This window comes from Anoplophora glabripennis, unplaced genomic scaffold (genome assembly GCF_000390285.2).
Source record: "Anoplophora glabripennis isolate ALB-LARVAE unplaced genomic scaffold, Agla_2.0 scaffold1400, whole genome shotgun sequence".
Taxonomy (NCBI): Eukaryota; Metazoa; Arthropoda; class Insecta; order Coleoptera; family Cerambycidae; genus Anoplophora; species Anoplophora glabripennis.
In genome coordinates, this window is record NW_019417479.1 from 1 (window position 1) to 53,703 (window position 53,703).

The following is a 53,703-nucleotide window of genomic DNA, read 5'->3' on the forward strand; positions in this document are numbered from 1 at the left end:
ATATAAATATTCAAAACTGCCGCTTTTTATCTCCCCTCTCTACATATGGGACATATGGAACACTAGCGCCCTCTTATTTTTGTAAGATTCTTGTTTACATGGAGTTCGGGCTCCTTGTATAAGTCTCCATGATTAAAAAAATCGAAAGAAAAACAAAAAAGGAAAAATATGTTTAAACTGTTACTGTTTCTATGTTTGTTAAAAATATTTGCTTCTGTAAAATTTGATCCATTAGGTTATGTTGTATATTGTCCCTGTATGGGTAAGAGAATAAATTAATAGTAAACGTCAATAACTATTATGAATTATGAAAAATATTTAGGTAGGTTTGGAAATCAAGCTGATCATTTTCTGGGTGCACTAAGTTTTGCACATGGCTTGAACAGAACTTTGGTCCTACCTCCCTGGGTCGAATATCGTTATGGAGAACCTAAATCTATTCAAGTACCTTTTAATACATACTTTAAGGTTGATCCCTTGGAAAAATATCATAAAGTAATGACAATGGAGTTATTTATGGAGAAAATAGCTCCATATGAATGGCAAGAAAATCAACGTGTAGCATTTTGTTATATGGCAAGAGGTAAAAGATTGTTTTCGTTATTTTAACGAAACTAATTAAAACTTATAATTTTAGGTTCAGGAGCGAGCTGTAACGCTAAAGAAGGAAACCCTTTCAAACCATTTTGGGATACATTTAACATTGATTTTATAGGTTCGGAGTTTTATAGCCCATTTCATTATGACATTTATCATGATAATATGGCACAGCAGTGGAGAGAAAAGTATGCACCAACCAAATGGCCAGTTTTAGCATTTACAGGTATTTATTTAAAGAACAATATTGTTGCAACATCCATATAACAGAACCTTGGATTAGGCAATTAATGCATATCTTTATTTCATTAATTATAATATACAGTGTGTTTCAGAAGCACATACCCATAAATCCTAAGTACTATAAAATATTAAAAAATAAAATGATTTTTTGCTGTGTTATGTCCAAGGCTGTCATTTGTTTTCAAGGAACTTAATTTTCTTAACAAATTTTGCCAATATCAACATCGTATTATAATTTGATGGAAATTTTTTTTGAGATACTCTAAATATTCTGGTTTGGTTATGTTTTAAATATGTTGCACAGGGCACTTTATTATGTGCAATTTTGGAATATTTTAGGTTTAGGTCAAAATATTTTTGTGGTTATCCTTTCTAGTACAATTATAAAATTGTACTAGATATAAATAATTATATCAGGCATTATTTCCGTTTGTTTTGTTTTTTATACAAATAAACATTTGTTTAATTTTTACAGATTATAAAGTAGTGATATCACCTATTAAAATAGTTGCAGAAAGTGTTTATACAGGGTGTCCCAGAATAACGTGTACAACTAAAGACCACAGATTCTTGGACTAATTCAACTCGAATACATATTCAATTTTCATTGTTTTTGGGGTGCGGACTTTTGCTACCAATCTATAAATTTTGATGTTATACAGTGTTTTTTAATACTTTCAACTTCTACAAAAATGATGTATGGTGATAATATCCGTTCATAACTTTTTCCTCTTTTGGGCTATTGTTATTATTATAACAACAATGTTTTATTTGATAGGTGATACCATTTGGATGTTTTTGGGTCTCTTGTAGCATTTTTATTAATTGAGTGCAGTGACGGCTCGTCACGTGACGCTTCACCTAAAATTTCCTTTTGGTTGTACAATTTAAAATTATTTTTAATTTTATAAAATTATTTTTAATTTTATATAAATTTTATAATTTAGGTATAATTCTATATTGAAAATGTATTGTGTTTGTTTGTTTAATATGCAGAAATAAACAGAATAGTTGCGCGGTGAACGGCTTCTTTAAAAACATTGCCTTCGTTGAGCGCGAACATCAACCTCGGACCATACAACGTATAGTATACGCAAGTGACGCAGATTGAAGTCAGTCTGTATTCTGCTTCTCTTCGTTGTGCTGTTTACGGCGGTTGTCATGGCAACGAGGCGGCCAACACAGGATTAAACTACGGCGTGCCGCGTGGGGACCGAGTGACGCAGAAATTGAAGCAGCATCGCTCATCGCCTGCCTTTAACAGTTTATATGATACGCGTCGCCCAGTGCACGATTATAACGGTTCTTTGTTAATATTTGTTTTGTATAATTATTCTAGAAATGTTTTCTATGTAATGATCCAGTATGTATTTTATTGGAAACGCCATTTTTCAGATGGAAATTGAGGACGAAAAGGATTTTTTAAATTGCGGGAGAGCTGTACCTTATTTTCTCAATATGGAAAAAAGGGAAAGTCAAAAGACAACGTGTACGTTTGAAAGTTTCGGAATGAATGGTATTCGGAGTATAAGTAGTTGTGTGAAAGTGTTCATTTAAAAAAACTTTTCTGTATGGCGTGTTTAATTGTGGGTGTAAAGTAAGGCGTGTGGAATGAGAAGGGATTTAACAATTTTGGGAACATCACGCGTTGTAACCACAAAGCTTCTTTCGAACATACATGTACGGTGTGCGTTAATGTTCGCAGAAGTCCACAAGTCGAACTAATACTTCTATTTTTTATAAAATCTAAAAGAAAATCCTTCTCACGAACGTCAGTTTTTCAGTAATATTGCAAATGCAACTAAAAATTTCCAGATTCATTTAAAGTCGTTTGACCTTGAAAATTTGAAAATTTTCGCCAGCGAAGCTTTTTTTTCTTTTTAGTCAATCAATGAATATGCTTCACCAATTCTCAATGTCACGAGCCGCCACTGATTGAGTGGATTGAGTACATAAAAATATTTTTTAAATGTATACATACATTATATTACCACCCATATTACAATACTTACAATGTGCTAGTAGTCTCTGATTTTGTATGTTGACTGTAATTTCAGTTTGATCTTTAATTCACTGCACCTACCAATTCTTAATGAGTGTTTACTAATAAGGTATACCACATGCTACTTCATTTTTTGATATGGATACACACATACGACGAATTGAGTTATTTACAACGTGCCTAATTTAACTGAAACAATTCGCAAAAACAATCAAATACAATAAAAATTGCTGGAGATTAAATTTAATACAACTTATTAAAAAACTGTTAAAAATGACCAACATTGTTTCTACAACAAAGGTTAATTCAGCGAAGAAAGTTAAAGGACACCCTTTGCAGTTCTTAAGGGCTATTTTTTAAAACATTTACGGCATTTTCTTCAGTGTTAGATGTGGAAACATGCACTGTTGTTTTCAGAGTGCCACAAAGATAATAGTCGCAAGGTGTTAAGTCTGGTGAACAGAAACCTTATCCCCTGTACCGATCCATTGACAAGGGAATCTGGTTCAGATGCTGCGGGACATTTACAGTGAAATGTGGTGGAGTGCTATCATGCATAAACCCAAGGACATTTAAATAAAGGGGACTATGCATGTCACAGTCTATCTCATATGTTGGGTGAAGCTAGACAAGGGGAAAGCAGAGGGCTTTATTTTCATCCAACTGATGCGCGCGATTACATCACCAACGTCGTACATTTTGGATGGGCCAAAATAAAATATTTTATAGTCCTAAGTCAATATATTTGAACAGCTACTCAGTATTTTTATAATAAGTATATATAATATTTTTATAACTTCTTGGAATCCCAATAACTGTAACCATTTCTTTCTTGTTGCACCATCCCCAAGCATCCAAAAAACGTTCACATTTCACTTTTAGAATACTGAGGCAAATTTTCAGTGAGACATAAAAATATATTCCCAAAGGAGAACATCAAATGGTTGAATGAATGCAACTTTCAGTCGATTGCATCTTCGGTATTTTTATGTATAAGTGAACCACCACCATATTTTTGCTGTTGTATTTATTCAGTTTTTATGCTCGTGCATTTAGTAAAATTGTAAATATATTTTTGAAAAGGTTTTTGTCGTAGAGGAAAATGAAAATGATGAATGATTAAAATTTATAATGTTGGGTATATGGGATAACATTGAAATACCTATAAATATATTAAATATAAATAATGTCTGTAACTTATTTGTGGTTCAGCATTTTCCTTTGATTTTAATGGCCAAACGTGGTTCATATTATTGTTTTCTTACTATTTCAGCAAAAATTTAAAAAAAATACCAAGTCAGTTTTATAAAATTTTACCGTTATTCAAATAAAAGTTACCCACACGCACGACAATGGCCACAGTTGCATATACATTCCAAAGTCACCTTCAAGCACGCTTACCTGTGGAAGGATAGCTGATGTGGATGTTTATAATCCAATTTCTTACAAATTCTGCACTGTCTAACCATATTCACACCTTAAAAGTTTATCCAAAATACATGTATAAACACTAATCACGTTTCACTTACTAAAATCACAACTATTTTCTAACAAGAGACGCCATATTCTGTCAACCACGGCAGAACGAACGAGGAACATGCTACAAATTATTGCGTAGTTGCCAAGTCTTCAAACATGGCAAATATGAAAAATGAAAAATAGTTTAATATGTACAGAATTTAACAATATTGTATGCATAACTTAATAATACTATCCTATAATAATAATTTTCACAATTGTGATGAAAATTGCAATAAAAATATTAAGTACATTTCCAGTATAATTAAACAGCTGACAACAATGATACAATTAGACTGTGAATAGACAAGGCTTCATCTAGAAATGTAAATAAATAAGTCCCCTTTATTTAAATGTCCTTGCATAAACCACATATTAGCTCTGAGCTGAGTAATAATGGCACATTTTCTAATAACTTGGGTTTTTCAAAAATTCTAAATAAAAATTCTCCATTCAGTCTATTGGGTAGAATAACAGGGCTAATAATAATATAATGATTTAAATATGAAATTGAAATTACAGTCAACCTATAAAATCAGAGCTTACTAGCACTTTATTAAGTATTGTAATATGGGTGGCAAGATAATGTATACATTTAAAAAATATTTTATTGTACCCAAACCGCTCATTTAATTAAAATTCTAGAGGCCCAAAAACTTCCAAATGGTATCACCTATCACATAAAAAATAGTTGTCGTTATTGCCCCAAAAGAGGAAGAAGTTACGAACAGATATTTTATCACCGTACATCAATTTTGTAGGAGTTGTAAGTTTTAAAAAAACACTGAACGACACCAAATTTTGTAGATTGAAAGCAGAAAAATCCACAGCCCAAAAATAATCAAAAGTGAATAATACATATTCCAATTATTTACAAAATTCAAAAAATTTTCACGAACTTTGGGGCCATCGAGCGGCCGAATAAAACGATTTCAGATATAGATGAATTAGCCCAAATCTGCCTATTTTGAGTCCACGAACCTGTGATCTTCTGTTGTATACGTTATTTTGGGACATCCTGTAAACTAGGATTGTGAATTAATTTTGAGGGATTTAAAACATTCCATTTCAGCATTTCTAACAAGTAACACTACCCAACCGTCCTACACTACCTAACAAGTAACACTACCCAACCATCATTCACCATTCAGAATGAAACTTGGCACATCGATAGAACTCTAAAAAATATTGAACCCGAATTTTTTAATTTTCTCGGAATTCACTTTCAAGGCGTAGAAACCATCCCTAGAAGGCGGTAAGAGATAAATAAAATTAAATATATATATATTTATCACCCAAACTCACACCAACTAACCCTCCCACTCCAAGGAGGGGTTCCTAAAATAATCAACCCCTTTACTCCAACATCAAATGCCCAGCTAAACCTTTCCATCCTAACTCCACGGCACCCACCTAAACCAACCATACTCTTGCTCTCACCAACACCATCCCTCTACCTAACCCAACCCCCACCCTCATGTATGGTGTGCTTGATTAGCGCGAGTCCCCTGGCCTCATTGATCGTGAAAAAAAACATGATATATCAACTGATATCCCCTATTTTACATATTCATTACAATATTTATTTCATTTATGGAGATTTATAGAGATTTTCGCTCTTATCGTATTCTAGGGGTGGTTTCTACCTCTTGAAAGCGAATTCCACGAAAATAAAAAAATACGGGTTCAATATTTTCTAGAGTTCTATTGGTGTGCCAAGTTTCATTCCGATCGGTGAGTGACTGTTGGGTAGTGTTACATGTAAGTATTTTTTCACTGCATGAGCTACATGTGATCAAGCGTTGTCATGTTGAAAATTTATTTTATCATGTCTGCTTGAATTGTGGTCACTTTTCCTACAATGCGTGGCTTAAACGAATCAATTGTATTCAGTAGCGTTCACAAGACATGGTTTTATTTGGTTTAAGCAGCTCATAGTAGACAATACCAAGCTGGTCTCACCAAATACAGAGCATGAGCTTTAATCCATGAATATTGGCACTTGCCGTTGATCTTTAATGCAGGCAAACCCTATGATTTTCTACGCTTGGGACTATTATAATGTATCCATTTTTCATCACCAGTAATACAAAAAACATTTTGTTTTTTGCCATTGAAGCAATTGTTCACCCGTGAAAAATCGTCGTTCAACATCTTTCAGCTTCAATTCGTACGGCTTCAATTTCCTGGCTTTGAATCATATGCATTTAAACATTTGGAAACTGTTGTGCGTTCAATATTCAACTATTTATCTTGCGTTTGACATGAATACTTCCAATTCTTCATCTTCAAACTTTTTCGGTTGACCAGGTCATTCTTTGTCAACTGTATCGAAATGACCATTTCTAAAACGTGGAAACCAATATTCACACGTTTTTATCGATGGTGTATATTTCGAACAACATTAAATGATTTTCAGTAGCACTTTAAATTAAACAGAAAAAGTAAAACTCCCCACAAATGGTGTTTTGTTGGCTCCTAATTTGACTTCAGAGCTGAGAAAAAATATATTGTTTATATTTCAGCAAAATGACACATAATAAAGTGTAAAGGTTAATGACAGAGCTTGGATATGAATATAGTTACAGAAGTGTCCAATGCGATATAGCATAAAGTACGTCATTTATTCTAAATCCCTCAAAATTAATTCACAGTCCCTAGTATGTTTTTATTATTATTTTTTTAAAATATGAATTTTATTATTAACTCTTATTTTTATTTTATTTTAAAGGTATTAATCTAATTTAAAAATATTTCTAAAAATCCTGGCAAATAAAGTCAAATGTTCTTCGAGACCCAAAATCTATGTATGTAAAAGATATATAATCTTACAGACAAGATTCTTAACTGATGATATTGCGAGAAACAACTCTGTGCTACATGTCCCAACTAGCATTGAATGATCTTAGGAATATTATAGAAATCACTGGTAACAATATATTCTTGTTGTACTATAATCACCCTTGACAAAGACCAATATGTAAAAATGGTCACGATTGCATTTTCAAGTGGCCAAGTAATCTAATCAAATTGTCAACACTTTTGACATTGTCGTTTCAAAATTTCATTTTCTCTAAAGGCCTGCACATACATACGTGGTAGCGATGGCGGTAGAGTTATTCGAATTTAAATATACCGCTTGTACCGCGACATGTATGTTTTAACCCATTTGTTTCTATGCGTTACATTCAAACTCCACCTTACCGCGTATGGATGTGCAGTCCTTAAAAGTTTTGTGTTTTATATATGTGTTTGTTCTATTAATATTTGTTAATTTCATTTGCCACTTGCAATAGCAATCATAAGTAAAATGTAGTAAAGTAAGATTTTTCTATTGTGGTTATTTTTACATATTCGTATTTGTGACGTTAAAATAACAAGAATAAAACATCGAAAACATCTTTTTAAAAGATTACATTATATAACAATGTCGATATGTCAGGTATGTGTTTTTGTAATAATAATTTTAAGGCATATTTTTAATTTGTATTTTGCATAGATAATTATTACTGGCTGTGTTTATATTAGACATCATTTTTTATTTTTATTTTAGATAATTATTAATTATTGGCTGTTTACTGGCGGTTGTTTATTGGTGGTACAATTCAATACTAGTTGGTATATGCAGTCCATAGAGTAGTTGTTACCCGCAATATCATTGGTTAAGAATCTTTTCTATGAGATTAGATACTTTTTTGCATACCGAGATTTTTGTTATTAAAGAACTTCATTTGATAGGAGTTTTAGAAAAAAAAATTACATCTAAATAAAATATATTTTTATTATTTAATTAGTAAGAAGATATACATAATAAAATTTTGGAAACTAATTTTATAAAATGTTATTTATCATTAAATAATGAAACATGTGACAACAGACTTTCAAAACGATTTCTATTGCTGCAAATGTTTGTACAACTGGACAAATTTCATGTGAGCCCTGAAATGCGAAATCAAAAAGTCGGCGCACTTGATAAGATGGAAATTTAAGCACAATGTAACCTCTTGTTCTGCTTCATTTCCCACTCCACTACTTTGCCTCGGCGCATCCTACCCTCAGGTCTCAAATGAATTTGGATTACCTGCACTAATTCTTTTTTTTTTTTAAGAAAATAGTCATTGTGGATGAATTTTATGTGTACTGCAAGTATTAAGTTTTTCCAAAGTATTTACTTTTTGTGTGTAAACTGTTTGATTCATTTAGATTATTTTATTTAAATTGTTCTAACAGACAATATTATTTTATAGTCTGTAAATTCTCACTACATATCTACTCAGACAAAGAGCAAACCTGAAGAGATAATGTTTACCAGATTCACTTCAAACTTTAAACTTTTCTTTTAAGAATGAAACCATTTAGTGAATTAGACAATATTTATGACCCATTTCAGATGGAAACACCCTTGTGTAACTGGACAAACTTCATTTGAGCCCTGAAATGAACAAATCAAGCAGCAAGCGCACTTGATATATAATGAGATGGAATTGCAGGCAGCAGGTAACCTATAGTTTATCTTGAAAACAAAAGACGATAAATCTGTAGTTCATAGGAAAAATCATCTTATTTTTTTTTAATTTAATACTTTTAATATTGATGATACATTTTTCTGAAACAACTTGTAAATACAGGGTGTTTTGCATAAGAAGCGACACAGAGCAGAGGCATGTAGGGAACCCAAAATATGGTGATTTAACAAAACTTACCTTTATACTAAGCTGCACGCACCCCTGAAAAGTTATAGGCCTTGAAAGTGGGGTTTCAAATTTCGAAAAAAATCGGTATCACAGTTATACTTGAACTTAGAAAAACCAAATTTAATATATGATGTGAGTGTATCAAGAGCATTAATCGACAGTAAGTAGAGTAGAGACCGACCGAATGTGATTTTTTTGGCCGAAGCCGAAGATATTTTTATTAACTTAAAAATTTTAATTAAAAACAAAAATATGATAAGATTACATAAAAGTAGGTCAAAAATAAATGCACAATGTTTTGGAAATATAATATATATAATAAACAATAATAAATAAAACAAATTCTAATAATAAACATAAAACATAACGGGTAACGGGTATTCTAAAAAAGATAGGCTAGATAGGCATGGAGGCTAAACTTGTGGGCAATTATTTCCTCTTCTAATTCATTTATTTGGATACTGGTGGTTAAAAAAGTCTCATATTACTAAAATGAGGGGGTGCTCCAACATGTATAAGCCAATGTTCCAGTCCGAGTTGTAGTGGCACCTCATCAAGTAAATCCGGGAGAGTGTTTTGGAGAAATTTTAAGTAAGCTTCGCCGCCATTTAGTCGATTCGGTAAAATATCTGAACCAATTAAATATATAAACATTTATTTTAAACTCGACTTGGAAATGTCGAGGAGTTACTGAGTGAGGGTTTACTTCGGAATACTCACACATAGTTATATAAATTCTTAATACCTCTGCAGGTGAAACAAGTTTCATCAGTAAAGCTAATTTTCTTTTGAAAATTAATGCGTTGATGTAAAATAAACTGACAGAAATTCACACCTTTAACCAAATCATTCGGTAATAATTCTTGCACTATTTGGTGTAGTAGATTACATCTGATCACTTGGTGCATAGAAGTTTGTCAAGATAGAATTCTAGTACTAATATGTGGGTTATCTTCAATTGTATTCAAAATAAGTTCTTCGTCTCGTGCCCTGATTGTAATTCACACATCCTCGAGTGTTACTGAAAAACTTGTCTGCTTCTTGAGCCCGTCTTTCAACATTGGAAAATGGGGATTACACGATTTGGAAATCTTCTCCGATATTCTTTAACACTTCTGTAATTTCCTTCACAGAAACCTAACACTAATACAGTGGCGGCTCGCCAGGTGATGCAAGTGATGCACCACTTCACTTAAAATTTCAGTTTAGTTGTGCAGTTTAAAATTATTTTTAATTTTATATAAATTTTATAATTTAGGTATAATTTTATATTGAAATTGTATTGTGTTTGTTTTATACGCAGAAATGAACAGAATAGTTGCACATACAACATAGAATAACCAAGTGACGTGGATCGAAATCAGTTTATATTTCGCTTCACTTTGTAGCATTGTTTACGGCGGTTGTCATGGCAACGAGGCGGCCTACACATGAGTAAATTACAGCGTGGGGGAACGAGTGACGCGGAAATTGAAGCAGCATCGCCATCGTCCATCGCTTGCCTTTTAACAGTTTATACGATACGTCGCCCAGTGCACGATTACCATATAATGGTTCTTTGTTAATATTTGTTTTGTATCAATAATTGTAGAAATGTTTCCTATGAATGATCCAGTATGTATTTTATTGGAACCGCCATTTTCCAGATGAAAAATCGAGGACAAAAAGTTTTTTTAAGTTGCGAGAGACCTGTGCCTTCTCTCGATGTGGAAAAAAGGAGAAGTCAAAAGTATAAGTGGTTGTGTGGAAGTGTTTATTTAAAATAACTTTTCTGTATGCCCTGTTTAATTGTGGGTGTAAAGACGGGCATGTGGAATAAGGAGGGATTTAACAATTTTGGGAACGTCACACAAGGCTGTCTTAACCACGAAGCTTCTTTGGAACGTGGTGTGCGTTAATGTTCGCAGAAATCCACAACGAATTAATATATTTCTATTTTTTTATAAAATCTAAATGAAAATCCTTCTTGCGAACGCCAGTTTTTTGGTAATATTGCAAATGCAACTAAAAATTTCCAGATTCATTTAAAGCCGTTTTATCATCCGTCTGCTTTTTTTTTTTCTTTTTAGTCAGTCAATGAATATGCGTCACTTATTCTCATTGTCCCGAGCCACCACTGCAGTAATAGCATGTCAACTTGTTCGCTAAATGAAAACTACCCTTTCAAAATTCTCAGCAAACATTTCCTAAAATTAAATGACTTTTTTCCTGATCGTCATTTTGACGTTTAATAGCCAACATTTGAATTTTCGATGATTTATCAACCCTTCAAATGCTTCAATTGAAGTCTACTTACTGTCTTGGTACACTCACATCGTGTACCAAATTTGGTTTTTCTAAGCTCAAGTATAACTGAGATATTGATTTTTTTCGAAATTTGAAACCTCACTTTCAAGGCCTATAACTTCTCAGGGGTTCAGCTTAGTATAAGGGTAAGCTGTGTTAAATCACCGTTAAATCACCATATTTTGGGTTCCCCTACATGCCCTGCTCTGTGCTTCTTAAGCGAAACACCCTGTATAACAAAAAACAAAATATATTACTAAGAAATTCAAGATTTCTGTGAAAAAAATTATAACACTTGAACGTTTGACAACAATGTTTGTTAATTCTTTGTAGTAAGTATCATAAATCATTGCTGAATACCACTATGATTACCTACAAAATATTTTCCTAAGTTAGTTACTAACAATTTTATAGAGTAGGTTTTATAGAGAAGAGAAGAAAATACATATTTAATACTGTTTTGTATATTTTATCTACTGGAACGTAAAATATTTGTTTTAGGAGCGCCTGGTAGCTTCCCCGTGCTATCAGAAAATAGAAAGCTGCAGAAGTATTTACAATGGTCAGATAATATTGAAAAAGAAGCGAATGAATTTATTAGAAACAATTTACCAAAAGGAGGTTTTGTTGGCATCCATTTAAGAAATGGAATTGATTGGGTGAGAGCTTGTGAACATATACCTGAAAGTCCGAATCTGTTTGCTGCAGCTCAATGTGTTGGTTACCAAAATGAAAAAGGAAAAGCCACAAAAGACATGTGTTTACCCTCTAAGGAAACTGTATTAAGACAGCTGAAACGAGTGATAAAAAACATTAACAATTCGGTTAATAATAAAAATGATCGTACAATTAAGTCAGTTTATGTTGCTTCAGATAATAATCATATGTTAAATGAATTAGAAATAGCACTTAAAAGAATGAAGGTGCAAGTATTTAAGTTCAATAAATCGAGTCCACATATTGATTTAGCCATTCTTGGTATGTCCAATCATTTCATTGGAAATTGTATATCATCGTTTAGTGCTTTTGTGAAAAGAGAAAGAGATGTAAAAGGGTTTCCATCTTCATTTTGGGCATATCCTTCAGAGAAAAATTATAAGGGCAGTGATCCTTCACACGATGAATTGTAATTTTTGGCAGTTAAATCACCTGATTGAATACATTACATGCTACATGTAGTTTAAAAGTAAATATTTAAATTATTTTATTGCATGGAAAAATAATTAGAATTGCAGTATTGTTAATAATAGTAAGACAAATGGTGTGTTTTCAAAAAAAAGTATGTCCCTCAAGAGAGAGAAAATAACGACTGTCTAATGAAAGCTATATTGCATTTATTTAATACTTTTTATAACAGTTTTTATAGAGGGTAAATCTTGTGTCTTCATATTGATGAAGGAATTGTGAACATAATACTGTATTATTTGAAAACTTACGAGAATAATTTTTTATAAAATCTCGGAGCTGCGAACTTTTTATACATAGTAATCAATGTCACCGATATCCTCTTGTAGAGTTACAGTTATACAATAAAAAAATAAAAAAGTTTGTACACTTGTTTTGGTTATCTTAACATTCTGATTTTGAAAGTGAAACATTGACTGACAATTAACATGTACAATTATAAATTTTTATATGTTGAATAGTAATATTCTTAGATTTCTTATTGATTTTGAGAAGGTTTTACCTTTTATATTTTGGGTATGGATGGTCCTGATGCTGCCATTTGATAACTGACGTTCCTACTGTAAAGTTCAACTTTTTGTCGGTATACTTACTCAGAACGTTTTGACGTACATGCGCTATTTGTATAGTTTACAGTGACAAAATAGCAGTCGACTGTATGGGTCTTCCGAGATGAGCCAAATCCAGCAAAAGTAGATCACACACGAAGCACTTCTATGCAAATGGTCGCCTGTTTTTTTGGAAAAGCCAACATGTACTGTACCATTAGTGCAACATCGGACGGTCAATTCTGAATGATACACAACCATTTTTTTGCCAGAAGTCTTTGGAAAAATAAGGAAAACCAACTGCCGAAGACGCATCATTCTCCACCAGGACAAGCGAACTCTCACACATCGGCTCAAACCAGAGACTTTTTGAGAAGTGAAAAAGTCGAATTGATGTCATCCGCTGTACAGCCCTGATTTGGTACCCAAATACTTTTTTTATTCCTGTACATCAACAATAAATTATGAGGTCAACATTTGATGTGTTCAAAATGCATGGTTTGGAGGTATGTACCTCAATCGGAATGGAAAAAGTGATTTTAAAATTGGTTCAAGCGCATGCAAAAGTGTATTGACTTTCATAGAGAATATTTTGGAAAACAATAAAGCCATATGCAATGATCAATTTCTTTTTTCCCAAAATATAAAAGGCAACCCTTGTATAGTTACTTTACTAATAATATTTAATGTTTTTATTTTTAAAACATAGCACTTATAGTTTTACAGACTTATACAATACACTTATTTTGTAATAAACATTTTTTTATCACAACTTGCCATCTTGCTTCAGGTTCTGCTAACACAGGATTCCTAAACTTAAATATTGTAAAGAGTTGGTTAATGCTACAGTGGTCTTATTTGATAATCAAGCTTGGGATATATACCTTTTTCTACGATATGATTTCTGTACTCATATGGATAATTTTAATTATGGACATTTGATTGAAATAAAGCATTAAAATAGGGATTGCCTACCCAATCTAAAGGATCTGCATGTATATTTGTAAAATATATTTTTCTCATAATCACAAAATTTTCGTTTTTCTTGAACAGCATTAATTTTGAAAAATGGAATGTTAGGATCAAAGTAAAATTTAAATACACATGTGCAACCGTTTTCTTGATGTTAAGTTTAGACACCTGTATTTTGGACCTGGAAATCATTCTCTAAAAGATGGCATGGGTCCTATGCTTAAGTATCAAAGTATCTGCCACCAATATAACTTTAATTGTCACTGGCTATCACTGGTGTTATTTAATTCTTTTTCTTATTTTAAACGTTTATACTGGGCACACTATTAGAAGAGTGTTTGGTTGCAAAAGAAATTCATCACTACAGTAGAAAAAATAAGCTAGAAAGGAAATAATTAGAATTCAGTTTTTTATATTTTAGAAAATGTTTTTTTTATTAGTAGATTAAAAAATAAATATTTGAAAATGAATTACAAGTAATTATTATTTTATCTGTTTCAAATTTCTTCAAAAATGATTCAAAATTCATTTGACAATTAAAAATTCCTTTATTAAAAACATTATGTAGCAAAATACCTATGTGAAGGAATTTACTTTATATTTCTATATTTTTGAATCAGAATTGAGGTAAAATATAATCTGCAGGGGATTTAAAAATGTTTTTTAATTATAATTAATTATAGTACCTAGATATTGCAAAAATACCTTGAGGAGTAGGTGCATGAATCGATTTTGTAGCTTTCCGTTTATGAGTCATGCATTTAATATAATTGTATATTTCTAAGATAAAAGCAAATATTTTACCATTGTCGTAAAGTATGTACCTAGTTATAAATGAGAAACCAGACGTTTATATTGTATGTTAAAGCATATCAGACAAAGAAATCTTCGATGCTTGCGTACGCAAGATGTATTTTTTCTTACTATAACTTCCGCTTTTAATAAACGTTACCGTAGATGTGGATAAAGGTTACAATAAGGAAAATCTATACGGATAATGAGCCTAAAGAGCCCTGTTGCTATCGCCCACTGATGCTCGGATCGCCCCGAATAATCGCGGCTATGCTCGACAAGGACGTGTCTGATTGGTGAACGACACGTTGAAAGTAGGTTGTGACGTCACTAAATAAAGCTATAAGTATATGTGAACACGCACTCCTTTGCATTTTAGTCGAAAGTTTGTGAGAAGGAAGTGGTTAGTGAAAGTCTGTGTCTGTACGATAATTACTGTAAAAAAACCTGCAATATTATTAAACATTTTGTGAATTATGGCAAGTGAAGCACAAAGGTTAATTGGGATATCATTAACAAAAATTGCACAAAGTAGATCTCATCGCGGAGGTGTTAGTTTGCACAAAAATTTACTTGTTGCTACTGTGCTACAGAAAGCGCGGTATATTTTTATGGAAGAGGCTTACAACATGGTCCATTATCAAGCACCAGCGCCAGTTCAAGTTAGGCCTGTGGTTCCTGAAGAAGATTTAGTTGGATTAACTGCCGAGGAAGCCGGTTTAGAGTCGACTGATCTTCCTGATGACATACAGCAATCTTCTTCAAGTAGTGACAATTTACAAGAGTTTTTGCAAGCAACGTGTGTTAAGTGTGCGGAAAATCAAGATAAAGAGAATCACCCGCCTTATCATTCTTCGGAATTGACTTATTTCGACTTGGACAAAAGTTCTAATGTGTTACGTGAAAGAAGCAACTCGCCCTCATTAAAAAGACGACGAGCAGTAGCCGAATGGGAGACCGAAGAAGCCGTCCAATCCATCTTGCCGAAAAGAAGTAAACAGGATGAGGAAAGTGAGGTGCATGACGACTCGGTTTTTTTGGATGACGCTACGCTTCTGTCTGACGTAGTAAGCAAAGAGGTTGACGCGGCGTCGGAGAGAAACCAGGAGTCAAATGGGGGGTCTGCTATGGAAATCGATCGCATTACGTCATTGGTGTCCATATTCAGTTTTAGTATGGGAGATGGGAAACTCAACAGGTCGATGTCCACGCCAGATTTATGTTCGGCACAAGCAAAGGACACTGGAGATGGTTTACAACAACGGCCTTTTCTAGCTATGACTGTATAATAGAAGTGATAGCTGCTATTTTTCTAGGAAATATCGCCGCCCGTCGAGGCTGACCCCAACTTCCGCCAGAAGCATCAGGAGTAGCGTGTTGTGAAATAAATTTCTTACATACGATCTCCTTTTGACAACGAAGAGTATTTATTTTCTTTGCAAATTTGTCATAGTTATCAAAATTATGTGTGCTATATTTTGTGATACAATATAGTTTATTTGACATTTGCAAAGAAAATGGCTTATTTCGTGACGGTATTAAAATACCAGACCATGTGATAGTGATGTTAACTATGTAATTGTATTTTTGTAAAAATGGATGCGTGAAGGGGTGAATCAACCCTGAACCTTTAAGTCTTTGTTCTTGCCAGAGGCAGAAAATTCTATTCTTAGAAATACATTCCATTTTAATATCTACCTGGGCCCAGGTAGTTGTAGACATGTTTATTTGTGTAGGTATCTCTAAATGTTTAATCTTAGTCAAATAGGATGAATGAGATCCAGAGTTTATCATTTTAGACTTGAATGTTCAGGGACAAAAACTGTAGATAAATAATGGCTTCGTTTTAGGAGCTACTAATTTTATTCTTGTATATAACGAATTATTAATTATACACTATATTGTATATTTGAAATAAATTTTTAATATAATTTTGTGACTTTTACTTTTAAATCTATCAAATAATTTTAAATTAATTGCCTACGTTATGTTGACGATTTCATAACGGTACATATTCTGTAATTATGTATTTACGGCATTTATTTTTTTATTTAATTAACGAACTAAATCAGGATCAGTTCTCGTAGTGTTCTCTGTAAACTTTTATCTATTTTAGTACATAGATTTTTGGTTAGAAAATCAATCCCTTGACAGGTCCTTGGGCACTAGAAATTAATTTAAAATTAAATTTAATTTAATTTTCCTTTTTAGTACTTATGGCAAAAAAAACAATGAAAATAAATACATATAAATGATCATGCACGTTTAAAACAATTTTTGTAATACCGGAACCAACCTGGAAAGGATTAATAATTATATATACCTATCGTATCGTCATCGAAAACATTTTTTATGTAAGCAATTGTGAACAAGTAAATTTATTAGTATAATATAAAAATTATAGAATTGTGGTTTGTATAGGTACGCCACTGCAGATTAATAACTGCTGAATGAACGGTGGAATTACAATTTTTGCGGCAAAATACAAGTTTGTAATAATTGCGTGCTTGACCCGATCATGTAAGTATGTATTGTAATATCAAAACCTGTTATCTTTATTTTGGAAACTTTTACAAGCAGTAGTATGTTTTATAGTTATTATTATAACGCCCAAGACGACTGTTTAGTAATTTTTTCGATTGCAAATAAATTTGTGAATATTTCTGCTATAGTGACATTAAAATAAGATAGGTAATTAAAGTACCTCCATTAGATTAATCATTATTCGCAACTAGCTGAATAGGTGAAGTAATTAAAATATAGTAGGTAAGTTGTCAACAACGGCTACAGTTAACAAGCTCGACAAATAAGTGTACTTGTATTTTATTCGTAAATGAAATCCTTTCAAATGGATGATAACCTTTTAACTTAGATAAAATAAATGTGCATATTAAAACAGCGTGGTCAAAATATATTTACCATCACTGATGTAAATAGGCAATATGTTCTGGCATGAGCGCAACCAATGGTAGGAGATAGGATGGTTCCACACTCCCCTCCCCCTTTGCAAACCCTAGAGAAATTGAAAAAAGTAAATAGTTATTTTTATTAATTATATAAATTCGCGGAAATAGTTAAGTTACAAGATCCGCAGTCCTTTAATACCAGTTCCTGGCTACGCCCATGTGTTCTGGGTTTGTTTAAGAAAATCCACAGACCACCATTTTTTAATAAATACCTATATGAGTATACGTATAAACGTATACGTGTATAAAATTATAAAACAAGATTTCTCGTCTAATAGTTAAGTCTTCTCCGCCTATTTTTTTATTTAATATTTCATATTCTGCATATTAAATTTCCTTAATTGATATACTTATTATTTTTAATTTATTCATTAGCTAAGTATTAATTAAGAAGCTGCAGTATTATATTTCAACAAATGGTGTCATTTTATATAGCCATTATACTCGTAATCACTAAAACATTGTGAATAGTTGAGATTAGTCATACACTGACATATTCTTTACGTAAGTGTATAAACCTCATATCAGCGGTTGTGATTCACAACGACTGATTTCAAGGGGGAATTGAATAGATTAGGGAACTGTTCGGTCTTAAATCAATATTGTTCCGCCTTCACAGCTTTCGCACACCTAAGATACATATGTACATACGAGTACATTTTTTTTTTTGGTTTAAATTAATCGCTTTCAATTTTCTGTTTTGTATCTCTTGACTGATCACACTAATTATATACTTCATAGTAATTTTTAAAAATTAGTTTTATTTAGTTTTATATTATTTATATTATTCTTATTCTGTAATTAGGTTTGACCTGCAAAATATTGTATAAAAGAAAAAAAAAATAGTCATACAATAGACAAGCAAAAATGTTTAGATCATGTGTATTTTTACAATTATTGTGGTATCTAAAGAGTACCTCAATCGTATTATTTTGAGTTCTACAATAATCTTGCAATTACTTGGGCTTTGCCTTTTTATTAATGCATTCTTATAAAAATTGGTTACCTATCAAATATCAGATGCAATAATTTTCTGATTTTCTTTTTCTGCAATATCAGATACAATAATTTTCTGAGCAATGATTTTCTGATAATTTTCTGAAATTTCTTGAGAAAAAATAAATAAATCTACTTCTATTCATTGTTTTCATTTGCTCATACAATACACATACATACAATATAAAAATCTATATATATCTTTGATTTATAATATTCGTGGTAGAATAATTGCTTAATAATGGCTAAACTAAATAAACAGTGACAATATTATATTTAATAATGAGAATTAATATTCATGGAAAAACACTGTGGAGTTGTGAAAAACTATGAATCACGGTATTAGAAAATGTCGTATATTTAATTATTATTCAGGTTGTTTGTTTGTATTTTTAATTAAATGATATTGTGTCATTCCCAAAATATTTTCCGTATTTTTTGCTTTTGTACTTGGAAAAACGACCAAATATAGAAGGATGTAGAATATCCTCGTGTCATTTGATTTCGGATAAAAAAGGTTACTAATATAATTTTTAAAAAATTGGCATTTGAGAAAATTGTAGTAGGTTCAGACTACCAAATTTTCAGCAAACTTTGATTAAAATAATTTGATGAATACACGAAAATTAACTTTCATACCATTAAATTATTTTGGTAAAATTACCTGTTTATTTTTTCGAAAAATGTTCTGTTTTCTACCCACATTTCATTTAATTGGTAAACAGAGAACCATTCACAAAAAGAGAGAGAAAACAAAATTACGTCTTCAAACCATTTTCAAGAAACAGATTTGGTATAAATAATAAAAAATATATTGAAATGGGAATATATTTTCCTTTTCCCTGTGACATGTCAAAGGCTTGAGGGTGGGGGAACATGGCCTCTTTAGTAAAGACTCTTTACCATATACATACAAACTATCATTACTATCTAAGTATATGCTCTTTACCCTCAATGGCTGCGCCACTAAAAGATAGGATATATTTATTGCAATAGGGAGATATGGTCAAAGTAGTGTCAATCTGTAAGGGTATTAAAGTGATAAGGAAGCTTCGTATCTAATTGTGATTTAATAACAGAAATATTTATTGTTCTATCCAAATATGTAAACATAGTTATACAGAGTGTTCCATTAAATAAAACATATGTTAATAACCCAAATTACATTTTTGATAGCTAGAACATTTTATTTTATTTTTTTCTAAATATTGGAAAACTATCACGCGTTTTAGTATTAAAACAGCATGCATATTTCAAAATAGAACATCCTACAATATTCGTGAATGAATGCAAAATACTTCAAACTTCAAATTAGAATCCGCACAAAATGACGAATATGTAGTAAAGTAACAAGTGGCAAGTTGATGGTAAATCCCGGTTCAGCGATCGGGCCACCGTGGTCAACGACCGGACGAACAGGCACGCCTCCACTGCGCTATTCTACCTCTACGACTTCCAGCAGCCGCGTACCTCGTTATGCTTTCTTCAAGCTACAGAACAACAGGTATCCTATTACAATCGTTGTACACAACACGGTTTAATTTGTACCAGAGTGCACCATACCAATATGCTTTACATCCCTATGTAGATATTAGATAAAAAAAAATGTAATTTAAAATGTAATTAGATTATAAACAATCTAATTTATATAACTGTTATTAAATGAAAATATTTCGGTTAGGAAAATTTAAATTATCTAATGGCATCTGAAGAATTTTAGCATTAAAACGATTTTAGATTTTGGTTATATTGAAAGATACTCATGTTACGTATACAAAAACATCACCATCCTTGGATATATACTAATGCCTGCTTTTAATGTGTTTATATTTCTCAAGCCGAAGGTTCAAGGGCTCTTCTCCATAAATTAAAAATGCTTATAAACATACAAAGGTAACTTGTAGCACTAAGCAGGCCCGGTCTGGCTCATTCGGGGGCCGTCGGGAAAAATCGAAATCGGGGCCTATTTGGTTTTGTCTGTTATTAGGGTGCATATCGACTCTCCCAAGGAAAACTGTCATATCTCAAATTTGACTATACTGAGATAATTGCATTTGAATAGCTGAGAAAATAATAATGTTCGTTATTCTTTTTTATTGCAAGAGCTAAGTAATTATTGTTTAGGTCTTAATTAATTATTAATGATCTACATAAAATAGTTTAGGATAAGAAAAAAATGGATTTTGAATGAATTACTACAGTTTTCGTCGTCAAAATTTTTATTGAGAAACGACTTGCTACATTAATAAGGTACAGTAAAATTAAACATTTTCTATTTTTAGATAAAAAAATAATTGTTAATAATCAATAATGACATAAAAGGAAAATTTATTACGATTCAGTCAGAGTCATCTTCTTGGTCAATATTACTTTCTTTCTGATGGTCAGTTTTACTCTTACTATCAGGCCGAAGGGAGTTGTAAAATCCATGATACGTCTGTGGTATCAAATTAGCCTTACACATACCAAAAGACCGCTTAATTTTTTATCAATTGGCAGCAAACCTTGATACAATCTTGGAAATTAATATTCTTCGCGGTTGCGTGTATTTTTTGTTTATAAGTCGAGTTCTTTATGATTTTCTCCAAAATTATACACAAAAAATACTTTATTGGGAGACTTTGGATTGCAGTGGATTTCTCTGATTTTGCTCTTTGATCTTTTTTCCAGTTTTGTTTCTTTACTATTGGTTTAAAAGTTATAAAATCTTCTTGAAACATTTCTTTTACTTTGTACTGGGGGCAGTAACTTTGGCCATTTTTATTAGACTGATCCACTGATCAGGACTATCGGGAGTGTACATAGCAGAGTGACGTTTTTTTGAAATTTCAATCACAGCATGCATGCTGTCATTTTATTCTGCGTGTGGCCAATTTCAAGAAAATGGTGTGTTATTTCCTAATCCAAAGTCATTGATGCATAAGCAAACATCGCAAAAACAAAACGATTACGGTTTTGACCACCGCAATTGTCGGAATAAAGAATAACCTTTCGTATGCCATTTTCTTTAACACTTTTTAAAAAGATCCATAAACAACTTCCAATTTCATCCAGTCCTCTCTTCGATATTTGCTCATGCCATACATAGCAATAGCCTTGATTGCTCCCTAAATAATATATTGTAAAGTTGTATGTTGCGATTTTACTTTTATAATAAAAATCGCTGGCTTCTGACTTGGGCGTTACTAACACCTTCTGCAAATTAAAGCATACTGTTATTAGAGATTTATCATTTTTCGAAAAATTTTTATCAATGTCTCAGATTTCGAACCACAATTTTGTTTAAATTATGATTATTACAATCATCTTCTATTTTTTCTGTTCTCTTCTCGGGATCTGTATTCTTATAGGCACTACACACGGAACACTAATATTTTTTGGCTTAAAGAAAGCTATATTAAATTTCGAATTAAAAGTATCCCTGTATTGTCTGAGTGTAGCTGCTGCATCCCATTTTTGTTGTTTTGCATATTCTAAATACATTCTGTGTATTCGTGAAATACTCAAAACTTCTTCCAAATACATTCGTTTTGAGTTATTTCTTGTATAATGAGAAGGCATAAGTGGAAAAAGTTTTATTTGTTCCATAATGTTTTTTATTAGAGCATCCGGGTTCTTATGCGGTCTAGAGTTGTGTTTTCTTCTTCTGTCCCGTTCTACAGTACCATCTTCGCCAATTTTTTGCAAAGCGGTGCTTACAACTGTTTCAGAAATTGTAAACGTATTTAAGAACATCGTTTTGCAAATTTGTTTCTCATTATTGTCATTGACAATCTTATAATTGCGAGAGAAATTCCTTCTGGAATATTTATTATGTACAGTAACCTGCTTTTTTTCTCGTTGTGTCACGCACCTTACAAGAAAATCCCACTGCCGAGTATGATCTCCAGTGTTCCAAAATTCGTCAAAAATGACTTTTCTAGCTTCTTCATTTATTATTTTATTGCATTTATACCTGCAAGTTTCTTTACAAGGTGATTACCTTTGCAAAAATAAGTTTGGCTTTACGATTTTTATGTAATAAATTTCATTCAAATTTTAATTTATAAATTGATTCTGTCTCACTCACGCAGCATGCAACGCGCAAACGCCGCGGACATGACAGAAGCTATTTACATGTTGTCATCTGGATCGAGCTTGCAAGGCAAACTCTCCTATCTATTTGCAGCTCAAATTAAAGCTTATAAGTTATTTCAAGCACCATCTTTAAAATATTAAAAATATACTTTAAATATACTTACCCTTGCAGTACTTATTCCGTTTTTAAATATTTTTTTTAACAGAAAACAACTCATTTCTCCGGCTCCAGTACAATCTACGAATATCTATTTGCAGATCAAATTAAAGCTCATTTCAAGCGCTATGCCGCTATCTGTAGGAATATAAGTATACTTACCACTGCAGTACTCATGCCGTTTTCACAGATTTTATTTACGCTATAGCTCTATAGGCTACGTTCAAACTATTATTGGTTTTAAAATTATATGTATAAAATTATATAAAATTATATGAATATAGGTAATAAACTTAAACCTATCGACCCAGGATACAGGATACTGGAAATCAATAATAGTTTGGACATAGTCCGAGGGCTTTAAAAAATTTTAAAGCTCTCGGTTATTATTTTTATTCTCATTTTTTCTTCCGAGCAAATAACTTATACGGCTATATGGTAAAAGGAGGTATTAGTGTAAAGGGCTTGCGGTTTGGAATATATATTTATTTCTCTCTTTCTATCTTGTAGGTACACTGTTTATAGGGGTATAGGGCTAAATAATAAAATTTGTATGATTTTTTTGACCTGGGAAAATCACATTTCTATAAAATATTCAATTTTCATTTTTACGTTCTTATTTTTTCTTTCAATTTATGGTGGCTATATCTCAAGAATTTATAAAAAAATTTCTTATACTTTTGGCGCCTCGCTAGTCGTTTGGGGGCCTATCTCCCAAAAAAAGTCGGGTTTTGTCGACTGCCCGACCTGGCCAGACCGGGCCTGGCACTAAGCTTAAGAGAGAATTTTTAGTTATCAATCTAATTTGACAGAATAGATGTGACATCTGAATAAGTGAATAAACAATATCTTTTAATTATTAAAGTGTTTTAGTTCTACCCATGATCCCAATAGGTTAGAATCATGAGGTAATCAACAGGAATATGTCGCATAATGGAAAAAGTCTAGGAAGAACTTTCAAAAATCATTTTTTCAAGTTATACCTATAACAAAAAATTGGCTTCATAGTTTCACGTTACAGCAGAATGTGAGTGTAACAAAAGTGAATAAACTTAGAGTGTATAATATACGGGTTGTATCAAATTGCATACGTCAAACTTTAGTTGTCGATAGAACAGCTCAAAATAAGAAAAAAAGTTCATGTAAACAGATCATAGAACGCTTCGTTTTCGAGTGTTGAAATAAATAAATAATACGTATTTATTTAAAAATATGATTGATAAAAGTTAGAGTGATTACTAATTGCTTGCAAAAATTTGGTTAGTTGATACAAAAATCTGTTAATCAGAGACGGAGACGATGGGAGGATACCGTCACTAAGAAATCCAAAATTTCAATGCCAGTGAATATTTTGAAAACTGGATAAGAGCATTTTTTGTTATTTATAAGAAAAAGTATGTCTTCCAAATTATTTGAAAACGGACAATTTTTTATTAATTATTTTTTAAATTTAAAATCAACCTTCCAAATCTAAAATAACTTCAAAATTATTTGTACCATAAAAAAAGATATTTTTTTATTAGAAATAATTTTAAATATAATATAATCATCATAAGCTAAAAAAAACCATTGGCCATCAGAAAATTTAAATTTCCTACACTGATGAACTTTTCAATTTTTAATAATTATATTACATATGCATATCTAAAATTTAATTTCTAAAAAATCTTACAAATTGTTTTTAGTCTTCTTCGTTGTGTCTGCTTGACGTGCTCCAACTCAATCGGAGTATTTTATCAGCGTTCGTTGAAGCCGAGCACAAAATCTATGTTGTTCGTTATGCAGGAGTGCAGGAGTATTTCACTCTGATCAATAAGATCATTGCTCTGGTTAGTCTGTTATTTGTGCTGGAGCAAAGGGAGTAGAGCAACTAGAGCAATCAGCTGATTTTATTTTTACTGGTTGATGTATCTGACGTATGCCAGTATAAACATGGGAATGCACTGCCTATTACATGACAAAATGTTTATGACATATTCACAATCTTCGACTAAATATGTTGATACATTTTTCAATCTATTTTCTCCTTCCACTAGTAATTCATCCAATAAACCGAATAAGTTTTCTTTATTCATGGTGGATAACAAATTTACTTTTTGTATACCTAAACAGAAGAAAAACTGCGAACATACTACAAATCAAAGCATAGGTTATCATAGAAAATTTTGTATGATAGGTTATGTTTAAGTCGTCTTAACGAACAAAGGCAAATTACTCCCAAAATCTGACTGCTCTACTTTAGTTTTGAAGTTATTTTAGTATTTCATTTTTTTAATTTTTTTAATTCAACTATTAACTTATTTGTGTAATTTGAAATGCCTTTTCACTTTTGTCACTTAGGTAACTTAAGTTAATTTGGAACTAAAGCTTTGAAAACAGAAACATAGATTTCGAAACGTAAACTGTGTAATGCGTTTTTGTGATTTTTGTGTTTTCTGGTTAGGCAAAACAAAATTTATAAAATCAACCCTTTGGCTGATCCTTTTGGCGCAAACGGTTATTTATTAAAATTTTTTCAGTAAGTATAGCAGAAATGCGCACATACATAAAAAATAATTCTACTAATGCTGCTTTTTTCACCCTTCCACCATAGAGAAAGAAGAAATATTCTGTTATTTGTGACCATCAACATGCACTTTGTTCGTAAACTGCTTATATGTTCTCAAATGTCTAAGCAGTTTTGTTATGAAGAAGATAATTTTCCATATTGAAATCACCATATACCGGGGTTTGTATCTACGGATCTATTTTAATAACTAATTTTATGTCTACAACTGTTAGCACAGTAACTACTGGGTATAATCACTATAGGTACATAATTTTTTATATACACCAACTAGGATATTGTGTCATATTGTTTTTCTTTCCTCCAAGTCATCAGCCAGCCTATTTGGTCACATGCCGCAGATAGTCTATTACTAAAATGTCATTCTACACTTCATAGTCATAGAATATCACGAGTATAATCTAATAGTTCAGGGAAATTAGACAGAAAAAAATGTTAGTTTTGAAACTGGGCAGGAAAATTCTTGAAGGCGTCAGAATTAAAGTAGAGAAAAGTTCTTTCACCTATCATCAGGCTCTAAAAATTGAAAAGTCACCCATAAATACGATTAACCCAATTTACTTTCTGAACCGTTAAATTTTCGGATAATTTGTAAGAATAATAAAATGTCGTATTCATATTTTTCACGTACTTGGTTATGCGCATGATTTACTCGAAAACTACTCGAATTACGTGAAAAATGGAAAGAACATTTTTATAGGTTTGAGAACTTTTTTCTGTTTCAATTTTGACGGCTTCGAGAATATTCCTGCCAAGTATCAAAACTTTAAGAGTTTTTTCGTATATACCTACATATAATACCTAATTTCCCTGAACTATAAGGGTAAATCCATAACAGACCGCGCATAGCACCCCACTTAGCTTGTATCTGTACCTGTAATCTGTGCCTGTATCATAGCCTTAAAATATAAACTGATATGTTAGAGCAGGCTAGGTTTTCCTGTTGTAAAAACGAAGGAAAATAGTTAAATTGTAAAAATGATTCTACTTTTGGCCATTGGTACATACATATCCGTATATGCTATTATACAGGGTCGCACGGATTTCTATCGGATATCGCTCTATCGGATATCGCTCTCACGTAGCGGCCGATGAACCATGGAGACTTTCCGACCCTGTATCTATAATCCGTGTTATATTTGCTGCCATTGTACGAGAGTACTACACTATTACACTAACTACACTAGGTGCGATGCTATGTGAGGTACCTACTTCGATACTGCTGTCCACTAACAATTAGGTTATATCGCCGGATTGGATTTTTTTAGGACGTATGCAACTTCTCATTTTGGTATGCTTTTAGATCCACTATGAGTCGAGTGAAGCCTATAAGATTAATAATATAATGAAGATTTAACACGATTAGATTATACCGACGATACGGTTTTATAAAAGTATGTCATTTTGAAATTATGGCAGGGAAGCTTAGTGTTTTATTATGTCCCCTATAAATTTTATGACAATACACATCTTTTTTAATTAGGCAGTGCTTTTTTATTTTTATTTTTATTTTTTTAAATTAAATATATCAAAAACGGAGAAACCTGTGACAGTTGTCATGTTGAGTGTTACTTACCTGTCACGGCCAACCTTTTTAGGTTGGCCGTGACAGGCCGTGACATTTTGTTTCGTACATTTTTGTGCGAAACAAAATGGAAACACCATTTTAAGAAATAGTCCAGGCGGTATCTGTTTTAAAAAGGGTATACTTGGGTAAAACGCATATGATCGGAGATTTTTGCTTTAACGGCTTCTAAATAACATCAAAAATAATAATTTTTCTATGCAAATAAAAAAAACGTGGGCTTAATTGTTATTGCAAAAAAGTATAAAAAGATAACAAAAAAAATTCATTTTTTTCTTGGATTTCTCGTCGACAACTTAGCAATTATTCATTTTAGACAAAAATGAAAGAGGAAAAAAAGGTTTGTAATAAAATTTTGATCAAGGTAGAGTTAGTTGCAATTCGAAAAAATAATTATTGTTATTGCAAAAATCGGAAAAATCATTTAAAAAATTGCAAAAAATGCTAGTTTATTTGTCAATTTTTTTCAGACACTTGAATAATACCTAGGATCTTCATACTTTTCCCAATTAAACTTCTTAGTGNGCGAGTTAAAAAACCACTTTTCCATAATTTTGACCATTGTTTAAATAAAGTTTCCCAACTAGTCTCGAGTTGATTTTTTGATATTTTATTTATAACACATTTCCGAACAATACCGCAGAAAAACTTCTAATAGTATTTTTTTCCCGAAACAGGCTGTTCCATGTCTATAATGACTGGACTATATAGAAAAATTTTCATTTCTAGTGATATTTGAAAGCCAAAAACACCAAAAATCTACGTGGATATACGATTCACCCAAACCAAAATAGATACCGCCTAGTCTAAAAGACCATTGTAATCTATAAAGTTATGTTTTGGTCTTCTGCCGACTGGACTATAATCCAAATTCAAAAACATTCTTAAAATACAAAAGAGTGTCAGTCTGTTCATATCTCCTGCTTATTTTATGACCTGGTACTTTACTGCTAGACTATTCCACACGGGTAACGAAATATAACGAAGACTGACGGTCGTCCACCGGTTTGCTTGGACGTTGACAAATTTTTCAAAACATTGCCTAGAAGTCGCGGTCAGAATATACAACGACAGAGAGAGAAAGATACAGCTACGTCGATATTTTACAAGTGGTTTACTAATCTAACTCACTTTTATCGAGTTTGTTTAAAGGTTTGTTGCATTTTGCAAGGTATTTTGTATTTTGTACATCCAAAGTCTTTTTTAGTATCAATTATTGTCGGTATTTTCTTACAGAGGTTTGATGGTCCTGCGATGGCTGACACCAAAGTTAGGAAGAAAATGTATAATCACAAACAGATAAAGCGAGGTGAAGCGAAAAACAACAGTTTATGGCCTGAGGCGATTTTTGGAGTTGATAACTACATAACAGAAATATTTCCAAGACCATCTTTCGCAGCCAACTACAGCAAAGTACCGGACATTGCTGCTGAAATATATAAGTGTTTAAGATCGGATGAAAAACGGCTAGATAAAGTAATAGCTCGTGAGGAATTGAGTTACTATGCCACCGCTATGTTGTGGCTTAGATTACTTGAAGTCAAAGCTAAACAAGGTGACGCCGCGTTGACAATTGCAGAAGAAGACATACGCACAGCAACCTCTAACGATGAATTCAATATACCACGACCTCTTTACGCGTATCTTCTCGAAATAGGTGTTTATACGGATAATATGGGCACAGAGACAAGACTGGAGGTTCCCGCACTACCCACCAATATTGTGCAAAACTTCGGTGGATACCACGCGGCGAGTGTGAACGTCGACACGCACAACCTCTTCGAAGAAGTACCGTCTTTGGGGATAGCTGGGGATATGGTGATGGCTTTGGTCTCGGTCGATGCTGAGGCAATTCCAAACTTACACATCGTTGCACCAGAAGGAACTGTCTTCACGGACAACTTGGTCGGAAGATTCAGCCCAATAGGAGCGGGAACATTAGAAATTAGACAGAGGTTGTTTGGGTATGGTATAACATCTGATTCATTGCAGGAATATGTACCAGCAACTCGCTTCAATCTCAGATATGTCCGTTCACTTTCTGACATACTCGAGAGGTTCGAAACTTTCGAAACAGAAAAGGTACGTTTCAGGGACCTAACTATGTCAGGTGGAAAGACGCAAGCAATCATGACGCGTCCATCTGAAAGGAATGAACATGATAATTGGCGTGTCCGCACGGTAAGTGCTACATCAGCGGACAACAGCTCAAACGCCGATATGGGTGCAGCATACTGTTTTGGATTCCAACTGTTCAAAGAACCCGGTCAAGGAGATACTGTTACCCATCAGGCCTTGAATTGGAGTTGTGTAGCTCCAGTGCCAAATAGTCCATGGGTAATGCCAGACATGTGGAATAATAACCGGAACGACAGGAGAAATCTTCCTCCCGGATTACGCCCTGAAAGGTTCATAGGAAATTCGTTGCGGCAAGATTTGAAGTTGTCTGATGCAGTTAGACGCAGCGAGGTATGAATGAACTGGAATTAAAAGCAGAGTATTAATAGATTTAGGAGAATTAGAGAAAGTACAACGGAGATATTGAAAGACTATTCAACTTAATAGTTACTGAATTTATCTTATACACCTCAAGAATTGTTGCTTTCTCGTTTTAAATTTAATAGCTCTGTCGTAGGCGAATCATGTTTTCAATTATATCCTTTTTTAAATGTTAGTTGATACTTTAATTAGATTCAAAGACTTTATATCGTGTTCATAGGTAGACTTTATTCTAGATTTTACTACGCTTTAGAATTTTATTACCCTTGTATATGTTATTTAGCTTATTTGTTTCATTTGTCTGTTTAAGTTCCTTTACGTATACAAGGTGTCCCACCACGAACTCCATCGATGGATATCTGGGAAACCGCTCGAAGAATTTTTTTGAAATTGTGATGGTGTGATACTGATCGTAGGACCTACCAAACTAAAATATTTTCAAGGTCATCGTACTTCCGGTTATACCGGAAGTCGATACTAACTTTCTTATTTTAAATGGACCCCCCTGTATATTATTGCATTTTTGGAAAGAGCATCTAATTTTAAGTTGAAAACATATAGCCACTCCATACTTAGGAATGACCGTTTCCGAGATATTTTGATTTTTAAGCAAACATTCACAGATGCAGACTGTCAGCAAAATTTAGTTTTCCCGGAAACATAGGTTGATTTTCTTTGTGCAAATTGGACATTTTGTAGAGGAAGACTTTGACATGAAAATTTTCCAGTTTTTATACAGGGTGGTCAAAAAAAATATCGAATATGAAGTTCAGAATATGTGGAAAACTCGAATTTTTTAAATGGACCCCTAATTTTTTTAACGTATTCACATTCTACACTACAATTAAGTGTAATTTTGTTGAAATTTTCCTATACCTATACGTAAACCCAGTGGTTTTCATTTTATTTACGAATAAACATTTCCCTTTTCTTAAAATGATGTTTCCATCTGCGTCTGTCAATTTTTGCTTAAAAATAAGAATATCTCGGAAACGGTCAATCCTAAGTATGGAGTGTGCTATATGTTTTCAACTTAAAAATAGATGCTCTTTCAAAAAATGCAATAATATATAGGGGGTTCCATTTAAAATAAGAAAGTTAGTGTCGACTTTCGGTAGGTATAACCGGAAGTACGATGACCTTGAAAATATTTGAGCTTGGTAGACCTCACGGTCCTTATCACACCATCACAATTTCAAATAAATCGTTCGAGGGGTTTTCCAGATATCCATCGATGGAGTTCGTGGTGGGACACCCTGTATCCATACAGGGTGAGCTACCAGTAACGCCTCTGTCGCTAGGGACCAAACGGCAAATGTTATAGAAACTTGTTTAGGTGGGTATGTGTAGGTTGATTACGGCTACATTTTAAAAATATTTTAAATATACTGGGTGTCCAGGAAAAACGTACCATATCAGTTATGTATTTTTAAATGGAACACCCTGTATTTTACTGCATTTTTGAAAGCACCGTAAAAAAATAGGTGAACTTTATTAAAGGTTCTGCATACCTAGGGCTTATTGTTTGTGAGATATAGTGAAAATGCAGATGTAGCGTAGAAATATAATATTTGCAATAAAAAAATAATCCTAAGGAAGCAACTTTGGAGTGTATTTTAGATCCTTGAAATTATAAATTATTATTTTTCTCGTCATTTACTATCGTACAGGGTGTTCAAAAATAGAATACAGTTTAAGTATCAAAAGTAAAATTTATAAGTATAAAAAAATATTTGATCAATTACAATATTTGTAAAATAAAATAACTAAATGTTGATTTATATTAGGTTTATGTTAATGTTAACATAAGATACCTACATATAACGAGCGTTCAAATAAAAACGTGGTCAAGTTGGTTCTGAAAATTTGGACGTAGGGCGTAGCGTATAGCAAATGAACTTAAACGTCATCTGTCAAAGCGCTATATCGCCGCTATCAATTTGAATATTTTCGTTTTAAAAAGCGTTTAAAATGGTGTTTTCTCAAGAACAAAAAGTGTTTATCATAGAGTCCTACTTTAGAAATGNTTTTGTAATAAAATTTTGATCAAGGTAGAGTTAGTTGCAATTCGAAAAAATAATTATTGTTATTGCAAAAATCGGAAAGATCATTTAAAAAAAAGCAAAAAATGCTAGTTTATTTGTCAATTTTTTTCACACTTGAATAATACCTAGGATCTTCATACTTTTTCCAATTAAAATTCTTAGTGCATAGAATAATCACACCAAATTTCATTCAATACGGTTCGATAGTTTTTACATAATACTTAATTGTTTAAATTTTTTTTTAAATTAAAAAATTTTCAAAATCAAATTTCTAAAAATCTAAAGCCTTTGAATTCTTGAAAATTTCACCACAAAAAGAAGAGCTCTCAAACTTTAAAATGGTTTTTGAAAAATTCAAATCGGACGATTAGGTGAGCCATGGTGATTGTTTAAACATTTTCGCAATTTTCACGCTTATAAACAATTGCAATAATTTAATATTTTTTAAAATTTTTCTTTTATTTTAAAATATGGTTTGAAAGTACTCGGAAAGACGAGTATTTAAAAAAAAACTGATGATCCGCCCATTATTTTCGTAGTTATAGCCCGTTAAACTTAACCCTTATTTACAGCAAAACTCTAAGGGTATAAGGGCTGTTTTTTAAACTAATAGGTTTGTTATCCGAGTATTTTCCAGATATAAATTTTCAAAATTTGCAATCACGAGCGTCCCATTTAAAATGTCACTCAAAGATATTCAAGACCGCGTGAAATCAATGAGGTATCAGTGGTGNACCCTGGGGACCAGTCTAGCCGCAGTCGCAGCTTCGCAGTGGAGAAATGGCGCGTTTTTCTGCACATGAAGATGACATATTAGTAGAAGAACTTCCAAAATATCTCTCTCTTTTTAATCCAAACCCCCCAAACAAAATTAAACTGTTTAGGATTTAATCGACGAAAAAATCCCTAAACTTTATTTCATCTTCTTTTAAATGAGCATTAATAAGGAGATTGAAATATCTTTCCCTCTTACGTTGTTTGTATATCTTATGGGCGTCACACCTCTTGTGCAATAAGGTTTGTTTTAACAACTGTTCTTCATAATCTTCTTAGATTAAATATATAATAAGATCTTTCTCATTAATTTTCCCCTATTTAAAACAAATAATAGTAGCAGTAATATAATAGGTTCTCATTGTTTTATTTATTTGTTTTAAATAGGGAAAATGAATGAGAAAGATCTTATATATTTAATCTAAGAAGATTATGAAGAACAGTTGTTAAAACAAACCTTATTGCACAAGAGGTGTGACGCCCATAAACAACGTAAGAGGGAAAGATATTTCAATCTCCTTATTAATACTCATTTAAAAGAAGATGAAATAAAGTTTAGGGATTTTTTTCGTCGATTAAATCCACGTGCATCTAATATGCATCGGCAGCCGCTGGCGTTGAGAGCAGGGGCCCCCAACCTTTTTGCGCCTAAGAGCACATTCTAGAATGCCGGTCGGCCATTCAAGGTAAATTTTTAGTTGGACATTGCTAATAATGCAGGTAATGTACAAAAAATGTTTAAGTTCAAAAATATATTTTTAACATATAAAGATTATCATTTATATACAGTGTGTTTCACTTACAATCAGAACTCCTCCGTATTTAGGATGGCGTTGGCCGATTTCCAAAATTCTTTTTTTTTTGTGCGGTAGGACTCGAAAAGGCCTACTTTTTGATATTATATTTTTTGACATATGATGTTTTCTACGGCCTACTGTCATTAAGAAAATACCCTCAAACATTAAAAAACATATTACGCATTTTTTTAAGAAAGAAATGGATTTCGATTTGTGTATACCTCAAAACTCTAAACACAATTTTTTTCATTATTATAGCTTTTACAGGGTGTTCACAAAATAGGTGCAAACTCCGAAAAATTTCACTCATTGCAGACTGTCCTGTATTAACACTCGAAAATATTTTGAAGGTATGTTTTCATAACTTTATTAACCGAAGGTATATCCATCCAGTTTTATTGATTTCACTCATACGGGGTGCTCATAATAAGACAGCCAAATTATATATATATTTTTATTATACCAGAAATGAGTCTCACAACGAAATAATATTTAAATATTTTCTATTATTCCACCACCATTTGATACGCACTCTTCAATTCGTCTCCTCTTATTTTTAATAACTCTCCTCAACTGATGTGGTGTTATTTGTCGACATGCTTGTCTAATAATTCTATTACATAAATCTAAAAAAAATTAACGTGTTTTGTGGGATTTTATGTGATCGAATAATCGGGCCTTTCTTTTTTTACGTTAATCGAAACGCAGAGATGAATTTTTTAAATAATGATTTCTGGGATTCAGTACATGCATTTCCTCTTCATGTAAGACAGAACCTCTACCTTCAATTTTCATAATGCGGTAATAGTACGTCATTGGTTGAATGAGTATTTCCCGAGAAAGTGGATAGGTCTCAACAGTCCGTTAGTTGAGTGGCCGTCAAGAGCTCCAGACTTGACGCCTCTTGATTTCTTTTTATGCGGATCTGTGAAAAAGATAATGTATAAAACAAGACCCCAGAACAGAGAAGATTTATGTAATAGACAAGCATGTCGACAAATAACACCCCATCAGTTGAGGAGAGTTATTAGAAATAAGAGGGGACGAATTGAACAGTGCACGTCAAATGATGGTGGGTTAATAGAAAACATTAATATTCCAATATTATTTTGTTGTGAAACTCATTTCTGGTATAATAAAAAATATAATTTGGCTGTCCTATTGTTGGCACCCTGTGAAATTGTGAAAAAATATCTTCCCCAGTTAATACAGGACACTGCAATAAATGAAATTTTTCGAAGTTTGCACCTATTTTGTCAACACTTTGTAAAAGTTATAATAATGAAACTTTGTATATAATATCAAAGAGTAGGCCTTTTTGAGTACTGCCACATAAAAAAAAAGAATTTTGAAAATTGGCCAACGCCATCCTAAATACGGAGGTATTCCGACATTAAGTGAAACACACTGTGTATTCTTAAGTAAAATAAATTGCATTGTTTATTAATGCAACGATCGCGAGTAGTTTACGTCACACATGTTTATACAATGCCACGTGGATCTTTTCTGTCAAAATAAGCCTTTAACCAAACATAAAAAAGGAATTTTCCATAGAAAAATTTTTTTTCCCAAAGATCGTATATCGAAAGATAAACTGTAAAAATATGTCAAACACAAAAAAATAAACAGTCGTAAGAGTTTCAAAACACACACGTCAACAAGGACATGGTAACAAAGAAATAGAAGTGAAACTTATCCGCTAACTGTTTCAGTTCAAAAATATTGCAATAGGTAGCTAAAATTGACGAACATCACCATTAACTGTCATACAATTTTTTTTTCTGGCTTTACACTGCGGCGGTTTATTGAAATCTTAAATTAAAGGGGTCGCAGAGCGGCGGGCACATGTCTGCGAGCGCCATGGTGCCCGTGGGCATAGGGTTGGGGACCCCTGGTGTACAGTATTTGAATTAATAAACTATTAATTAAATTTTCACAAATTGTTATATCTGTGATATGTGGAATTTTTTTAAATGTTAAACTATGTCAGGGACATAACCTCAACTTAGCGCCCTTAGCGATTGTTCGTTTGTAGTATATAGTTGTTACGATCTCAATTGGAACCGCATAAAAACATTTAACTCATAAATTCTACGGAATCCATAGACGTCCAGAAAAAATTAGCCCTGTCTCGTCTAGATTTACTATGTATATTCCGAGCTATATTACAATATAATTACCATACGAATGTCAAGTTTTTTATGTTTAAAATCGCATTGTAATAAAGCATGTCGTAAAATATTTAAAGATTTATAATTATTATAATCAGGATAATCGTTTAATTTATCTCAAATCATGTTTAAAGTACGAACTTTATTTTCTTTATACATACTATAAATTGTGCGCCGCATTAAATCTGGTAAAATAGTCAATTTTCTTTAATTTTATATTTTTCCGTTTCCTCTTTGTACCGTGATCAATCCTTCTTTAATTATGCGATAAATTGGCCTTTTTGGATATCTTAGTAAATTCGTTAATTCGTTTCCTAACTTTTTTATCACATTGTTCACTATTTTCAATTTTCAAACATTCATATATATTTAATATAATACGTTGACTTTTTACGTGTAAATCTTTGTTTTTAAACTCTGAGTTTGTTTCGATACTTTCGACAAAAACCGGTTCCAGTATTTGGGGATTTTCCCGAGTTATTTCGTTATCCTCCGCTTCAGAGTCTCCAGAGAGCCACGCTAAATTACTAGATAATTACATATAACATATATTTTAATAACTTACCCTTTACTGGTTACGATATGAACAAATAATATCAACTAATAAATAATAATACGTATAGTTTTTCCGAAGTCAATTGAAGAACCTATAATTTCAAGGTATGTACCAGGTTCGGTCGCTGAGCAGCAACTCTGCATTGAAATATTTGAAAAACTTGTTCCCATATTTATTTAGCCATGCCCACATACAGGTCTGGTCGAACTAAACGTGCAGGTGGTTGAAATGTATACGACCAGTTGAAGAATGCGAGCGCGGGCAAACGAAATGTAAGACAACTGTATTGGGCTTCTGGCAATAAATCACAGCAGGCGACAAGTGGATCATAAATTGTCCAGCAGTGCAGTGCAGCAGTACGGAATTTGGTGTGAATCAGGCAATTTAATTTATTATAGGCACCTTCTATCAATCATTCATATTACAATTGTGAAAGGGAGAAATAAGAGGGACCTTTTGAAATGGAACAAAACAAAATTTACCACCAATATAATAAAATTGTTTGAGGACATAAATAATTAAAATATGTTGTTGGCCAAATGAACATATACTTACCTAATAGAAATTTTCTACACATTATATACAAATTATTATAGTTTTTTATCTTTAGCAGAAATTTTTTTTAGGGACGCCTATGAAACTAATTAAATTGTATTACCAGACGTTTTTTACATATTCAACTGACTTCGGAAGGACTATACTATACCAACAAAATACCCCGCCAAGCAATGCTCTGCACGGCACTGGCAAAGCGGCAAAGATAAGTGAACCCGTGTACCATACAAAAAAATTATTTACGACCTAGTGGACCAATACAGGTTTGCTTTGATGACCAGCGCGCCGCCGTCAGTTCTACATCAGGCGGACTAGTTTATACATCAGGCGGACTAGTTTACCAATACCGGACTCGCCGAATTGTTATTCGAGTATAAATTACGAGACACACCATGGTCAAAGCATAAGAAGAAATTTCAGGAGAAGTGCATACGGTCCTGCGCTTTAAGATTTACAGGTTCCAATTGACATTGTAACAACTATACCTTTAGGAACACGCATCATAAGTTTGTTTACTCAAATTCCGCCGTGAAACCTGATTTTTTAAAACTGTCTTTTAGTAATTTTCATAATCCGCCGTTGGACAAACTACAGTCGGATCCCAAAATAATAGGCAGTTATTTCATCTTTAATCCAGCTTACCATTTTTAGCAGTCAACACAAAGAGAAGTACGAGCCGTTTGTAATTTTTTCGTATAAAATTGTGTGTGCCGCATTCTCACAGAGCAGTCGATATTGAACAGTTTTAGGATATTCTTCTGCTGCGTTTGGCGTGCACGAGATATTCTTCTGCTGCAGCAAATTCTAGACTTTCATTGGTGTTTGGTGCGTGACGTCAATTGGGTTTCGTTTGGCGTGCACCAGATATTCTTCTGCTGCGGCAAATTCTAGACTTTCATTGGTGTTTGGTGCGTGACGTCAATTGGGTTGCGTTTATTCGGTGCCGGGCAAATCTGTCGGCACAGGCAAATAGGCGTACGCGCGGGAGCAGTCCGAGGATATATTTCCGTTACTTTAATCATGATTGTAATTGATTTATTAGTGATTTTGGGTTTATGCTCTTAAAAATGGAGAGTACCTAATTCAAGCTGAACGATATTTTAAAAATGAGCTTCCGACAATAAAAACAATTCAGACTGCTATCTCGCAGTATCAAAATTTGCCTAGAATATCTAGAAAGGTGCTTTTGCGAATCATGCGTGACACGAATTCCCGTTTTATAAAACGAAATCGAAAGAGTATGCTGATAGAAAAAGAGGAAATAGTGATATGGCGCAGAAACTGTTTGAGCCAAGTATTAGAAGCTCGAAAACTAATTCGTAGAATATATTACACGGTCGAAACATGGATAAATGAAGATCATACGGTGACAAAAGTGTGGCACGATTCAAAGCAAACGGCTGGCATTTCTGGCAGGATTTTCGACTGGATTAAAGTCACCTTCTGGAAAAGGGCGGCGCTTAATAATAATAACGCATATTGAAAGTACAGCAGGATTTTTGGAAGAGGGTGTGTATATATAGTTCAGTGTATTATTATAAGTGATAAAGTGTGATATCCGCGACGTGCACAATGAGGTAGGTGTAAGTGGGTGGTGGTGGGTCATCGGCGTCCGAAAGAACGGCACTCAACAATTGTGGAGAAGATACCAGGTGAGTCTATAAGCTTTTTAAAGTAAATATTCACCGTGAACTTATTTTTTATAATTTTCTGTTCTTTGACCCCTTCTCAAGTAGTACGCCTATGGAATCTTGTCCCCTGTACCCCTCACCTTCCTTACTTGTCAAAGTGATGGATATGAATCACTGTCCATTATTATGGAACGCGAGTATAGTATGACAAACAACGGAGCGCGTTAGTCGCAGCGCGTACACACTTGGGAACTACGGTATGCACTGTTGTCAAATCTCACAACGGAAGGGTTATTAAAAACTAAATTTTGTTAAAAAGCACATTTCCATATCATCCGAAGCTCTTTGACGCGTTACTTTTATTGAATGGGTGTTTGACACGAGCTCTATCATCTTAGATAAAAAAATCTAATTCTTAATAAGCTAAATACACAAAAATAAGTAAATAATCTATTTACTCATCTGATTTTCACAGTATATTATGACATACTTGAAATCTTGTAGCTAATCTTCGAGTACTGGTACCAAAATGCTCTTCCATGGCGTTTACAATTTTTGATTTTAAGTTTCTAACTCTCCGAGTTTATTCTCGTCTAACATTAACGTATTGGCGTTCAAAGCTCCCATAATCTCTTAAACGTTGAAGCAATTTTACAAACATTTTAATCCATCTATATTCTCCTTGCAACAGCATCGTTTTTTCTACTCTTTCTTGATTCCTATGTATACTCTTTTTTTTCATATCACACAAAAACTTGAAAACGAAAACACAAAAATACACTGTACCGTCACTAAACACTGAAATTAATTTTATAAGTTTATATGTATACATAAACTATGCAAAGACACTTCACAAACTAAAATAAAACTATGACAGAATTAACCGAATTAACATGGCAGTTTGGTTTTTACCGGTTCACCATCCCGACATATCATAGGTACCAGGTGTGAAGTCAATTGGCAGCAAAGGTGCCAATAATGATTGTAACTGAACAGCGGAGGCTAACCTCCGTTGTCCTTCGTAAGTGTTCGGGGCGGGATCGGATTCTGCTTAAATTTAAACAGTTCATGATTTAATTTTCCTGTTTTGTTTAGTTTGGATGAATTTAATACGCCTAGCACTGATTGGCAGCTGAAGTGGCCGAATAAGATAAAACATATCGTATTTTATTTATAATTTTATAACGTTTTAATAGTACCTGTTTTAACTTTCCTAAATGCTACTTTACGTAGTGACAGTAGCATAGTTCAGCTAAATTAGGCGAATGACATAAGTTTTGACATACGAGTACGTTATTTTAAGTATGTTATGGTTTGTGGTTTGATGATTAATGTTTATCTAAAAGTTGGTAGCATTTAATTTGATCAATAAATTTACCAATTTGTCGTAATGTGATTAAATTCTTGAACAATTTATTGTGTTAAAACTTTGCATTATATCATAATTTTACTGATAAAACTTGGTTAATTTTTTCATTAACTTATGAGGCCAAAAATTATTTTTTATTTTGTCAATGAAGGGAAGGAGAAACGCAGATTGATATAATTAGTGCAATGGGGAACGCACGAGAAAAAAATCAAATATACTATAAAGAGCATACTATATTCTTAATTCATAATATAACCCTCTATACTGTAGTGTCTTCTAAATACATGCCTTACGCTGGTATTTTTCTATGATTATCTTCAGATTTCTGGTTACTAGGGCGGTTTTTACAACTGGTTGACCGTTGGATTGGCAAGATATCGAACAGGTGCATAATGTACACCTGCACCCGTCGAATGCATAGGCAGACGTACAAACAGGTGGAAGTGCAACAGAAACAGCTCGAACTTGTTTCAGCCGAGAAGCGGTGATCCATTCTTGGCATTCATTTGCTTGTAAGAAGGAGGCGACAAAATATTATGTGTCTACTCTTTGAAAATATATGCTGCAAATACCTTTTGCCTGTGTTTATTGTTATTTAATCTACCTACTTAAAATTAAATATGATTATATTCAGAGAAGTTAATTAGGAATTGGTTAATTACACATTATTAGGGGAGTTATAAATCATAATCATATTTACTATGAACTTTATATATCCTGAATTTAAATTAAAGAAATATTTGTTGAAATATCTCAATTTGCCGTCTTAGATAACAGATTAAATAAAAGTCGTATTTGTCTCATCAAGTTGTCAAAATTAGAAAGGCAACAATCTCGTAGCTAAGTAGGTTCTTCAATAAGGGAATGCTGATATCCCATAGTATCATCATGTATTGCTAACTTCACCAAATAGCGTTAAACTTGACAATATTGCTTTGTCCTTGTACATCAATGGGCTCATTTAGAAAAAAAAATTATTTGCTTCACGGAAAGATATTGCAAATTTAAGGTTCTCTGCAAAAAGAATTTTATATCGCCTACAAGACATCCAAAAAAAATCATAAACTGGCGCGCTAAGTATCCGCTGATCCGGCGCGGTGGGTGTAACGTCACCGCATGGGAAATCGATGCCGCATGCTTGCGTGTGTTGTCACTTGTCATCTTGTCAATCAATGTGGTAGTCGGGTTTTAGTTGCCTATTATGTTTCGATTGAGTACGTTAAGATACGAAATTTTGTTAGCAATAAGGAAGACACAGAACAAAAAAAATACAAATATTGCATTGTTCCACAGTGTGAGTGTACTAGTGTGAAGACGCCTAAAAAAATGATAATGTCCCCGTAATTCTATCGTTCAGATCTAAAATCAGTAGTCTGTTGGTCTCTACTTTGATTTGTTTTTTTTAATCTTTTATTTGAAAAATAACTTATTTTGAAAGCAACAAAACTACTCTGCGCAATTTAGGTATGTAATAAATACGTTTGGATCGCCTAGAAACACTATACATTTGTGTTTTCCATTGTCGATTTTTTTGTGAATATTATATAAATACTAAATACTAAGGTACTAAGGCACTAAGTATTTATGTAAAAATAAATAATAAATATTATATTATTACGATATTTATAAGATGTTAAGTAGATTTTATGTAGTTTCCATGGGAATAAAAATAATAATAAAGAATTTTGTATTTAATTAGGTAAATCTTTGAAACCTGTGACATCAACGGTTTTATCTACTTAAACGTAAAATCCTTATTCTTATTTACTATTCTTATTGTACAAAAACATCAAAACTTTCGCTACAAACGTACTTTAAAGAAGTTTTATACGTTATTGAAACGTAACCTTTGCATTTTCACTCCACTCATCTCAGTACTGATAAAGTCGTGGTTTTTATTAAAAAAATCCATAATGTACTTCTGGCGAATTAGAAGAATTTGCTTTTACGAAATTTGCTTCCATTTCTTAAATTTAATATGCACAAACGCTAAAACATTCTGTAGATGCAGAAACTCACCTGGAACTTCTGGAAGTAGCGCCAAGTCGGCTGACCGTCCCATGCGTTGACGTCACTGCATTGCCACGGCCGAGATAAATATTCGCATTTTAAAAATCATGTTTCCATAGTACTCTCCCCACAGTTCTCTGCGACGTATCTGCTTCTAATGCAATTTGCCGTGTTGAAATTGAGGGATTTTGTGTAACACCAGCAGCGTCGTTGATGTTGTTTTCTCTGTTTTTGGGATTACAGAAAGAACCATATTGTCCCAAATTGTCATACAATTTTCTGAATGTAGGTAGACTAGGTTGTCGGTGATCGAAATATTGTTCGAAGTATTGCTGTGCAGCTCGAACGTAGTTTTTATCGAATACTTATAACACTCAATATCACGCTTTTCCTCGTTTGAAAAATTCATTCTCTTTGGCAATTGAATCGACTTTTAAGATTTTAAGAAAGAAAAGTAACTGTCAAATAATGCTACAGTAATTAAAAGCCTTGTAAGTAAACATTTCGATTGTTTTCACAATTTCACAGCCATCTACGTCGGCGAGCAATTGAAAAGTTAAAAACGACTGCAGTTCTCCCATTTTTGAAAATAACCATACCAAATATTATATCGTTGCAAAGCATAAATAAGACATTTTTTTCTAGCTCATAGCCTAACTATGGTTTACATTTTAAAAACTTAAACTTTATGTTATAACTTGAAAACGAAAGTGCACACGAATATTTTGATCACGCTGTCTTATTAACACTGCAAAAACTTGAAACCTTATTGTAATTTAAATTTTTTTGTAAAATAAATAGCAACGGAATTACACGCATCTGAAGGAATTGATCGAATTCGGATTTTTCCAAATATCTAGTCAACCATGATGTTTTTTCAAAAAATAAAAGTAACATTTAATAAGGATCATAACACTGCACATCTTTCCTGCTTTAAGATTTTTTGTATCTCTGATACTTTCCCAGATCCCTACATTAAATATGGAAAAATGAAATGAAATCTAATGAGGACTAGGCGACTAGGCGTAGAAGCAACATATAATTCGCCGAAAGGACGGCTAGAAATTTTAATTACACCCTATATATTTATTTATAAAAGTGAAAAGAACTCAAATATTTGTATAATGTGCATGAATAAATATTTTGGGTGATATTTTAGATGATATGAAATATAAATTTAAAAATATTCTGTTTAACACAAAAAATGTAAGAATAATTCTTTGTTCAAAAACTACATCTAACAGTGTTATCAATTATTAAATTTTACACAGAGTTAATATTTTTTATTTATATTTAAGGCAGCGATTTCCCGTACCTAAGTCACTGGAGTTGTTTATTAAACTTAATTTTATGTTAATTTGTGGTAATATTTATATTGTATATCATATACAGAATTGGATTCTGATATCTTTTTTGCAAACTTCGACTTATATCTCCTTTATAAATCCTCTAAAACAAGACTTATATAACAAATGCATATAAAATAATTACACACAATATAAAATTACAAGTAGTTTTCAAATTATTATTTTTGTTTAACATTTCGATTTAATATATTTTTAACAATAAATTGATTAAAAATTCATATCTTCATTGCATAAAAATTTGTATGAAGTAATTTATCTGGTATTAATAGGTACCACATAACAATTATTGTACCAAAAATCTTATTGATTGCAGTAATACAATTAAATTTCAAGGAAAGGTTGTAAAAAGATGTTTACAAACTCTTTTCAAATGACCATGAATAGTGAAACTTTCAAAACTTATCAATTGAGGTAGGTAACAGACGTTTATTTAGACTAATAATAACGTTCATGTTTCAGATAAATTAAAAACTAAAATAAGTAATTCCGCAACCTTCGTTTGGAGTTAAATTTAATTTCAGAGGTTAAACTTATTCTTTTAGTTAGTTACTACGCTAATATATTATTTACTATTGCATTCCACTAAAATTTGAGAGCATCTATATTTTTTTTCTGAGAAATTATCACAAATTTCAATTTTTCATTATATGTATATGCAGTAAAAACTTTTAGAATATATCTAATTTCAAGACTGTATAAAATAAATTGGGTATGTACGTTATAAAACTGGATTTACCGTTTGTTGTGAAGACATCAAATGTAAAATAATTCTCAGTAATATTTATGACTACGTCAACTATTAACCGCAACTAGAAAATCCTATTCTGTCATGTTGTGCATATGAAATCAAAGCACATAACCGTGCACAATTTTTTCTTTAATATCGCTAATTAAAAAATATATTTACAGTATTGTTTAGAGTGTATTATTAATCTCTACAGAACTTACTCAGTTAAAGTTTTTATTAGACATTTAATTGTTATTCATATTTCTGATAAGTCTTTAAATCTGCAGCCTTGTGTAATGGGAATATTTATTATTTTTACTACTACAAAAACATATTTTACTACTCTAGCTGTAGAACTAGGCTAGTTAAACTTTCACCTGATGACGTTGACTCGTTCATCCGGAAGTTGACGTGTTTACAGAGTCGACCTTGTAAAAACGAAATTATCAAATATTATATAGTAGATACGAAATCAGAACATTTTTTCTAAATCTTTTGTTTTTGAGATATCTGCAAAACAAATTAAATTTTCGTATTTTTTAAAATACCCCTATTGTTTTAGTAATTTGACATTTACTATTGTTTTGATAAATACATTGTTTTAAATAGCTTTTAATAGTTGTGTATTTATTCAGTACCTGATTTACCTATAGGCTGGTGTAGGCTGCAGCCTACAGGCCCTCACCATGTTAACAAAATTTTTTTTATGAAAACTAATTCTTTTTTAAGATTTTTTTTTAAGACCTCCCTATCATGAACAAGAAAGAAAAATTATTCTGAAAAATATAATTTTTTTATTCTTAAAATTTGAATTCTATCCAATTTTTTTTTTTGGAAAGGAGGGCTACCAAAACGGATTTTTTTTTTTTTAGAATAGCCCCCCCCCACCAATTTTCAGCCTACAGGCCCCCACCACTGTAAATCAGGCACTGTATTTATTATTACCAATATTTTGAATTTTCATTAGTTTAAAATAAAAATACTGTTTTAAAACTGCATTTTGATATTTAAGAATATTCCTTTTGATGTCAATATACAGGGTAGTCTTAAATTGTCTCCCGATATTTTTAAAACAGATAAAACATAAAAAATATGGGTACCTTTTTGAATAATATTCTTTAAAAATTATTATTATTAAAAAATTATTCAAGATATTATAAACTTAATTTAGGGCATCAGGACACTAATTTACACAGTATTATTCAAACCCAGATGTTGTGCAAGGGGTAGTTAATGGGGGGCGATTATTTATTTTTACTCCATTTTACAAAAGATGTTCTCTCTAAATTTTAGTGAAAAAAAAGTATTTTTGTTTAATTTCGAAAATTGACCATTTTCGATAAACTCAGGTTTATATATGAGAGTGCTTCAGTAAAATTTCATCATGTCAATCGAATATGCTTTGAAATATCAGATATTTGGAACAATTTCTATAAAAAAATGCTTTAGTTGTGTTATTGCTTGAATACGTTTAAATTTTGTTTAAAATTACCTTTATTTATTAAATTAACTGATTTATTGAAATAAAAAGTGGTACCTTTTTCTTCTTTAAAAGTCTAGAGATAAATATTTATCTAAATTAAAAAAAATATGGGATAAAATTGAAAAATTGAGAGGAAAATGGAAAATAACTTTGTAAAATATTCTTTTGTATTGCTTAACGACAAGTTATGTGAAAGGCACCATATTTTTTTTGTACCAGTGTGGTCGAAGCGTCGAACAATAAAAAAACAGTTATTTTTAAAAAACTAAATTTTTATAAATGATTTTTAAATATTAACTAAAATTAGGTCATCATGTTAATTTGATTGATCCAAAATAAACAAAACAGCAACCAAATTAAACCGTAAACAGTTTAAATTTAAGCAGAATCCGATCCTATTCCGAACGCTTACAAACGGCACCTATCTGAGGTTAGCCTAGGCTGGTCGGTCTCTAAAAAGCCAGTTGACTTCACACCTGGTGTGATATGACGGGAAGGTACATGGATAAAAAACAAACTGTCACGTTAATACGGCGACCTGGGAATTTTACTTTTCAGTTCGGTTTACGAGAAGGTGTTTGTGTATTGTAAGTGTATAAAGTTATTTATTTCAGTGTTTAGTGAGGATGTAGTGTATTTTTGTATTTTAATTTTCAAGTATCTGTATGACATGAAAAAGCAGTTACATGGTTCAGAACAGAGTTGATGTGGTTAGGGCCTTCTTTTTATCAGAAAAAACGATACTGTTGCAAGAAGATTATATCATGAATTATCCGTAAAAGTTCCGTATTCGTATTCTTTAAAAGTCAGGTCAGTAAACAGATTATTTACTTATTTTTGTGTATTTCATGTATCATTATTTATTTATTTGTTTTTCTATTAAATTACTTGTTAGGTGTTATTTCATAGTTCATCTTATTTAAAAGAATTAAATTTTTAGACTTGATAACGCGGCGGTGCTATGGGTCTTGGATAAAATCAAACAATAAAAGTATAAGAAAAAGAAGAAAAGGATAATAGGGCCCGTGGCAAACACCCATTTTATAAAACAACTCGTCAAAGAGTTCTACTTCACGGCGGCGGCGGGTGGTATGAAAATTTGCTTTTTAACAAAATTTGGCTTTTAACCATTCTTTTAAATTGCAACATTTGACAACAATGCATTTACTGCAATTCCCAACACGCTCCGTTGTTTGAGCTTGTCCAGTGGCGCAATATGAAAATTATTGAACTGATGTTAAAAAAATTCAGTTTTCATGGCGGAATTTGAGAAAAGAAACTGATACGTGTGTTTAAAAATATAGAATATATAGGGTATTTCATTTTGAAACATGATTCGAATGTCATTTCGACATAGATACACATAAAAGAATTTTATAGTTTCATACAACTATTATTCTCACATTTTTGTCATATTTCTAAGAGTAACGAAGAAAATAGGGGAGGAGGAGGCAATTTTCGCCCAATCACCCTGTACATAGTTCAGTTTTATTTTGTAAATTATTTTTTTGTAAATCACTTAGTAAGTAAGCCTGTTTTTTAGCCTTATATCCAACAAGAGAACACCATATTAATAATAATTGAAGCATTAAAGACAAAATGTGATGGCAATTAGCTAAAATATAACTAAAAATAATACCTTTATCTAACTTTATCTGTTATGTAAACATTGATAATTTAACTACGTACTTAATATGAGATATTTATTGAAAACAGAAAAAGATATACATACAGTGATATACGTATTTATAATTTATTTATTACTTCCCATAATTATTATTCGTTTCATTTTCTCATAATTTCCTGAAAAATAAAGAGTACCTAATATTTGAGAAATACGAGTAATAATTTTCTATCCGGGTCATGTGAATCTGTGAATAATATAACGGGTGGACCATTTTTGGTGATAACCGTAAAGGGATTTCTGAAACTGTAATACCAGCAGATAGAAATACGGTTACACGAATTTTTGAAAACTGTTTCTGGATAGTAGAGCCGGCTTACATTGAATTGTGGTGGTCTAAAACTTTCCCATTTAAGGGTCACTAAAATGCCTCTCCGGTGTATCTTTCACATGACTCGAACAGAAAATTAATACCTTTAAGATACTAATTAATCTCTACTTTTATGAATAAAAACTAAGATCAAAATTAAAAAAATTGCATTTGGAGAATTTCCTGTCATTGCAATAAATATTACGTCGGTGAAATCTGGAGACATATACCTAAATGCTAGAATTGGTGAATATTAAAATTATACAGGGTGTCCCAGAACATGTGGGCAATCTCTCGGATTTATACAGGGGACGTTAAAATGACAACATGACAAGTTCCTATAAAAAATTTCCCTAGAGGGCCTCCCTACGGAGATTTGGCCTCTAAAGGACGCCCCTGAAAATATACAGGCTGTTACAAATTCGCTTCTCACTAAAGGGATCTCGGTAACTGTAAGAGAAACGAAGTAGCTTAAATGGGGGCAAAGTTGAGTAATCAGGAGACCAACATTATGCTTCTAAAAAATCAAGGCTAACATGATTATTTTTCTAAATATTTAAAAAAACGAAATTTTGGAAATCCGTTTTTGTTTCAATTCAATAAACATAGAAATCTAAATAAAACATTTGAAATATTTGGAACGAATACATTGAAAATGGATTTTTCGAGACAAAACGTCTGAATTCGGGCTGAGGCAGTACAGTATTGGGGGTCATGAAGGCTTGCAAAAAATGTAATAAAATTTCCATGGTCGTATTTAAAAAAATGAAGTCCTGGAGAGACGAAACGTTACATATAAAAATCGATTATGTCATTCGATAGAGGGCAAAGAGTTGCCATGAGAAAGTGTTCTTCTGTTTTCAATATTATCTCAAACAAGGCTGAAATGAAACAAAAACGGATTTCCAAAATTTCGGTTTTTTTCAAATGGTATTTAGAAAAATAATCATGTTAGCCTTGATTTTTTAGAAGCATAATGTTGGTCTCCTGATTATGCAACTTTGCCCCCATTTAAGCTACTTCGTATCTCTTACCGTTTCAGAGATCCCTGTAGTGAGAAGCGAATTTGTAACAGCCTGTATATATTTTTTAATAACTTTTAAAATACCTTGTGTAATTTAAATATTTTTTAATACGATGGATAACAGATAACTCTTTAAAATTAACCCATGAAAACAACATGGCTTATTTGGTTTGCCAGGGACGGACTAGCTGTAGCACAATAATGTCAAATTTATGGATGTCTCTACCTGTAAGGAACAGCTATATTTTCCTTGGATTTTCATTGCAATATCAGGTTTGTTAGATATAGACATAAGATAACTTTCTGCTATAATTGTAAAATTTTCTTGAAATATCCGCCTTGGTGAAGGTATTGACAAAAAGGTAACTGCCAACGTCCTGTAGGTCACTAATTTTCAAATTTGTTAATTCGCAGCTTCGACAGGCACCAGAAACCCCATTATTAGTGCAACCTAATATAATTCAAAGTTCAGTATATACCTAACATGTAAAAGGTAAATAGATATTACCTTAATCATTAAATATTCTTTATCGGAAGCTCCAGTCAAAAATTCTTCAATATGTGCTCTTTCCAATATTGCAGCTTTTTTTGCTTTGTATCCTCTTGAATCACTCTTCAAATAAGCAGTAAGCTTGTTATATTTTCCAATATCTATATTTTTGTAGACCTTTATAGTACCCTTCAACATCGAATACTTCAACCACATAAATGAAATTGCATACTTTTTCTTCAAATTTAAAAAATACGATAGCATGACTTCTTCATTTATTGTCATTTCTCTCCGTTTTCCTCTCTAATCGTTAAATTCGACGAACACTTTTGCGTAATGTTCCTTGATTTCACTGGCAATGGAAAATTGCTTCTTGAGCTTCTTCAAAAACAGCCATAGGAACACAATTACTTTCTTGCATTTTTACCAAATTCAGATATAACTGTTTATTAAATAATTGATAATAAACAAAAAAATAAAATAGCAACCAGTAGGTATAACGAAACCTACCACGTTTTATTGAGTACTAGTAAGAAATATCAAGTCGTGCGAATATTTTTTTATTAAATTTCAATAATTCTGACTCCACAAATATGATTGTGATGTGATTATGGATAAAACGTTGTATTGCATTTGTGTTTTAATTGTCTTTTATCCACTTAATATTAAACATTCTTGCGTGGATAAAATGCTACTTAAAACACCTATACAATAAATAAGTATTGATTAGTTTCACGGTTTTATTAAACTCATCGTGACATCAAAATCGTTGTTTTCGATTTATTTTGTCGGACCTTATACATCAGGCACAGATGTACGTTCTGCAGATCCTACATATTTTTTAATTGAATTAGTACAGAATAAACTAAAAAATAATGAATTAAATATACTGTCCATCCATAAAGTATACTGTGTACTGTGTGTGTTCCAACTTTACTTACCTCCACTTCAAAATTAAGCAATAACCCATTAAAAAAGTGGAAATAATTTTACTCAGAGGCGGTAACAACACTGAGGACTCGCGTAGTTCTGGTCCTGATTGATACCCAATTGACAGTTTTTGAAAATAGTTTCACTTTGGTGTCATCAGTCCACGGGAAAATATGTTGCTCACTCTGAGTAGGAAAATTTGGAACATATTTGGAAAAGAAACTTGTATGCTATGCAGATACGTATTCAGAAAATTAACATTTAAAAAAATTCCCCTCTCTGGTTTCTTATTCTACACCTCTATTTATACTATCTTTACTCCTATTTTTACAAAGGCAGTAGCAATCCTGCGTAGAGCCTTTGAATATATCTCCTCATTTGGGATCTTATCTAGTGCTTTTCCAAAAATTACCCAGTGCCTTAATCAAGAAACTATTTCAGTGAGTGACTTACCATTCTCGAGTGGAATCAGTTTTCACAATTGTACAATTACGACTTTAAATTCAAAAGTTCAAAAAAACGATTATCTGTTAAATTGATTGTTATTAAATTATTATTAATGATCCATTGTTAAAATTGATGTTTCTTTGGATAATAATAAATAAATTGGTGAACTGATTCTATCATCTTCAGTTTCATTGATTTTTGTAGGTGGATGCAAAAGTCTTTTACATATTGGATTTAAAAGTCTTACGTTTTGTAGAAAAAAAACTGTTATTTTGACACCTAATAAATAGTCAATTTTTAATCACAGTTTTCGAAAAATTTTCATGGTTATGTTATAAACATGTAGGTATAAGATTTTTTTTGTTCATTTGTGATATAAAATTTGCTATTAAATATTAGCCAAACATTTTATATAGCTACAACCTACATAACGCGTTTCAAAACTGTTTTATAAAGTCGTTTTCATAAAAAAAATTAATAAGTTAATAATATATTGGTATACATATAGGCATATAATAATATGTAGGCACCTCATTGCTAAAATACCAAGAAAATAGTCTGAAAAAGTTCTTAATTTTTTATCAGTTTTGAAACTTTTATTGTAAATTAATGTTATTAATATTCGATAACAGTTTAGTTACTATTTAAAGGTAGTTAGTAAACATGGTTTGTTTTTAATGTTACACATTAAGTTATTGTACTTATTAATAATTACTAATTAGACAATAATACTCCATATATTCCAACAAAATATCTATAAATTTTTAGACAATGTTTAGATAATAGATTTGTATATCATCCAGTAACAACAATAATATACTTATCTATTTTATCTCACGGTTCAATTAGTTGTATAATTATAAATAACCAAGTAAATAACCATATTTTGCCCGTGTCTTTTGTATTAATGATTATTAGTAAGCACAAATTCTCATATTCCGACAAACATTTTATCTTTTGTAAGTATAATAATCAATGAATTTACAGCAAATTCGTTGTCCATAATTCATGGAAGTCTTACATAGGATTAACTAAACCATGAGTAAATGTAAATTGTTATCAATCAATAGATAATTTTGGTTTTTTATTGTTTTCTAATTAAAAAATTAAAATTATGGCACTATACAATTATTTTTTCAGCATAGGTACCTAGTTTTTTCTAAAACTTTAGTAAAATGAGATTTGTTGAACATAAGAATAACATAGGTACTTAATTTATACACTACACCATTGCACAGATTGAAATGAATTTTGGATGCGAGAAGTTAGTCACATTGAATCCTTTATCTGACGCCTTCTAGAACGACAAACGACAAACCGATGTGAGAAAGGGTAAAATAATGTTATGCATGTGGGAAACGGGGGACATAACCGTCGTTTTAGAAATTAGGGTTGAATGCGTAACCCTTATGTGTCTAGAAAAACAGATTATAATAATATACCAGGGTATTTATATATACCAATTTTTGAAGTATTATAAACATAACATTTTTTTTTTATTTTTTTAAATATTTTCCAAGCAATTAAAAAATATATTATACTTAGATAGGTTCACCTTTATCTCTTTATCTCTTGTTCTCTTGACGCTCTCCCGGTAATTTAGTTTGGCCGAGGAATTAAGCTAAGGTTTGTTAGAACACACATGAACTCAGTCATCTGCGCACCGCTCACTTGAAATCAAAGCAATGATAATGGAAATAGTTTGTTCTTTGTTAGGTTAAGTTCTAATCATACAAGCGCACTGTCGCCCGGCAGCGATGTGCATCACCCTTGTCCGCTTTTCCTTAATTATCTCTCAAAATTTTGATTCATCGTAATAAAGTAATTCCTCTAAAAATTTATCAGATCAATAATAATTTTCCCAGAAAATAAGCCCTTTAAATAATGTAATAATGTCATTGATTAAATTGTGATTAGGTAAATCATAATTCTTATAACGTGTGTTTGGTAACATACAAAAAATGTAGTAATGTTTTATTTTATTACAAGATAACCAAAGAAATTATAAATGAAGACTTGCGACATCGCACATGTTGCTGCCGAAAAATTCAAGAGGTGACAAGATGACGAGACTCAGATGTGCATTGAAAATGAAATATACATGTATCGGAAAATGAGGGGTCTGATTCTCTGGCTCATTCTAAGAAAATAAGTTCTTATTAACATGGTTTTCAAGATATAAATTGTCATAAAAAAGAGTTTTTTTTCAGTTTTTTGACGATATTTCAGGAACCGTTCGAGTTTGAATAGAACTCAATTTTTTTTAGGATTACAAGTGGTTCTTTTGCCTCTAATTTTTACGACTCTGGAAAAATTGCGATTTTGATAGTATATTTTAAACCTCCAATGTTTTCTACATAAAAAAGGTACTCATCATCAAAGGCTCTAACGTGAATCGTTTTCAAGATAAATAGTATTTTATGACGGAAAACATGTAATAAAGTGGCAACATGATAAAAAAAAACCAGATCTAAATGTTTTGGATTTTTTTCTTTTGGGTCTCTTAAGAACTTTAATTTACACTACACACACCAGTTAATACCGTTGAAGAACTCAGGAATCGCATTATTGCATCCTGCAATACGATCCCCAACACTCCGTGCATTTTCGAACTCAGATGTTGGTTGGAAGCCAACATACCGTAGAAGGAGGTCATTTTCAACAACTGTTGTGATTTTTGTTGTTTATTTGCTTAGTTTTAAACAGTTTTTTTATCATGTTGCCACTTTCTTTCATGTCTTCCATCACAAAGCGCCATTTATCTTGAAAGCGGTTCGCGTTAGAGCTTTTGATGATGAGTACCTACCTTTTTTGTGTAGAAAACAATAGCGGTTCAAAATGTGCTTTCAAAATTCCAATTTTCCCAGAGTGGTGAAAATTATAGGCAAAAGCACCTCACGTAATCCAAAAATCTCCGCCACTGTCATATGAATAAAAATTGAATTAGTGCTCAAACGTAGGTAATATTAATGATAATACATGTTCAAAATTTGAGTTCTGTATCTCAAATGGTTCCTAAGATATCGTCAAGAAACTGAAAAAAAAATCTTTTTTTTTTTTGACACCTTATATCTGGAAAACGGTGCATTTGCGGACTCATGTTAAGAACTTTATTTCTTAAAATGAGCCAAAGAATCACACCCTTCATTTTTCGACACATATTTTGAAATACCATGTATAACTTCAAATAGTTAACTACCTACTCATTTTAAATTATTTTGAATTTTTTTTATTTTATTTATCGTTAATTTAATTTAATTTTTTTCTTTTCAGTGTCAGTCACTGCTCACTACTTATAAAAAACTATAAATACAGGGTGATTTCACTTTAAATACAGAAACTGCAGGACTAGGGTTTGCAATCCCGCAGTCTTTTTTTTTCAGCTGGAAATTTGCGGTAAATTCGCCTTTACAGCGGGATCCCGCTGTAATTCCCGCGAGAGATTTAAAAATATATTTATATATGAAAATAATAATGCTATTATTGTGGAATGTTTATATTTAATCAAATGAAATATAAATAATTCTTGGTATTTAAAAATCAACAGATAAGCATTATATAGATTAAAAACTATGTTTATTAACTAAGAATCAACAGAAATCAACACATCAATAATATAATACTTTTGTTATTTTTACATAGATATTATT

General features: G+C 32.0%; 2 protein-coding genes across 2 annotated transcripts; both read left to right on the forward strand.

The window, feature by feature from the left end:
- Positions 1-141: 141 nt before the first annotated feature.
- Positions 142-12,890, forward strand: LOC108915997 (GDP-fucose protein O-fucosyltransferase 1). Its single transcript, XM_018722171.1, has 4 exons — positions 142-262; positions 323-583; positions 638-823; positions 11,842-12,890. The coding sequence occupies exons 1-4, from the start codon at positions 169-171 to the stop codon at positions 12,468-12,470; spliced, it is 1,170 nt and encodes a 389-aa protein (XP_018577687.1). The 5' UTR covers positions 142-168; the 3' UTR covers positions 12,471-12,890.
- A 2,307-nt stretch (positions 12,891-15,197) lies between these two features.
- LOC108915996 lies at positions 15,198-16,768 on the forward strand. The gene has a single exon (XM_018722170.1). It carries the CDS (start codon positions 15,314-15,316, stop codon positions 16,124-16,126), a length of 813 nt encoding a protein of 270 aa, XP_018577686.1. The 5' UTR covers positions 15,198-15,313; the 3' UTR covers positions 16,127-16,768.
- Positions 16,769-53,703: the final 36,935 nt, after the last annotated feature.

Bases quoted from the DNA above. Each gene is read 5' to 3' on its own strand.
- LOC108915997 (XM_018722171.1), top strand. From the start codon at position 169: ATGTTTAAACTGTTACTGTTTCTATGTTTGTTAAAAATATTTGCTTCT. The intron at 263-322 runs GTAAGAGAATAA...AAAAATATTTAG, and splicing joins TGTATATTGTCCCTGTATGG to GTAGGTTTGGAAATCAAGCT. The intron at 584-637 runs GTAAAAGATTGT...TTATAATTTTAG, and splicing joins ATTTTGTTATATGGCAAGAG to GTTCAGGAGCGAGCTGTAAC.
- LOC108915996 (XM_018722170.1), top strand. From the start codon at position 15,314: ATGGCAAGTGAAGCACAAAGGTTAATTGGGATATCATTAACAAAAATT.